The sequence below is a fragment of the Malania oleifera genome, chromosome 5 (assembly GCF_029873635.1).
Source record: "Malania oleifera isolate guangnan ecotype guangnan chromosome 5, ASM2987363v1, whole genome shotgun sequence".
In the NCBI taxonomy this organism is placed as follows: domain Eukaryota; kingdom Viridiplantae; phylum Streptophyta; class Magnoliopsida; order Santalales; family Ximeniaceae; genus Malania; species Malania oleifera.
Genome location: NC_080421.1, coordinates 4,401,754 through 4,473,842, shown reverse-complemented (window position 1 = coordinate 4,473,842; position 72,089 = coordinate 4,401,754). Strand labels below are relative to the sequence as shown.

Genomic DNA, 72,089 nt, shown 5'->3' with positions numbered 1-72,089 from the left:
GTAAAAATACCGGTGTTGATTTTCTCTCCCTATACTCTTTATTATTTGTTTTGTGCATGATTTAAATTTCATATATTATGATATAATTACTTGCATCTTGTCAAGACTTTTGTTTTGTAGAGAAAATCGTTTATACGTGAAAAGAGTCTATTCACCCTCCTTCTAGACTATATACTTTTGATTGGAACGTCTAACAATTATGATATGTAAAATCTAAACTTTGTTCATGGATTTGTTATATTTTTTTTTATTTTCTTTCTCATTTCTCTTGATAACCAAACATGATTTCATGGAATTGGTTTATTTTTTATTTCCTTTCTCATTTTTCTTGATAATCAGACATAAAAATGTGAATTTTTTGATATTTTTCTTTTCTTTTCCTAATATATTTGGAGTTTCAAATAGAGCATAATAAGAGTACATTTGAATCAAGGATTTTGTTGGGGAAAAAAAAGGAACTGAAAATAAGGAGGAAACTCATTTTTCATTTTATTAAGAATGAAAGTTTATTTTAATATGATTAAACATAAGGGAAAATCAAATCGTAATGACGTGTAAATTAAAACTTTGTCCATGCATAAAAATGTAGATTTCATAATATTTTTTCCTTCTCTTAATATTTTACGAGTTCCAAACTGGACCTAAAGATTCCGTTTGGAATCCGAAAAATATCAAAGAATTCATATTTTTATATTTGGTTATGAAGAAAAATGAGAATGAATATAAAATATAAATTAAATCTATGAATAAAAATTTTAATTCTGATATTATTAAAATTTTAAAATTTTTTAGTAGATTAAAATAAAATTTAATTTTTGATAATATTTCATGGAAAATTAATTTTTTATAATTTTTTTTTGTTTTTCTTATGTGCAACAAAAAAAAAGTTGCATATATGCGTAAAAATATGAATTAAACTCTAATAATTAATAAAATTAATTGTCATTATTATTTTTTTATACAAAATTAGCTATTTTTATATTAAAAATCCAACATACATAAATTTTCTTTTAATGTTTTATTGGTAGTTTTAAATTTATTTAAAAAATAAATAAACATAGGTTAGAGCAATTTCAATAAAAAAAAATTATTCAAAAAAAAATATTGATTATTCTTGTTTCAAATCCATGTACAACGCAAAACTTAATATATATATATATATATATATATATATATATAGTTAATGTGATGTATTAGTTTCGTCATGACATTCAGTCCTCTTTGGACAATAATTGCGATTGTGTCCTTTTTCATAATAAAACTTACATCATATCCTCCTTAAAGCCCTAAGTTGGCTCGTCGGAACTCAAAGGAATTGGATTATTCGAGACTACGTAACAAAATAAATGTACGAGAGGATCGTCAGCTTCTCTCCTCTCTCTCTCCCTTGCGCTAACAGTTGTGCGCCGTCCCATCTCACATTAAAAAAATATATATTAATATTTTTTCCATTTCCTCAATATTTATATTTTTTATTTTATTTTTTTAATATTTTTATAAAAAAACTCCGAAGATTTATGGGAAGGGAAAATCTTCACATCTTTGGAGATTGTCGTTGTTATAGGCGGAGGAATAGAGCAGCCTAGCCTGTATTAATTTTTTTATTTTTATAGGATTCCAATTTAATTTCGTCAGCGTTGGGCTCTGTTTGCCGCTCTTTTAATTCAACATCTTTTCTTCTTTTGAGGAGACACTGTCCAACAATCAATACAAAAGAATCCTATGCTAAACACTAACACAATATCATCGTGTCGAGCTGTAATTGGCTACCTGCGACCACAGTAATACCCCCATAGACCTTCCACGTGGCATGAACCAAGAGTCTCAGACGATCCTAATTTTCTCCTTCTCTACAACTGATCCAGAATTTGACCAAAACCAACCCAAATTTTGGTTTGTCGGGTTCAATTTCTATTTATCTTCCTAAAATTTTTTTCATATATCAGTTCGATTTTACTGTTTATGTTCATAAACCGATGATTATATGAACCAAACCAATAAACGTATTTATTTACAATATGCATTAGTTATTATTAAAACTTGATACATATTATGGGCTCACAACCTAAAAGTTTAAACTTTTAGGTAAAGTGATAATTTAACATGATAATTTAAAGGCCCTAGGTTCTGGGTTCTTATCTCATCCAAGTGATATTCATTTCCCCTTGTATAGTTCTTTCTCTTTTACTTTCTAATTTGGTATCAAAGTTGAGTCTTAGGCCGCTTTGATGTAAAATAGAAGAAGAAAACGATAAATTTAAAAATAAGAAGAAACAAAGTTGGATTGAAAACTCTTTTCATTCATTGATAAGGAAATGACCATTATATAGGTTAAAAACAAACTGTTATAAACACAAAAATAGTCACCACTAACATCATGCTACCACTAACATCATGCTAAACAACTTTTAGGCACCACTAACATCATGCTAACTAACTCTTACAAATTAGGTAGAAAATAAAATACATTTGTTGCTATTAATTTATTCAACAAAACCTTACTTAAACTGATATTCCATACATAACATCAGTTTAAGAAGACTTAAACTTTAAAGCGTCATCCCTCAGATAAAGTCCTTTTAACTGCAAACACCAAGTAACTCCTTTGGCTTCTGAAATACTGGAAATTTGAGAGGCTTTGTTAGAATATCAGTAATCTGGTTTTCACTTCTGTAGTAAATCAGATTAATAACTCCATCATTTGTGAGATCTCTCAAGAAAACATCTATATGCTTGCTTCAACCATGTAGAACAAGATTCTTTGAGAGCTTTATTGCTGAACTGTTGTCACAGTAAATGAGAGTAAGTCCATCTTTTTTTAATTGCAGCTCTTTAAGAATCTTCTTCAGCCAAATAGCTTAACAAACACAAGTTGTTGCTGCAACAAATTTAGCTTTAATGGTTGACAATGTGACGATTGGCTGCTTCTTTGATGATCATGAAATAGTTCATGTTCCCAACATGAAAACATACACAGATGTGCTTTTACGATCATCAGAATCTCCAACATAATCACTCTCTGTAAATCCAAACAAATTTGACTTTTCTCCCTTTTTGAAGGACGACTCAAACTCCTTAGTACCTTGCAAGTACCTAAGAATTCTTTTTGCAGCCAAAAGATGAATCTCTGTTGGACATTCCATGTAATAACCCCAAAAAGGGATATAAAAGATTAGTGGAGTGATTCCCAAAAATAATGAATTAATTAATCGGATTTATAAAAAAAAAAAAAAAAAAGAAAAAAATAAAATAAAAAATAATAATAATTAAAATTTATTTTTATTTTTATTAAAAAATTATATTATCATTAATACTAATTAAATATATTATTATTATTATTATTATTACTCTCTTCAGGAGGTTTTTTTTCGTTTTGTTGTTTTTGTTTCTTCTTTTCTTTCTTCTTCTTCTTCTTTCTTTTTCTTTTTCGCTTGCACGCAGACATTTTCTCTCTCCTCTCATTCTCTCTCCCTCTCTCCTCGATTTTGTGATGGATTTTCGCTCGATCAAAAATTGAAAGATACCATGGACTCCATTCTCCGCTACCGTCATTTCTACCTGAGCGGATCGGTGATAGGAGTGGCGTAAACGTATCTTCTAGGGTAAGCCAATTTCTTTTCTTTTTTTTTAATTTCTTGCAAATTATAAGCCCAATTGATGAACGGACACCACCACAGGAATCTAGGAATGATTCTCTACAAGTCTAGTGGGACGAAATTCTCGTGGGGTTGTCATGAGCAAAACCTCAATTTTGGAGTACAGGGGTTATTAAGGGACTTATTTTTAATTAATTAGTATTATTTAGAAATATTAAAATATTAAGCATCTGGAGTTGAATTAGAATTTCTGAAATTTAGGGTCCGAGTGAGCGTCGCGGGTGTAATTTTAGGGCCCGCAGGCAAAATTCAGAAAATTAAGTGGGGCTGTTAAATGCTAGTTTAAATATTAATTTGAGGTATATGGAGCCTAGGGAAGGTTAGATGAGTATTATTTTGAAGAAATAGATTAATTAATCTGAGAAAAATGTAAATTTCAAGAGTTAAATTTCGAGCGCCAAGGGCATAGGATTTGGGGTTCTAGTGAGACTCTCAGTAAGTCAAGTAAGGGGAATAAATTATAACAGTATTTTTAAAATTACTATTTGAGTTAATATGAGAAAACGAGCATATGATATTTTGTCTGAAAATTATTATGATATAAATATCAGATAAATTGTGTGTCATTTGAGTAAATTTAAATTAAGATATTTTTCAATGTGAAATATAACGATGAGTCATTTCTAAGAAAATATTGAAATGAGAATTATTGATGTGATTAGTGAAAAATAATGAAATATGGTGTTTATATGTAAGTAGAAATGTTTTGCCTGAAAGATGAGATTTTGTGAATTTCTGATATTGGAAAATAATGAAATGTGGTATTTATTTGTGAGTGAAAATTATTTGTATGAGAAATGAGTTTGTACAAATTGTTGATATGAGTATTTTGGGAAAATGTGAAAAATACGTGAAATATGATATATGATATTACGAGATGATGAAATGTGCACAAAAAATGATGAGAATATTTATATTGAACTGAATTGTGATATACTAGAATATGATTGATGAAATGTCAATACCGCATAATGAATGCAGGTATGTGGTAGTGAACCCTAATGGATGGTTATGATATTGAGCACGGTACAATTGCTAGTGGTGTTAGTGCAACTACACAGACTCTTGGAGCGTGTGGCATGACAGTCGACTGAGTCATTTTGTAGGGTTGTTGGGCCCCCTGAGTCCGGATCAGATTTATAGCCCGGCTAGTCGTACTACAAACGCGATATGTGATATGATATTTGATCTAACCGGGTCAACCAACCGCGGTTAGATCCAGCCTTCAGGCCGCACAACCTTGACCATGGAGGGAAGCATAGCATGGATAGAAAGATCTTCGGGGTGGCCATGAGTTACAAACGCGATGTTGGTATTTGATACCAAGGATACTCATAAGCCAGAAAGTAAAATGAAAATGAAAAGTGAAAGAATGATAAAATTGGCTAAAATGAGAAATAAAAGAAAGAATGGAAATTGAGAAGTAAAGAATGTTAAATATGAGAAATGAACTGTGTGAGTTAATGACATAAATAATTAAGGCGAAGTGAAACTCTCCACCTGAGGGCTTACTGAGTAAGGTGAGTGCCCAGATAGGTATCAAAAGTGGTCATATCTGGCTGCATAACGTGTTAGGGTAGAGGAAAGCTACCTGTATGGGTGGGTAATCTTCCCTATTCTCAGGAACTTCGCGGATAATTATGTGATGGAAATCATTGAATTTGAGAAATGGTTTTAAAGCTTATAAAAGCTTGTGTTGTATATCTATATGACTATGAGAATATATTTGTCAGTGTATTTTCTCATATGAAATGTTATTTTGAAAAGTAATGTAATGACCCGAATTTAAAATGGAAATTTGGGTAATAAAGAGAGAGGAAAATAGAAACAGAAACAGAAGGAGGCCGTAGATGGAAACAAAATAAAATAAAGAAGGAAGCTGTCAAGCTTCGTCGACGAACACAGGGTTTCGTCAACGAAGGCTTAAGAGAATTCGTTGACGAATACAGGGCTTCGTCGACGAGAAAATGCTGAGAGGGGTTCTGAGGCAGCCTAAATTTCATCGACGAATAAAGGGTTTCGTCGACGAAATTTGTGAAGGACTCATCGACGAAGGTCGGGCTCGTCGACGAAATCCTCTGTTTTATAAGTATAAAAAATATGGGGAAAATATCATTTTTAAGAAGCCTCTCTCTCTCTCTCTCTCTCTCTCTCTATGACTCTCTCTCCCTTCTCTCTTCATTTTCGGCCCCACCAGTCGTCGGATCGACGATCCGAGGCTACCACGACGCTCCTGGCGAAGTTCTCCACAAGATTGCCGGAGCGGATCGTTGGGAAAATAAAGTTGGAAATCATCCCTGAGTTGAGGTAAGGCTTTTTAAGCCAAACTAGACTTTATGATAGTTATAGAAATTGATGTACGCATGAAAATACAGATGTTTAATACTAGGAATTTTAAGTTTCAGGATATTGACTAGGAAATCCTACGGGGGGTCAGGCTAGGAAATTTGAGGGGTTTTCTCAGTAGCCAGGTAAAGGAATAAACTAAAACAGTTATTTTTCAGGAAATTTAGTATTAATTATGAGTAAATTTATTTTCAGAAAAGTAAATGTTATATCTGCATATTATAGATGAAATGTACGTTTGGGAAATACTGTTATTATGATGAAACATATATGTATGTATGAGATGCCAGAGAATTACGTTTTTAGAATAAGAATTATGATTTCATACAGTGCACGTATGGCATGAATATAATGTTATGTGAACATATTATGATATGAAAGATGTTATGAACAAAGTATGATTTCAGGTATTATGAAAAGATATATTATGTTACGATCATTTTGACAAATGTATGATAAATGAATTGTTTTCAGAATATATATACCTGAAACGATGTTGGCACGAGGCCATGTACTTTATGTTATCAGCACTAGGCCGTATTTATGTTTTGGCACGAGGCCATACTTATATTATTGGTGCAAGGCCGTATTTACTATATTATCGGTGCGAGGCCGTATTTACTATGTTATCGGTGTGACGCCGTATTTACAATGATTTTGGCACGAGGCCATATGTATGATTTCGGCACGAGGTCGTATATATGTTTTTGGCACGAGGTCGTGATGATATTATGTATGTTCATGTATTATATGTTATTACAGTCAGGATGTTAGTTTAGTTCAGTTCAGGGCCCGGTACCGTAGCTATATGTGTAGATCAGATATCTACTTCAGATTAGTTCTAACCGTCCCACAAGGGGATGAGAGATGGATAGTCGATGTGGCTTTCAGTAGAGTGTGGACATCCACCTGGAAATCCGGACCTGGTTATGGCGGGCCCATCGTACTTACAAACATATTTGATTCGGCAGTGGTCGGCCAGCTATTATCGGGTCCCGCCTTCGGGCTGCACAACCCGTTATGGGGGGTAATACATGACATTAACTAGCTATTCATCCTGGGTATATTTTCAATACTACACTTACAATAGATGTTCTTATGTATGTTATTACAGTGATAACAGATGCTTATGTATGTTATAATTTATTGACAAATATAAAAGTACATGATTATCCAGTATGATAGTATGATTATTTCTAGAGTTATGAAATGTACTGTATATGTATAAGCACTTTAAATGTTCATGTTGCCACACGGCTGTATTTAGTTTATTTCCCTTATTGAGAAGTGTCTCACTCCCAACATTAATATATTTTTCAGGAAACCCAGAGAAATCGGCAAGTCAAGGCCGCCGTTAAGTGAGTGGAGCTTCCCTACTAGAAGGGTAAGCGTTGAGCTAGGACTAAGAGATTTTGTGGCATAGTCCTAGAGTTATTTTGACTTTTTGGAGGTTGTACATGTAAACAGTATATTGATATTAATAGAAAGCTCTGATATTTTGTTTCATGGTTGAATAAAGGAGATTTTATTTTACTGCTGCTTAGATTTTCCGCTGTGTTTGTCAGATATCCCCACTACCCACGGGTTCGGGTTGACCATTTTATCCATTATATTACATTATATATTAAGAAATTAAGGGACGTTACAAGTAAAGTGTGTTATAACTGAACTCATATGGTCACACACTGTAAATAATTTATTCCTTCTTACTGAGATGTGTCTCACCTAAATTATCTAAATTTTTCAGGGAATAGGAATAAGTTAGGTGATAGAGCTTCGTGATCATAGGGAGCTGGGACCCTAACACCCAGGGTGAGTTTCTGGACTAGGGGAGGTGTAATTCCCCTAGAGTTGAGTTGTTTTTGAGTCTGTTATGGTGATGTATATAGATGTATATTGATACTCTGGGTATTGTATACTGATTGATATGTATATACTATCTTCCGCTGTTAGGTTGTATAATGAAATATGTTTTTAACCTGGTACCCAATGCGGGTCGGTTCGTATGAATGATAGTAGGATTGTTGACGTGGCCGATTTGTGGATGTTGTGGATGATGAGTGATTATTTATTTATTATTGAGAAAAAAAAATTGTACGAAAATCGGGGCATCACACTCCATGTATCTACTAATGACACTTACAACATGCATTATATCAGGCCTTGTTGCAGTCAAATACATTAAGCTCCCCACAATCTGCTTGTAAAGAGTTCTGTTAACCTTCTTTCCTCCATCATCTTTGTTTAACTTCAAACCAAACTTAGATGGTGTATTCCCAGGATTACAATCCTTCATTTGAAACCTGTCCAAGATTTCTCCCTCCCACATATTTCTTTTGAGAAATAAGAATGCTGGTAGAAGATTGCAACACTTCTATGCCAAGAAAGTAATGCATCATGCCAAGATTAGATATTTCAAATTCAGTCATCATGGATTTCTTAAAGCTTCCAACATGGCTGTATTAATTCCAGTATAGATTAGATCATCTACATATAAGCAAACAATGAACATTTTCCCTCCATCCTCAACTTTTATGAAAAGTGTATGTTCATGAGGACATTTTTGAAATCCTTCCTTCAAAAAATAAGTTTCTATACGATTATACCAATCTCGTGTGGCTTGTTTTAATCCATATAGAGCCTTTTTTAGTCTATACACTTTATGCTCATTTCTAGATTTCACATAACCAGGAGGTTGATCGATAAATACCAGTTCTTTCAAATCTCCATGGAGGAATGCCGACTTCACGTCCAGTTGAAAGATAGGCCATGAGTTCTGAGTTGCTAATGCAATCACCAATCTGATTGTGTCATGCCTTAGAACTGGAGCAAAGACTTCTTTATAATCAACACCGCACTTTTGCTTATTGTAAAGACCTAAACGAGGAAAATAAGGAAATTAAATAAGGAAGGAAAAAGGGGATTTTTAGCAAGCTTCGTCGACGAACTCCATGTTCTTGTCGATGAAGGCCCTTCTAAGGTTCGTCGCCGAAATTCAGAACTTTGTCGACAAAGAGATCCAAAACGTCCGAAAAATATCAGGCTTAGGGTTTGTCGACGAGGCCCTTCCTTCGTTGATGAACGGCCTTGTGTGGCTCATTGATGAAGGTGTCATTTCGTCGACGAATTTGACCTGGTCAAGGGGTCTATAAATAGATTTTTGTTTGCTTCTTCATTAAGAAATCAAAATATCTCTCCCTCTCTCTCTAGAACCTGCGCCTACACTCTCGCTCTCTTCAATCCTTCGTTGTTCGTTGCTCGTTTCAACTATCGGAGGTTACCGCGAGGATCAGGGAGTGAATATCTATAGATCTAGCGTAGTGGATTCTAGATTTTTGGAAAAAGTTAGGGTTCGATTTTTTAGCGTCTCGGGTGTTTTTCAAGAAATAAGTAAGGGGATTATATTATGTTAGTTATATTTATGAGTCCTAACGGATTGAAATGTTAAAACGGTTTTTAGATAAACAGTTACGACTTTTCTAGGGTTTCTAGGCCTTGTGTTTGGTTAACCGACTTTATTTTAAAAACCAATCGTTTAAATTTAAGTATGATATTTTTAAAATATAGTATTGTTCTTTATGAACGTTTTTAATTGCTGGAAAGTGGTTAATTCAAACCATAGACTTGTTTTAAAATCAACCAAGGACGGTAGGGTTGATTATCTCCATTTTTACCGTATTTAGCTATATATTTATATTTAGTAAAATAACAACCTCGAGATATTCCTACCCTCATTCTAGCAGCAGTATGTATGTTCTCAAACAGATGAGTTATGTATGAGTTACCAGAAGAAAATTGTGTGACATGAGTATATTTTTAATTGGCATTAAATGAGCAGGTTTTGGGTAATACTGAACTGTAATGACAATAAGCTGAAATGAGAAATATGATGGCTATATGTCAAGAGAAGAGAAGAGATGAGATGTGACGGCTAAATGTCGAGTTTATGATACGCCGGTTTTAATCCAGTCAGTATCTAACAGATATATTTTAAAGAGATATGTATAGAGTATGTTATATTACATTTTTATGAAATGAATGATGATTACATTTTTATACGATGTAAATTGCCATATATGATAGTAGAGCCCTGTTTTGATGATCTCGTGTTTAGAGTACGGTACCGTAGCTATATGTATGTAGAGGTGCAACCACACTACTCAGTTAGAGTATGGATGGGAAAGGTGACTAGTGGCCTGGGTAAAGTACTCCCTGAAGGAGTGATTCTGGGGCCCCATCCGACGAAGTATTCCGGATGACTCAGCCTTCAGGAAGCCTTCGGGCACAGAGAGAAAGAGAGTAGGCACCATTGTATTACTTTTGTTAGAATTGGTGTATTCCTAAGAGGGGGGGTGAATTGGAATTTTAAAATTTATCACCTAGGTTAAGCCAGATAAACAGCAGTATATACACAACCTAGGGTCTGCCTATTCAATTTCCAAATGCGTAGATAAGTATAATGTGAAATTTAAGTCATACGCATCATTCACCCATAACATACATGTGCGGCTAATATAAAGTGCGGAAATATAAATGAACACACGATATGTTATCGGGGTTCGGCCAACCGTGCCTATGTCCCCGCCTCAAGCTCGCAAGCTAGAGGATTCCACTAAGAGCTCACTTAAGGGTGGAGCGGCACCGTTTACAACCAGGTCAAATTAACACAGGGCTGACCTCAACCTTAACCAGGTCAATTAGCGGGGCTGACCTCAACCTACACGCCTTAACAGGACGACGCACCTAGCTTTCCTAACCAGGTCTAAGCCAATCCGGGACTATTCCAGGGCTAGTCTCCCTCTTCAGGCCCGTGCCTGGAAATACAACCAATGTGTATTATACTGAAATGGTACAGTGATTGTGCTTTCAAGTAAAGCAGATATGTACCCAAATTCGCGCAATAATATACACCACAAATATGAAATAATTTGTAAGCTCAATGTGGTCTAATATGTCAACTCTCAAATAGATTTACTATCAGTGTAATGCGTATGTGAGAGTGCAAACCTAAATGATCTTTGTATCACAGGATATTCAATCTAAGTGCTCAAACAAAGATATCATCCAGACTTCATATATTTCAATCAACAAGTTTTCTCACTACACGTATGTATATGAAGCTCTAACAACATATGAGTTTGGTTTGCAAAAGAATGTTCAATCTTTGTATTCAGCAAGAGATATATGAGTTAACGAGTATTGCAACAAAGATTTATCACACTAGCAAATATCTCATCAAATATTTTCAAGATTAATAACACAGTAGATATTTGAAAATGTTTTGCAACCAAAATACAGATGCAATCTTCTTAAGATGTTGCAATGGAGATGCAAATCTTAGAAAATCTATCAAAGTCTTCTTAGGATAGACTTATTAATAAAGTCCCCTAAGAATACTCAAGGTTTAGCTCTCAAAGATAATACAACAATCAAATATGAATGGGAGAGCAAACCTACTAAACAAACACACTCAATCGACTAACAAAGGGTTTTAGAGATTGAAGAAGGTAAGCATGAGTGAATGTAGCTTGGAAATGAGTATTATAGAGTTTTGGTTTTTCAAAGAATTTTTCCCTAATCAAGGTGGCTAATCCCATATAATCTTTTGCAAATGAAGACATATATATAGGCAAGGGAGAAAATATGACCGTTGGGGACCTATAGGGCATTATTAGAAAAGTCTAATGACGTTTAAGGCATTTTAACCTTGTTTAGAAAAATATTAACCACAGTAAAAATGGGAGCAACCCGAGAGGTCCGGTCGACCAAAAGTGATTCGGTCGACCGGGACTCAAGTAGCTTGGTCGACCGGGGGGATTTTGAACTGAGTGGTCGGTCGACCGGGCAAGGTGATTTTCAGAAACACCGAGGTTCGGTCGACCGGCCCTTTTTGAACTGCATGGCTCGGTCGACCGGACCGCTGGGAATTTTCCCGAGACCCTTCGGTCGACCAAGTTGTTGAAGAACAAAAATGGTCGGTCGACCGGGAGGTCAAACTGTTGACCCCCAGGAGGTTCGGTCGACCGAGGTCAAATGACCTATAAGTGCTCGGTCGACCGGGCCTGGGTCAAACAGTTGACCCGGACCGGTTTCGGTCGACCGGGCCAAATTGAACTGAGTTGGCCGGTCGACCGAAAGTGCACCAAGAGTGCATTTCGGTCCCTTCTTGCAACATTCAAACCCTATTCAAGTGCCTATTACATACAAGTGCAAATGTGAGTGTCCTAAGGTCACTTGGGGTCCAATTTTGAAGACACCGAAAAAGTCCGGTGTCGGTCGACCGAAGGTCGACCGAAGGTACACCCTAAGGTCTTTCTATGGTTCGTTTTGAGCTTACAAAGTAAATCATTCATGTGATGTGTGTGAGCTTATTACAAACCGAAAAACCCTAATTACTATTACAGACAATTTCACTGGAAAATATTATAATTAAGAGTTTATGAAATTGTCTTCAAGCCTTTCTTGCTTTGTGCACATCTTGATCTTATCATTCTTGATTCCTGCACAAAAACTCAACTACTCATTAGATACAATGAGTATTTGTCATAATCAAAACCGGGCGTGACCAATAAGGTCAACAACTTTTATGTTTGACTTAGCATTAGTCGGTCGACTATTTGCTAGGTCGAGCCTTCGGGCCGCACAACCCGTCATAGGGGAAGCATGTCGCACGTGTATATGATGGCGTGACGACGTTAGTCCTACAAACCAGGTTGTATCTTCTAGGCATATATGGGCACATTTACTATAGAAATGATTATATTGAGCCAGAGTATGTATTTCCATATTTACAAGGCAATACAGTTTTAAAATGTCAATTAAATGTATTTAATTGTTAGCAGTATTTGTACACACGAAATCTCATGCTAGCCACACACTAATAATAATATAATCCATCTTACTGAGAGGTGTCTCACCCTAGCATACAAATGTTGTTTCAGGTCCTCCAAGGGATCGAGCCTAGCATGTTGCCAAACAGAGTTAGATAGTAGACAGTCCTTGTCAAAGTTGGTGAGATTTTATGTAGTGTCTGCCTTTTGGGAATTGTATATATAGCAGATTATGTTTTTAGTTATGAATGGATGTATATGGGAAACAGTTAGAGACTCTAGTAAGTTTTATTAGAAGATGTATATAATCCGCTATGCATGTTTATACAGTTCAATATGGAACACCTGGTTTTCCCTTGTTTGGGCAGGTTGTTTTTATATGGCATCAGAGATATGTATGTATGTATGTTTAGTGGCACTCCGGGCCCACCGAGAAGGTCGGGGCGTTACATGTAACGACCTGCTATTTAATTGGGTTTATATATATATATATATATATATATATATATATATATATATATATATACTGCAAAATTATAATGCTCTGATACCTACTAGATCAAACCAATCCATCAACCTAAGCAACAAGAAGCGGAATTCATATAAACACAACCTTATATAAATATATACAATACCAGAGTGCTAAAATGTTCCCCAAAATATACATATATAATTGTTCCCAAAATACCCTCAATTGGCTAGGGCTATACATAAATACTCCCAAAAATACTCACTCTATTGACAGGGCAGTACTGAAGCCCCTCTATCTGCGAGCTTGAATTGCTCGCCTACCTAGATCACTTGAAAAATGTTAAAAGTAATGGGATGAGCCAACGCTCAATAAGACGAAATATGTTATTGCTAATGTGTGACCAATAAGTTACAATACTAAGAAGATATGTTTGTGTGTAAACACATATAACTGAATTTGAAATTGTAGTACAAATAATATAACAAACCACCATCCCATGTTGCTTAACATAACTGTGTTTTAGGTTTCTATACATAATACTTCTACTATACATAAGTACGCACTCTGTTACTGTAAAACTGTGTATACATATACTAGCTGAAAACTTCCTTGGATGGTTGTATGTCATGATTTAACCCTTCATGACAGGGTTATGCGGCCCGAAGGCAGGATCTACTGTAGTGACCCGAAGAATAATATTATTTTAATAATAATGTAGGAGAGAAATGGAAACATGAACAGAAGGAGTTCGTCAACGACATCGCATTTTGGAGATAATAATAATAATAATCATTTCAAGGAATTTCCAGAACTCGTCGATGAATACAGGGGTTTGTCGACGAGTGCATAAGGAAATTCGTCGACGAATACAGGGGTTTGTTGACGAGTACTTAAGGAAATTCGTCGACGAGAAAATACTGAGAGACGTATTTGGGCTACTCTGAATTTCGTCGACGAAGGGTAGGGTTCGTTGACGAATTTACTGAAGGACTCGTCGACGAGGTGACGTGTCTCATCGATGAATCTAACCCTATAAATAGCTAAAAACCGGATTTTTATCCATTTTCAACGCCACTCTCTCTATCCTCTCTCTCTCTCTCTCTCTCTCTCTCTCTCTCTCTCTCTCTCTCTCTCTCTCTTTCTCTCTCTCTCTCTCTCTCTCTCTACGTCCCTCTCTCACTTCTCTCTGCGTTTCTGGGCATATTCCTCGCCGGATCGAAGATCTGAAGCCACCTTGACGTTCGTGGCAGAGTTCTCTTCAAGTTTATTAGGACGGATCGTCGGTGGGATCGAGTTGGAATTCATCCCAAATTCAGGGTAAGGCATTTTGGTCCATTTTTGGCCTTATGATAGCTATAGGAAATAATACAGATGAAGAAATACTGATATTTTGTTCTGACAAATGTTGTTTTCAGGGTGTTGTGTAGGAGGCCCTGCAGGTGTTAGGCTAGTATACCATAGGGGCTTTCCAGTGGTCAAGTAAGGGAAATATGTTATGCTAGGTATTCTTAAAATATTATACAGTTTATTAAACTATGAAAATTATGTATTAAAGTATAGTGTGGCTTGAGAATATGAATATAGTACAGAGATATGTTTTACGAATTTCAGTACCATGATTTTATGAATTTCAGTATCATGATTATACGAATTTTAGTACCATGATTATACGAATCTCAGTACCATAATTATACGAATTTCAGTATTATGATTATGTAGTTTCAGTGTTATGATTATACAGTTCTCAATATTATGACGTATGCATTATAGTTACAGTTTATTCAATATCATGGTTATTATGGTTATTTCAGAATCATGGTAAATCAGATAGTTGTATATAGAGATATATTATATAGTATCAGACCCTGTTGGACTATGGAGTTATAGAGCACGGTACCATTGCTACAGATATTATGTTATGCTATGAGTGCTACCACATATTTAGATAATAACGTGGTAGTAGGTCGATCACCTAGGCCCTTGACGTGGACAGGCTCCCCATCAGATATGGGTTAAGGTAGGCAGATCAGATTGATGGAATATAGTGATTTACCTTGGTCGGCCAGCCAGTGTAGATCCCGCCTACGGGCCGCACAACCCTGTCATGAGGGTTTAAATCATGACACACAATTATCCACAAGGAAAGTTTTTAGTTACTATTACGTAAATACAACTTTACAGAAAAAGGGAAAATACCTATGTACACTAGAATTATTTTGAATAGTAATTTGAATAGTAACCTACAATACTGGTATGTTAAGCAACATGGATGGGGTGGTGGATTTTATCACTTGTACTGTACTTATGTATCCAGTTATACATGATTATATGAAAACAGATTTTCATAATATTGTAGCTCATTTGCCACACACTAGTAATAGCATATTTTGTCTTACTGAGCGTTGGCTCATCCCAGTGTTAAATCCTTTTTCAGGTGATCCAGGTAGGCGAGCAGACCAGGCTCGCAAATAAAGGGGCTTCCATGGTGCCCTGTCAGTGAAGTGAGTATTGTGGAGGATTTTTATATATCCCAGTATAGTTGAGGATATTTTGGGGAACAGATATATGTGTATATTTTGGGAAACATGTTAGCACTTTGGTATTGTATATACTTATACATATGGATATGTTTATTTGATTTCCGCTTCTTGCTGCTTAGGTTAATGATTAGGTTTACCCCCAGTATGGTATCAGAGCATGTAGATTATCATAGTATAAAAAATAAAAATAAAAAAACCCCAGTTTATTAAGCAGGTCGTTACAGTTTGGTATCAGAGCCTAGGTTGCTAGGTTCTATAGACTTTAAAATGCAGCAGAAGCAATACAAGAGTATAGGAAATGGATTTAGGGTTTGTTTTGTGTCTGGGTACAGGATTACTGTGGTGGTTTTTGTGTTTTTCCTAGGGTGACGATTTTAGGAAAACCATAGTAAACTATTGTCGGGTCGTGTGTCTAGGTAACAGAACTGGATATCGAGTTAAGGTCAGGGAAGGTAATTAATTTTGAGTTGGTACAAGATAGGTCTATATAGGAGACAAAGTGCTTAAGTGTGTTTCTTGTTTTCAAGATGGACCCAAGAAGCAGCGGCACGAATGCTGGGGAGGATAGGTCAGGACCTTCCAGCATAGGTGGAGGAGATACTGATATTGTGCTGCGCAGCGTCACTTAGCAGGTGATGGCTGTGATGGCTAATGGAGGCTTCATCCGCGTAAACTACTCAATTGAACAGCCACACTCACCAGAACTCCTGGCCATCTCAGCCATCACCTACCGAGTGATGCTACGCAGTACAACATATGTATCACCACCTATGCTGGAAGGTCCTGGCCTGTCACCCCCAGCATTTGTGTCACTGCTTCCTAGGTCCATCCTGAAAATAAGAAACACACTTAAGCACCTTATCTCCTATACGGACCTATCCTATACCAATTCAAACTTAACTACCTTCACTGACCTTAACTCAATATCCAGTTCTGCTACCTAGACACATGAACCGATGATAGTTTACAATAGTTTTCCTGAAATCGTCACCCTAATTAAAACACAAAAATAATCACAGTAATCCTGTACCCAGACATAGAAAAAACCTCAAATCCTTTCTTATACTATGGTATTGCTTCCGCTACCTTCTAAAGTCTATAGAACCTGGCAACCTAGGCTCTGATACCAAATTGTAACGACTTGCTATTTAACTGGGTTTTTTTTTTATTTTTTATATACTACAAAATTTATAATGCTCTAATACCTACTAGATAAAACCAATCCATCAACCTAAGCAACAAGAAGCAGAATTCATATAAACACAACCATATATAAATATATACAATACCAGAATGCTAAAATGTTCCCCAAAATATACATATATAATTGTTCCCAAAATATCCTCAACTGGCTAGGGCTATACATAAATACTCCCAAAAATACTCACTCTACTGACAGGGCAGTACTGAAGCCCCTCTATTTTGGCGAGCCTGAACTGCTCGCCTGCCTGGATCACCTAAAAAATGTTAAAGTAATGAGATGAGCTAACGCTCAGTAAGATGAAATATGATATTGCTAGTATGTGGCAAATGAGTTACAATACTGAGAAGATCTGTTTCTGTGTAAACATATGTAACTGAATATGAAATTATATTACAAATGATATAACAAACCACCATCTCATGTTGCTTAACATAACTGTGTTTTAGGTTTCTATACATAATACTTTTACTATACATAAGTACGCCCTCTGTTACTGTTAAACTGTACATACATATAATAGCTGAAAACTTCCCTAGATGGATGTATGTCATGATTTAATCCCTCATGATAGGGTTGTACGGCCCGAAGGTGGGATCTACGCTGGCTGGTCGACCAGGAATAAACCACTATACTCCATCAGTATGATCAGCCCTCTTCAACCCATATCTGATGGGGAGTCTGTCCACTATTGGGCATTTGATCAACCTACTTATCACGTATTATCTGAATAGGTGGTTGCACTATATACTGAATATCTGTATATAGCAACGGTACCATGCTCTGCTAAATTTGATCCATCAATGTCTAATACTAAATAATACATTACTATATACAATCTATCTAATTTACCATGATTCTGTAATATCTGTATTAACCATGACACTGTGATAAACTGTATCTGTATCAACTTTATTTCTGAAATAAACTGTAAAACTGTATGTCATGGTACTGAAAACTATATAATCATGGTATTCTGAAAATACTATAAAACATATTTCTTGTGTGTATAATCTGTAAAACATAATCTTGAAAATACTGTAAAAACATGTTTCTGTACTATATTCATATTCTTATGCCACACAGTAATTTAAAACATTTTAAACGTATTTGATAAACTGTATAAAATTCCTGCTGTGAAATAATAATCTGATACAAACATATATTTCATACTGAAATCATACTAGTATTGCCTAGCATAGCATATTTCTCTTACTTGATTTCTGCTAAAATCCTCCTACTGTAGCGGGTCCTACACCCATAGGGTTCTCCACTTAACACCCTAAAAACCATAAATCTCAGAACAAAACATCATTATTTTTATGTCTTCTACACTTCCTACAACTGCCGAAAAGCCTAATTTCGAATAAAAGACCTTACCCTAAATCTGGGATGAAATCCAACTTCGTCCCACCAAAGATCCACTTTGGCAGACTTAGGGAGAACTTCCCCACGAGTGTCATGTAGGCTTGGCAAAGCGGGCGAGCCGGGTTTGGGCGGGTCACTAACGGGCCGGGTCTTAAACGGGTCGATGTTAAACGGATCACACACATGCCAACCCTAACCCGCCCATTTAATAAACGGGCGGGTAATGTATCACCTGTTTAAAAAATATGATTTTTTTATTTTAAAATTTTTTAAAATTTCATATAAAATGACAATTTTTTTTTTAAAAAAACTACATTTTATTTATTAATTTCTAAATAAAAAGAACATAAAATGTAAAAAAAAAAAATACATCCCTTTAATGAATACAATTTTTAAAAAATGTAAAATTAAAAAAAAACACACACCTCTCTAAAAAAATTAAATATGCATAATACATGCATAAAATATTTATATATAAATCTAAATTTAAATGAGTCCCATAATATTTACATACAAAGCTAAATGTAAAATATTTAATAAGTTCATTCATCATTCACATTTTTTTAATTCATGCATTATGCATAACACATGAATCAAATATTCAAGTCCCACAATCAAAACATAATCTTAAAAAATATAACAATTAAATATTTAGAAACAAAACCAAATTTAAATGAGTTCCATAAAAATTCACAAGATTACAATTTTCAAAAGATAACAAAAAAACTTAATTAGCCATGATTGTTTGTAGAAGTTTCTCCCAAATCATTAATCAAAATATTTTCAAATTTGACTTCTAATTGTTCAGCTTCTTCTCTTCACTTGGATCCACTGCAATAACAAAATAAATAGATAACAAATAAGAAACAATAACAATTGACAAAGGATATGAAAGTAAATAAAATGTAATTATTGAAATTATTGAAATAATATTGGAAAAACTCAAAAAAAAAAAAAAATGCATACTTGCATAACCAAACAACCAATTTCGAGTTGTTATCAATGCTCCTGCATTTTCCGGCAAAAGTGATCTTCGATATTTGTTAAGAACCTGTGCTCCAATGCTGAATGTAGATTCTGATGCAACGCTTGTGATAGGAATAGTAAGTACATCACGCGCCATAAGAGATAAATCAGGATATCGAAATTGATTATCTTTCCAATACCGCAATATATCCATTTCAGCATGTTCCACACGATTTAGCCTGGGCTCTTCCAAATATAAATCTAATTAAGATTTTTCTGTAGTAGCACAATATTGGCTTTCATAAAATTCAAATTCCTGTCATATATTAGAATAGAAAAACAAACAATATAAATATAACAGTTAAAAATAATATATAAAATAAGAAATGAAAAATTAGAAAATATAAATGAAGTTACCGAAAGCTCATCTCTAATGAGATTGTCACTACCACCAGTACCCCTAGTAGATGGAGCAGTAGATTCCAAAGAAGATTTTGATTTGTTTGCATAATCTTGGAATAGAGAGTACAACTTCTGACGAAGGAGATTTAACTTTTGTCGAGAAGTGGATGAATCAATCTTTGAGTAACAAAATTCGACAAATTGAAGCTTGTAACGAGGATCAAGAACAATTGCAAATGCCAAAACGACACTATAACACTTCCAATATTTATGGAACTTCTCTTTCATTTTTGCAGTCATACCATTAACAATGCAGTCCGGATTTTCCATTGTTTCAAGTAAATGCAATTGAATTTTCCATATATTTGAAAAATACAAATTAGATGTAGGATAATCCGAACCCGAGAAGAGTTTTGTCATGTCGTAAAATGGCTTCAAGAAATTGCAAATGACCTCAGCTCTATTGCACTCTTCATTTGATGGACAATACTTATAATTTGCATCAAGTAAAGCATAATGAATTAAAGTCCGTCGATATATGAGTGCACTTTCTATCATCATGAAAGTTGAATTCCACCTAGTTGGTACATCCAAGCGCAAACTGATTGAAGCAAGTATACCAACTTGTTTAATGCACTCTTCAAACTTAAGTTTTCTGCCTTCTGAACCCTTAATGTACTTGACACTTTCTCTAATGTTATACACAACACGTTCAATCACTTTTAAGCCTTCTTGAACAATAAGATTCAAAATATGAGCACAACACCTTACATGAAAATATTCACCGCCACTTACTAAAGGTGCTTGCAAAGACAATTGACTTGAAAGAATATCTTGCATACTATCATTAGGAGTTGCATTATCCAATATGATGGAAAATATCTTCCTATCAATACCCCATTCCTTCAATACATTAAATGTTTTTTCTGACAAAGTAACTCCTGAATGTGGGGGTAGCATGTGAGAAAAGTTAATAATCTTACTATGCAATACCCAATTTTCATCCACAAAATGAACTGTAATGCATAAATATCCTTCAGTCGTAGGAGAAGACCAACAATCAGAAGTCAAACACACTCTACCAAAAGCACTCTTTAGTGTAAGTTTAAGTTTCTCCTTCTCCCTTTTATGTATTTTCAATACATCAGCTTTAGCAGTGTTCCTAGCAATTGGTTTAACATCAGGATTAAGATATTTATGCACATCTCGATTTCCTTCATGCTCAACCCATGAAAAAGGATAGCAATGTTTTATTACGATAATTGCCATCTTCTCACGATTAACATCTTGCTCAATTTTTTTCGTATGAAGTTTGGTTCCATAATCCATATGCATCTACTTCACATCATAGTTATCACATTATTTTCCTTTTTCGGGTCTCTAAAGGTTTAGCTTTTCTATTTTTCTTGTCCACCCCTAGTTTTGACCAATTTCCCTTGAATGGAAGTCATTTCTTGTCATGCAATGAACTAAGAATTATTACTTAATTATGGAAAGGGCACAAAATTATGAGTCTTTTTATTTCAAATCCTCTTTTTACATTCGCAAACATTCAAGTCAAATTCAAAGTCTCTCCCTTAGTGAAAAATATCTCTATGGTGAGAATAAGTTCAATTCTACAATAAATGCCCAAATAGGCCTTACTATTATATTTTAGACTCGAATTACACTTCATGTGTACCTCTACGCTATGTATCATCAAGCCTTTACATGAGATCGGTATGTATGAACAAACACCAACTAAATTAAAAAAAAAAAACTTATAATTAAAATGTGAGACAAACTTAAAATTCTCAACAATAGTTCTGAAATTAGGCAGAGGGAAATGGATTATGTAATTAAAACTGTCTAGCGTGATGAAATGGAGAGGGGAGGACCGGAGGCTGAATGTGGGGAACAAGAACAGTATTTCTTTATTATATAATGGACGGAATCTCCATTATCACTACTCACTGTCACTCACCCTCTCCTCTCTGCAGTGTTCAGCAAAGTATTTTGTTGTTTTATGGCAGCTGCACCACACACCCCACTCTTTCCCTTTCGCAAATCCTAACACTGCCAGCGTACCAGGGAGCTAGCGCTGTTCCCTGTACCGCATTGGCTCTTCCCCCCCCACAACCCCAATTCTGGTTTCCTCCATTAACGCACAAAAAGTACCTTCTGCATATTCTCTCCCATTACCGCCATTTTCACCTCTTCATCTGAGCTTCAGAAACCAGAAAGGATAAACGAACAGGAAAATGAGGATTAATGCGCAGATGGAAATGTTTTCTTCCTGTTACTGTCTCAAGCTCGTCCTTGTTCTTCTCGTGATTTCTAGGGGTTTGTACAGTTTTTCCTTGATTTTGTGTTCTGGGTGTCTCGCATTCTCTCACAAATCAAAGGTTTCAAGCTGATTAATTTTATTAGTCTATGGGTTTTGTTGTAACAGGTGTTTCAGGGGCTACATTTACGTTCGTGAACCGGTGCCAATACACAGTGTGGCCGGGCATTCTCGCAAACGCCGGCAGCCCACTCCTCGAAAGCACTGGATTCGAGCTCCCGAAGGGCACTTACCGCTCCTTCCAAGCTCCTACCGGCTGGTCCGGCCGCTTCTGGGGCCGGACCGGCTGCAGCTTCGACGGATCCGGATCCGTGCCCGACTCTTCCTCCTGCGCCACCGGAGACTGTGGGTCCGGTCAGGTCGAGTGCGTCGGCGGCGGCGGCGTCCCGCCAGTGACCCTCGCGGAGTTCACGCTTGGATCCGGCGGGCAGGACTTCTACGACGTCAGCCTCGTCGACGGCTACAACTTACCATTGCTGGTGGAGGCGAGCGGTGGGTCGGGCATGTGCGGGTCGGCGGGGTGCGGGGCGGATCTTTACCAGCAGTGCCCGCCTGAGCTGAGGGCCGACGGCGTTAAAGCGTGTAAGAGCGCGTGCGAGGCGTTTGGGCGGCCGGAGTATTGTTGCAGCGACACGTATAGCTCGCCGTACACGTGCCGGCCGTCGATGTACTCGGAGTTGTTCAAATCGGCTTGTCCCACTTCGTATAGCTACGCCTACGATGACGCTACCAGTACGTTTACCTGTACCGGCGCCGATTACACGATTACCTTTTGCCCCTCCACAGTCACCAGGTACTGAAAAATATAAAATTTGTAGTTTCATTTAATGATTCGGCGATGAATCAGACTCGATTAATAAATAGATAATAAATTCTTCTGCAATTTTTTTTTATTTATTGCTTGCTTTTGATTTCGTTGGCCTGGGCATTGTCCTGTTCAGTCAGAAGTCATCAACGGACTCGACGCCGAAGACGGCGACGCCATACGGGTATGAAACGACTGGGTCAGGGTTGTCCGGGGCTAGCACGACGGAGTCGGGGTCGGGGTCGGGTTCGGGTTCGGGTTCTGGGTCGGGATCTGCAGAGCTAGCAGGTGGGTCTTGGTTAGCCGGATTGGCCATGGGAGACTCAAACCGGAACAGGGTCTCTGCAACTGCACTAATTGCCTCTGCAACTCTCTGTCTCATCCTCACCTTTCTTCCATTGTAGCCTCTCTCTTTGATAGTTTTGGTTCAGCTTTCTTTGTTTCTGGTGGATTAATGGAGGTCCTGATTCCTGAATGTGAATTGAAAATCAATCAGAGAAAGTGGGTGCGCGTGCAGGCTTTGATTGATTTTGGGGTTTTGAATTTTGTCAGGAAAGCTGAGCTCTGCCCAGATTGTAAACCATGATCATATTTAATGTCACATAACTTTTTTTCTTTCTTTCTTTAATTTATTGTAAGTATGGTGCTTTTTTGTTTTTAATTTAAACAATTGTTAAATGCTTTTAGGACATTCAAAGCATTGTCGAGCTCTGCAAAAGAAAGAAGAAAAGAGGAGGTTTGGCTCAAGCAGAGGGAAGTTAAAAAATGAAAAAGAAAGGTGTGTAATGTGAACATATGAGCGAAATAGTTGGCGACTGAATCTAGAAAAGATCACTTTGCGGATATTGCAAGCTTGCTGGGATCTTCTGGCGCCTTCTTTAAAGCTTTATTAATCACAATTCACTCACAAAGACTTGAATTAGTTTGAGCATGAACCTTATAAATATTAGAATGGAGGCTTTTGGGATGAGGAGACGCATCTTCTTGAGCAAAGGAAATGACTTCTTCACTTCATTAAAAAAATATTAATTTTTTTTAGATCTTAAAATTTTTTAAAGTTTTTTAAAGATTTTAAAGATTTCAGTTATCATTCTTGAAGTTTGTCAAAAAAAAAAAAAAAAAACATAATTTTTTCTTTGTATTTTGTAAAAAGATAATTTTTTTTAAAGGAAGATAAAGTGAGGTTTGGTATTTTTAAAATCTCAAGAAAGATTAAGAAATTTTTTAAAACCTTAAAAGAGTTTGTTGTTTTTTGTCCAATTTCAAAATTTAGGAGAAATTAATGCTAGTCCTCGTATGAAATTTGAGGATTCAAACCCTAATTTGAAGTGTGAATGTAGATGTAAGTTTTATTCTATTCATTGTAAGAAAGGTGTTAATTAACCCCAATGTAGGATAGTAAAGATTAGTTTAAGGCTAATATTCTAAATTATTGTCATGTAGGATAGTAAATATAGTTTAAGATTAATGTTGTACCTTTTTTTGATGCATGTAGGGTAGTAAACATAGTTTAAGATTAATGCCCTAAATTATTGTCATCTGCCGACAAGACTTGTGTGGTGAGCCAAATTTCCTGACCACTTTTTGACTATTTTGAGGTGGATGATTCAGGATTCTACTTTTTTGACCATATGGGCTTTACAGTTCATGCGTTCTATTGGTTTTGCCCATGAGCCGCAGCTTGGCATCTTGAAATCCCTAGGTGATTTTTTTGGTTTTTTCATTTTTAGCTAAGCAATAAACAAGCAAAATTAGAAAGAGCAGCATAGAGCAAATAATAGGATCTGTGCATTTTGATTCTAAAGCCTACATTGTGCTCATCATGAATGAAGCAAACAGTCTCTAATCTCAAATAAAGAGAAAATTTGTCCAAAATGAAACCCTAAGATAAAAATTTGTCCAAATATGATGAGCCCTAGGGTTCTGCCTTTCTCTATGCAACGTAGTGGGATTGAAAACAAAAATCCCAAGACATTCTCAACAAAATGCATTCAAAAGCCTGCAGAGCATGCCCTAATCGATCATGAATTCAAGAATATTTATACCCAAAAATGCTATGGCATGGCTTTCTACAAGAAGTGCCGGAGGACCTCACTCTACTTCAATCTGTATGTCGTCTTAGGTAGACAATTTTTTCTAAGTAGGGCTCCCAAAAGTTAATAGAGAGCTCTATAAAGGTTTTTTTGGGCTAGACAAGATTGAGCTCTGCAAGACCTGCCTGTTGAGCAAGGACGAAAGTGGCTCAACAGATAACTAATAGGTTGATCTTTCCAAAGAGCTCGCATGGAGAAGGTTTGGCACTAAGAAACTCAAAATTGCCTCCTCCAAGGAATGAGGACCTCATTTTTTTTTTCCCTCTCAGTTTTAATTCTTTTTTGCTAATAATAACTCTAAGCTTATCAACCAAGCTAAAAGTTCATTAAGCAGATTACCATAATTTAGTGGTTCTTTCTTCTCATTCCCATACATGCACGGTAGGAATTCATATGCTTCAAGCCCAGGGTCAAGTCCCCCACGTTACGGTCCCAACATGATCCATGACTAATCACATATACACAAATCATGTATAAGGTTTTTTATTTCATCTTTGTGATCTTGTTGTTACATTTGGGAGTATGAGTTTCAAACCTTAAATTTAGATTTGAGTGGATTTAGACAAATTTCAATACAATTTTATATTACATTTTATTCAAATTTAATACAAATCTAAATCAAGCACTCTCCGAAACATAAGGTGTGTATATTTCGGGTCCATGAAAATTTTTTATCTCCCTCATTCGTGTACATAGGCCTCAAACTGTAGCTACACCAATCTTGGTGTTCATGTACTTTCTTTCTTTGTCCTGTTTTTCTAGTTTAGCGGTTGCATTTGTTTTAGAATTCATTCTTAATACACCCCAGTGGCGAACATTGTTGATCTTAGCTTCTAACTTTGAGAAGGGATGAAAAAGGCCCTAATCATTAGTGTGAACATTTAACTGGCCTTAAGTAAAGAATAACAGGCTAGCTTCTTGGCCATGTATTTTTTTTTAAAAACTTTTTATTGGCTAGGCTGTTGCAAATGTTACTTTATTTGAGATAGAACATCCTGGACATGATGCTACGCTGCCTTCCCCCCATTGCATTACCCTTTCCCTTTCAACCCAAATTAGGACTTCTTAGCCTAGTAATTTAAAAGCTGGAGAGATCCCACATGCAGACTACAATATGCTTGATAGATGCTAATGACTGAGTTGCTCCATTGAATCGCCTAATGCCGATTTAATTATTAAAGATGCTAAAGAAGAACAAAAATTAATCCTTCATAAATTGATGAGCAGTTTCTTGGTCACAACCAACTAAAAGCTAGGTTTTCATATGGCTAATATTGATTTTAGCACAAATACCTTTCTACAATATCTTAAATTTTGCAGCTTGTGCTACATGGATTTCGTGGACGCTATGAGTACAACTTAGGTGACACATAGAAAATTGAAAGAAAATAGAAGAAAGATGAGAAAAGCATAGTTATTTACATGGATAACCCGAGCCTTATGAAAATCTGTACTACTGGCATGTGTGTAGTGTAAGGTTATTTTGGTTGTTTATGAACAGGGGTATCATTGTACTAGGAAAAAGGATGGGATTTTGAACGCGCTAAGCAGTGTGGTCATTCATTAAACTTAAGGCAGCTGGAATTTTTTATTCAAATGAACTTGCAGGTTAAGAAAACTTGGAATCTTGAAGGTATCTGTTTGTTTTCGATCAAAAAGAGCAAGAGCAGTTTTTTGGTTGTGCCGTTGCACAAGCAGTGAGAAATGATATATGCTTTTACTTCTGCCAGCACAAATCCATCTTGTTAAATCTGTAGGTTGTGTTTAGGAGCATGGATTTCAGGCATCAGAATTAGATTTGTATGGATTTGGGCAAAAAATGCAATATATTTCATATTGCATTTACCCACACAAATCCAAATCCAAATGCAGTCCGAATTTCAAGCTCCCAAACATGGGTAAGGCACCCCATCCATTTTACTTTATGCATATAATGCTCCAAACTATAGCCATAATGGATGCAGTCAGCTACAATTATGTCATATAAAGACCAAAACTACATGTGTTACAGTTGAATGCTGAAATGTTTGGTTTCATCACCTTTACAAAGTGAGAAAGTTGAATTTGCAGTTTTGTTTCCATACGTGACAGTCACCCTGTATTCACCCAAGAATCCCAGAAAGCTGTATGAGCCATGCTCATCTGTCTGACCCTCTACTTCCCCAGTTTGCCACTCTTTCAGTAGCTTGTCAACGACATCACCCACAGGAAGGTTACGAAAATTCTCATCTGTCAAACACATTTGGTAACACCCATTAGGGTGGAATGCTGTCCATAGCATTATCCCGTTCACTGAAGGATGTGAAAAACCTTCCCTTAGTACCTGTTCTAGATATATAGCCTGTAAAGAAGACATAAGAAGAAAGCCCAAATCAATGAAGAATTTTTTACCAAAAACTCAGAGATAAAGTTGAAATTCTAGTTGTTCTCTGAATGTTGGCCTTGAAGAGACTAGATAGATTTCGTTCGTCCAATAACAACGGTGAAAAACTGTCAGTAGTTTTAGTAGCTTACCTGCGTTTGTTGATCAAATTTTTTGCTAATATCAACTTCAGTGAGCCAAATGGGAAGCCTTAGTGTTGCCAATTTGTCCAAGATGGCTCTCATTAAAGGTGGATTTGGGATTGTAAAGTGAGCTTCTAGACCAATTCCATCCATTGACACTCCATCCTTTTTGAGTTCTCTAAGCCTCGAAATGTAAGTATCAACAGTAGAGTTAACATCTTCACACGTCTCCACCACATTGAAATCATTCATGAACATGGTTGCTAGGGGATCTGCCTGGTGAGCCGTCTCAAAGAAATGTAGCGTTGCATTAGGCCCAAGCCTTTTCTCATAAAAATCAAAATGAAGCATTTCATTGCTAACATCCCAATGGGCAAACTCTTCTCTGTATTTGCTCATTAAACTTTGTATTCGGGCATCCACAGCTAATTGTAGGTCATGATCTGATAGGTTACGAACCCATGCTGGTGTATATATAGGGTCCTCCCAGAAGATGTTGTGTCCTCTAGCAACGATTTGGTTAGATCGAACGAATGCCAACATTTGATCAGCTAAAGTATAGTTTATCTTCCCCGGTTGGGGTTCTGTTGCATACCACTTGAGTTCATTTTCAAACACTGCAGCATTGAATCGTTTAGTAAACCAATCCTGAAACATTTGAGAGATCTGTTGTTTAGAGTTATGATGGAAGCAGGCACGGTGCATATAGAAATGAACAATGGATTCAACATTACACTGCAGGAAGTACGCTGCATTCAGTCCGAATGCATGCATTCTATGGTACTAGTAAGAACTTAAAATTCGTAGTTCAAAGACTATACGTACTTGATAGGGAATATTTCCGAGAATGGTACTTGCTAGAGCAGATCCAAATGGGAAATCCTTGGACACTTGCTCTACTGTAATTGCTGCTCCTTGTAGTCTCTCTCCAAGTTGGTCTGATACATGGACTATCACTGCACGTTTTCTTTTCTGCAGAGAGATATTTTATAATTGGATGAGCTTGAAGGGCATTGGTTTTATATATTATGAAAATTAAGGGTGCAGATTATGGAGTGTACCCTCATAGAAAGAGTGCGGAGATGATTAGATTTTTAACTCAGAAGGACTTTAACCCTATCTTTGATTCATGATCTGCATTTAGATTTGTGCGAAGAAGAAAAAAAATGCAAAACAAAATTGTGTTGGTTTTCATGCATTTCAGCACAAAAGCAATGGCTAAAAAATCCATGATCTCTAACACAAGCTTCGAGCTTCCAATATGATACAAATGTCTTGTTTAAAGGAATCTCTTGGAATGATTAAACATGTTTTGTAATTGAAAGATGATATCACTGGCCATCTACTCTTTTGGTTGCTTAAGAAAGAAATGGAGAAGAAAATTTGGAGTCACAAGAAAGAGAAAGGAAGTAGGAATTGTATAAAATGGGACAAAACCGACACAATTTTGGATTGAGTTCTTTTCAATTCTACACAATCTCAAATCCAAGGCATCAACTCCATGTTCCTGAACACTGCTTCTGCTTCAAGTATTCAAGATTCCAAAATTTTCTCAGATTTTGTTTCGTTGGCTTAAGGGGGAAGAAAAAGCCTAAAACTCAAGGGTAGTGTTTGGGAGCACGGATTTTGGGGCTTGGATTTGAATTTGTGTGGATTTGAACAAAATTCAACATAAATTGATGCCGCACTTTGTCCAAGTCAAGGTCCAAAATCCATGTTCCCAAACACAAGGAAAGAATTTGTACCACTTACCGTATTGATTCTGAATTCTTGATTCATTCTCCACTGGAGATCAGTAAATGGCTGCAATGAAGCACTTGCAATGGCTATGTTAACGTCTTTCATGTCTGAATTCTGCCAAAACAAAGCCCGGGGTTCAGATTTTCGTTAACTTAGGTTAGTCTTTATTCATTATTCAATTAAGCAAAGTCCACAGCACAAGCCCATATAAGCAAATTGCAAAATCTGTAATAGTATATGCATATGCCAAGAAGGCTAAAACACATATACCTGAAAGAACAAGAGAGATAAGTTTGAGGCAGAGTCGAGAACGAATCCACCCTTGAGGAAAGACCAGCATCCACTCTGAGCAACGATGGTCCCTATACAGTTGTGAGTTGCAACTTCTGTTTTCAGGGTAGCCCTTATGAGAGCTGAGTCTGCACCCTCTATCTTCACCCAACCTGTTGATGAACACCAGGTATGTAATCCATATGGATATAAAAGGACCATTTCAAAATGTGCAGAATTAAATTCCAAACACATTCTTCTAAAAGAAGAATTTCATCATGAGTTGCCCAAGTAGAAGTCCATTGGACCATTGCCACTGAATATACTTATGCTTCTTTCTTCCCATCCTAATGGCTCTCAAAATCATTCACAATATTACTCCTACTATGCTCTGTATATTCAAATTCCTCTTATGGGCAATTTATGGAACACAGTGTGGGCAGCATGTTTTGAACCAATGGAGAATATTCCGCAATCCCATTGTATCAAGTAAGAACATGAATTTGCACATAGCGCCACCGTTTGGGAGTGTTTGTAATGACTTGTGAAAATGACTTTTGTAACTTATGACTAAAGTACTTAACTTTTTCTTAATGACCCAAAAAGCCCCTTAACACCCTTCATTATTTTATCGTCTTTTCGGTTATGGGTAGGGACATAGACCTTTAATACCATCTTAGTAGTCAGAAAATTCTATGATACACCCATTTATCATCCACAGTCTCTAAGCAACCCTCAATAACTCATTCTACAATGCCAGTGCTACCAAACGCATCCTTAATCATAGAATCAAAATAGTAAACAGTAAGTGTCTGTTTGGATCAAGGATTTTAAGTAAAAAAAGAAAAAGAAAAAGAAATTAAGGAGGAAACTAATTTTATTTTATATTTTTCTTCCACTAAAAATTTGAAAAAACTAAACATTAATGAAGTATAAGATCAAATTTTTATTTATAAATTTACTATATTTTTATTTTTCTTATTTTTTTTAATAACTAAATTTAAAAATAAAGATATCTTTTTTCTGTAATATTTTCTAAGTTTCAAACCGGACTAAAAGAAGCAGCTCACCATGTACGAGGGAGGAGGACTACTGTCTCCAAATGGCACAGATATGACAAAGCTTTGCTAGTGTGATGCACTCACGGGACTTTTCACTACTTAGGGAAAAGTATGACTCACGAGAGCTGCTAGAAGGCTGTCTAACCCATCTGCTACATCACAAGACACCACAGTGCTTTTGTCATCACTTAATGATGTGTTTGGCATGTGGGATCTTGGAGCACATACTGTTCTAGGGAGACCCATTTTCATAATGTTCATTATTTTTATGTATTCTTAGTTTTAGGGAGATCCACTTATAAATATATAAATAGGGACTACATATACTCACATCTTGCGTAATTGTGACTCTATTCTTCGACTATTAAGAAGGCAAACATTTTTAATAATTTTTCAAAGTACGAGAACTTTACTATTGAAAATCTCTTAATTACAGTAACAAATAATTTGAAGATTATGAAAAATGCGAGTTCGAGAACTACCAAACATCTACATTTGGTTGGATTTTAAAACTTTAGGGCTGGGACATTAATATTTTATGATAGTTCGAATAAAAAAAATAAACATGTAAAATACACAACCCATATTTTATTTTTAATTCCAAAATCTCATGAAATTGACATGGACATCATATTACCTAAATTTGGCAATACCCATGTTAAATTTGTGGGCCAATTTTGCATTTGGAGCTTTTGATTTCTTGTTCAAACTTTGTTGATCACAAAATCAGAAGACCTAGAACAGAGGTCAACTCCGACACATTGAAGTTGACCCATTATTTCTATGAAGCAAAGGGCGAAATTAAATAATTAAAATGTGATAATTTGTGTATGTGTGTAAGTATGGGAGTGATGGGCCAATTTAACGAAGTGTGGGAGAAGGAAACAAAAGGAAAAATACTCAACTGGAGAAGCAGTACTTGGTGCCAGGGGTGAGATTTTGCAATATGAAAGCGGGCGTGTACCGTCCGCTGCCGCCGCCGAAGCCGGAGGAGGAGGAGTCACCGAGGCTCTGCGCCACGACATCCCAATAACTCTTTCCTCTCAGAATCCCACCCTTGTACAATGGCTCCTCTGGCTCTGCCTTGCACTGCCCCGTTATTAATAAATGAGCACAAAATCAAACAAGCAAACATGAAAATTTGAAATGTGTATGTTTAATTATGCCATAATGTAATTAAATTGACGAAGAAATTAGTAATTTTCAAATGTGTTATCAGCAAATCGAATAAAATACAAACCACTCTGTGTCTGTGTGTGTGTGTATAATCATATATAATTTAATAAATTACCTCAGTGTAAGCAGTAGAATCATACCCAGGCCCATCTGCATGCAAAAAAACCAGTAGCTAAAATTTGCACTTGATAAAAAATTTCAGACACACAAAAAATCAACAAATTTAAAAACTAGAGAGAGAGAGAGAGAAGAGAGAGAGAGAGAGAGAGAGAGAGAGAGAGAGAGAACCGTAAGGAACAGCAAGGGAGTGGCGTGTGAAGAAGAAGAGAAACAGAGAGAAAAGGGATGATGGAAAATTTCTCATGCTCTGTTTCTTGGACGTACGTCGGAGCTGCAAACATGTATATGTATATATATATATATATATATATATATATATATTTAGAGAGAGAGAGAGAGAATGAGAGAAACAGAGCAGCAGTAGAGGCACAGGGGTGTTGAGTTTTGAAGGGGCAGGGGAGGGAGGTGGGATCACAGATTCACAGGGGCAATAGCGTCAACCAGGAGCCCATTGTCTCCGCCCAATTTTCCTCGGCCAAATGTACGTATCAGCCTTTACACAATCTTGTAATTGGCATTCTAAATACTTATTTTGTGTAAATTCAAATAAAATATTAAAAAAAATATAAACCTTTATTGGATTGCGTTTTAAAATTCATATTCCAATTTCTAAATGCAATTTTAAAGACACATATAAAACCTACCAAATTTCTTCTAAGGACATCAATGCCTATAAGTGTATGAAACCCACTCACCTGAACACGTTAGGAACCTTTCATGTGGGCCCATCCCTCACACTTGCAACCAAGGTTACTTTATTATATGGGTCGTTTACTCAACATTTTCCTAATTTTTAATTAACCTTTCTTTCTGTAGCTCATAGATATTACTATGTTCCGAAATATAAATTTTAAATTTTAAAGAAATTTAGTGGGACTAAGGCTTGATTTTATTGTTGTTAAATAAAATTCAATACAATTTTACATTATATGTGTGAAACTGTGATAACACAGTCCATGTGAAAGGACATAAATGCGTACAAGTGTGTAAGATCCATACACCTGAACTAACGAGTGCCCAACCATGTGAGCTCGTCTTTCACACTTGCAACCACAAGTACTTTATTATATGGACCGGTTTACTCAACATTCATATATTACTGTGTTCGGAAATACAAATTTTGAATTTTAAATTTAGATTTGAATAAATTTAAACAAAATTCAATACAATTTTATATTACATATTTTTTAAATCTACACAAACTCAAATTTAAGACATCTCGCAAACATAGAATGGCCTTATGTTTAAAAGATAATTCACTTAAAATTTGTGTATCTATATTAGAGGGCTTTCTTTCTTTCTTTATTTTTTTTTTTCTGCACTAAGACTATTTATAAGTGTAAGTGACGAATAAAATTATTAGACCATTTAATTTGTTTTATATTTTGTTTTAACGTCTACTAAACATGTTTAGGGACTCCTTTGTTTAGTCCATCTCTTGTTTAACCTACTAATCTCATTAATGGTAAGATACAAGTGGCAGTCATACTTATATATCAAAATACACATTGCATATCCATATTTAGGATATGTTTGACACATAATCCATTTTTGCCCCATTAAAAAAAAAACTATATTTACTAAGAATACACTTTGTTGATTAGGGTTCGTCCATTGCCTTATCTATTTATCTCACACTTGGCCATATTATTACTAAGCTTCAAATGTTGCAAACCATGATTTGGTGCAACTTAAATTCCCAATAGGGACTAATTATTTAGGATATGTTTGACACTGATTATTTTTATTTATTCAAAAAAATATTTAAAATAACTATGAAGCAGGCCGAATTTGTATTGTTTTTCCATTGAATTTGTTTATTTACTTTATTGTTATGATTTGATCTAGGTTTAATTATATAATATAGACCAAGAAATGCACATCATAGTTCTAATACATTATACCCAAAATTTTGTATATATGGTATCTTAGTATACTATCTTAGTAAATTAATTTGTATACTACTTTTCAGGTACATTATATTATATGTGGAGTCTACTTTTTCATACAGAAAATATCATATGAAAAATATTCAGAGTGTGACATTTATGTATGGGTACATGGAGAGTCAGAGGGGGGTGCACCCTCCTCTTAGCAACCATAATTATATAAATTGTATTTCTGTGACGATCACCTTAAAGTTTACTATTCTCTGTTGCAGCATAGCACTGTTGAACATGAATCATTTATCTTTTTTATTTCTCTCTCTCTCTCTCTCTCTGAACAGCCCATGGTACTTGGTGGGTGGGTTTACATGAATCCCCCTGCGGGCTGCAGGGTGCAGGGCCTGCAGGCTTTGCTTTTTGGATTGTAATGGGAGAAAGGGATGGATTCTCTCATGTGGGCTTGGACACAAATGCATGGGCGGTTACTTACCAACAGGGGAGTTAGAATATATACATATGATTATACATGGCCAAGCGGCAAGCACAGACTGACTGAAGTCTTTTTCTCTTTCCACCTGCCTAGCTCGCTTGCTTCTTACTTTCAATTTGAGGCTCAGAGATGAGATGGAGAGTAGGTAGGTAAGCATTGATGGCAGGAGAGCTTGCACGCCTGCATGTCACAGGACCATGTGCCCTTCTAATGCATTCAAATTCAATAATGTCAATCTGCAGTCTGCAGTTCCCCATCCACTAAGCTTCCCCTCCAAGACATGAAAGTGGAAGTGGGAGTAATTGATAGATGCTTGATGCACAAGGGAAATGTTTTGAGCTTATATTTACAAGGTTTAGTTACTAGAAAAAAAATTTGTGGGTAGATTTTGGGTTTGGACTGAAAAACAAAAGTGACCATTTTTCATTTATACTCTTTTTTACCTCTTATAAATTTCGAACTTAAACCTAAGCATAAAAGTGTCAAGTTTTAACAACTGAAACACCTCTCAGGAGATGTAAACCGACATCTCCCTAGATTTGATAAATATATATATATATTGACCTCCTCATAAGTTTCAAAAATTTTACGAATCATCTTTGAGATTTGTCAAAAAAATACGAATTTTTCCTAAAATTTTACAAAAAAAACAAATCTTTTGAAGGAGTAAGTGCCTGAAAAATCAAATGTCAAGTCAGGTCTATGACATTTTTAAAATCTCAAAAGAGATTATTATCTTTTTGTTAAACTTCAAGAAATGTTAGTATCTTTTTCTCAATTTTTTTTTTAGAAAATACTTATTTTCTGAAGAAAAAAAAAGTAATTTAGAAAAAGTATTTTTTAAAATTGATACTTATTTAAGTATAAACTAAACACTACTTATTGACACAAGTACTTATAAAAAATATTTTTCTAAAATTGTAATTATTTTTTAAGACGTTGCAAACTAAAACTTATAGTCACTTGAATATGCAAGTATCAGGTTTCGTGTGGAAGACAAAGGTCGTATATGACTTTTAAGTCCTTCATACACCAACATATAAAAGGCCCGATAGTGTATACTGAGGGCATGGTATGGTATGATATTTTGAATTTGTGCATTATAATATTATTATATTAGTCTCAAGGACATCACGTATTTGGTAAAAGTGTAATAGAAATTTACCATGTGAACAAAGGTATAAATTCGAACCACATGAACATTTTGTGAGTTTTATTTGTTGTATTTCTTCTGTTTCGATGTACACGTATCCATAATTTTAAGATTATGTTTTTGATTTAATTATATAATTTTCTAACTTAAGAGTGACTATAGGTTCACTATTCCTTGTCAAGGAGAGCTACAAAAACAGAGTGCAATGAGCAATATAAAAATTTTAAAACAATTGCAGCCGATTCAAAGCCCAATCCAGAAGTCTATTTTGGCCCAAATAGAGTGGGCCCAGTGGTTGAAATCCAGATCCAGGCGACAGCTCATGTGGACCGCCGTTTCGTATGGCCCATCCACAAAATGCAGCCCACTGTTTTGGGCTTTTGGATTTGGTTTCTTTGACTGGTTTTCTCAAAGCCTCTCGGTGTCTATCTTCCTCTCTCTTTTTTTTCTTTTTTTTTTGGCAACTCTTTTCTCTTTCCAAATCTACTGGCTAACTTTGATTTTCCTAGTTCACAATTTAATATAAATAATTTTATACAAAATAAATAATAAATATGTATAATGAACCGTTTCTTAAAAAAAAAATAAAAAACAATTTATAAGATATTATATAAATATTTAAATCCATCAAAATTAATTAATGCCAAAACCCATCTTATTTGAAGGGACACCAAAGCGTACCTTTCACAATCTTACTTATATGATGAACAAAAGACATAAATCTCCTTTGAGATTTACCAAAAAGATAGAAGAAGTTTTAAAACTTAGGATTCAAAAAATGCACAGACCCACCTTGACATTTGATTTTTGAAATACTTATATTCCTCAAAAGATTTATCTTTATACAAAATACAAATAAAAATTTATACCTTTTTGACAAATTTGTGAAAAGATTCTTAAAACTCTTCAAACTTGGGAGATGCTTCAAGTGATATTTTGTGCTCTTATATGATTTAAATACAAACATGATATTTTGTGATTAGCAGAGTTTTAATCTTAAGTTGACAGAACCATCCTTAGGAGCCTTTTTTCTATAAAAAATGACAAACTGAAAAAATTGTTAGCCTTGGCTCACGTGTGCATCATATCTCCTACATAGATTTTCGTTCAATTCCCTTATCTATTTCATTCCATTTTGCAAGCTAGACATGTTTCCTTGTGTAACAATAATTTCAATCAAGAACACTGATGACTTTTCTTTAGAATTTTGAGGCAAAAATACACTTAGCCTCAAGCTAAAGGGAGAAAATTTCATTAAACCAAGCGAAATTAAAATCACATTACCGTGTACTGACACAGCTGATGACTTACAAAATTTCACACTAAACGTACAGATCATATGTACAATAAAATTTTATCATCAGGACGTCACAGGGAAAATAGAAACCCATCAATCCTGATTTCATTTTTTCTCCTTCATCCTTCCAAATGTTAAATATCCATCATGCAGAAGATTAAGTGATTTCAGATTAGGAGAATTGATGCTGCTGTAATCGATAATGATGTGTCAATGAATACCGAATACTTGCTGAAATTTAGGGATGAGGAGATGATATAATCATGAAAATTTTTGAACTTGAATTTGAACAACTCCTAATCATATCTCGGCATCCCTAAACTGGGCAGGACCAATTCTCCTGATTTTCAGGAGTTGAAATCACTTGATCTTCTACAAATCAGAAGCTGTCACTGCCCATTAGATTTCCTGGATCTCTTGCTAGCATAAATCTTGGAATAAAGCTTTGTGGTTCTAATTGCCAGTAGGATGTCGAAGCCAAACCCAACAATGCAGGCAATGGCCATGACCACAAACACTAGCCTGTAACAGTGAGGCCCGATGCAAGTGTTGCCGCCTCCTGCCGTTTGGGTGGCTTGGGAGTCGTACAAGAACCCGGCGAGGAGGCCAGAGAAGAGGAAGGAACCAAGGGGAAGGTTGAGGATGAGTATGTTGTAGATGAGGCCGTAGTACTTGAGACCAAAGAGCTCGGAGGCGGTGGGGACAGTGACGGCGAGTCGGACTCCATAGCAGACTCCTACGATGACCGAACCGATGTAGAGGGAACCCGGTAACGCCATGGCCATCACAACGTACCCAAGTGTCATCAGAATTTGGGATGCCGCATTCCAAAGAGGCCTTGGCGTGCCTGCTCTCCTGCAATTGGGTAGAACGAAGGCTATTAATCTTCGAGAAGATGGCTAAAGTCAGAAGGGTAATTATTAGGGTTTGAAAATGAGAACATAGTAGCGGAAGAAAATTATATTGCATTCAAGTAGTTAGCGCTTTTTAATTTTCTTTTTCTGAATGTAGAAAGGGGAAGCCAGCCACTCATCTAGATTTTTTGGCCATCTACCAATCCTAGCTACATTCCTATGTCACACCGCCCCACTTGCATGTATATTAAATATTATAAATTCAAAAGCTACAATCACTATATATTGAAGTTAACATACTATACCCCACCAATAATAATTAAAATAATAATAATAATAATAATATAATCACATTACGGTTTCCGCATTAAGTATATACTAACGTTATGTTTAAAAACATAAATTTTATAATTTCAAATCTTGAATTTGAATAAATTATAATATAATTTTATTTAAATCCAGTACAAAATTAATCTCATAAGGAGATTTTGCATATGTAATATAACACGATTTTTAAGATTCAAATTGGTGAGTGTTTTTTAATAAGTCAAAGTAAAAAAAACAGTTTTCTTAACTTATTAAAAAAATATCTTAAATTTCTTGATAATTATAAAGCACAAATATAATAATAATAATAGTTGTAACTCCAATAATCTCCACGTTCATGAGAACATGCACCAAATCTCAACTAATAGGAGATTCGAGTAAAAAATTAAATTAATATATGAATAAACTTAATGTAAGCACATTTTGTTTAAATTAAAAATTAAAAATTTATATTAAAATTTAAGTTTCTTCTATAAAGTAATTTTGTATGATATTTTATCATAAATATTGTAAATTTAAATTGAAGACTTTTAGATTATTATAATCACTATACATAATTAGATTAAACCTAAAATAAATTCAGCGTTTTATAGTTTCTTTTTGAGAATTTTCCATTATAATTTTTCCTCCAATAGGGAAAGACCATAAATTACCATTTATGGATAATTAATTAGGTAAAATCTCAATAAAAATATAAATAATAAATAAATAAATGAAAGTATTCTCAAGCCCCATAATCGAGAGAAAAAAATTTCTTTAAAACCCGCAAAAATTTCACTTTTTGGAAAAAAAATGTAATAAATTAGTAAAAAGAATATTTCATGCATAAATAAATGTGCAATTTTTTTTTTTTAAAAAAATGTAAGCATTTTTATTTTACTTTTTCCCAAGTTCAAACGGTGACTTAAAAAAGGATGTCATGGTGCAAGAAACTTTTTACTACTTACTTGATGAAGTACTCCGAGACCGAACCCGACAGGATCCGACCGAAAAACCCGCAAATACTCATGAGCGAGACGAACATGGATACGTCTGCGTACCCGAGCGCCAGACCCATCTGCCCCATATTGTTCATCACCGCCAGACCCGTTCCCACCCCGCACAGAAACGACACGAACAATACCCAGAAATCAACTGTCCGCACCGCCTCCATTATCGAGTGATCCTCCCCAATCGACGGCCGTCGTTTCCCCTCCACCTTCGCCTGCGCCGCCTTCTCCGTCCCAGTCCCGGCCGCTTCCCCCAGCAACGGCTCCCCGACCCGACTCTCCGCGTCCGATCCGGCCTCAGACCCGACCCGACTGAACAGAGAGTACAGAGGAATCGCCAGCGGCGAACCCAAGAGGATTAGCAATATTATGGCGAATGCCTTGGAGAAGGATCGACCGTGGGGGGCGGTGACGTCGAAGGCGAGGAGGTAGACCGCGACGGCAACGGCCACGGCGTTGAATAAGCCGAAGTACTTGGCCTCCTCTTTCTCGTCGCCGGAGGTGGAGACTTCACGGAGGAAGAGGACGGCGGTCAAGCAGACGAGGAAAGGGACGATGGCGAGCATGAGGACGAAGGTGGAGGGGTCGTCCGAGAAGAGGGCAGTGCAGAGATCGGTGAATATGGCGGTGCTCAGACCAACATAACCCTTGAGGATGCCGGAGACTGGTCCCCTGTTTTTTCTGAAGTTTCTGATGCAAGTCACGAGAACCGCCGTGTTCATCCATGTCGTACTGTTTCCTCCCATACACAGAAATATACACATCTGCGATCACGGAGAAGAATATTTGAAGCGTAGAGATTAGAAAGTGTACATTTTGATTTTCCAAAGCAAAATAGTCAATTCAGAAATCAACATCTATCGTTTTCGGCGAAAGAGGAAAAAGCAGAGGAGTTTATTTGAATTCGGCTAAAAAACCTAGCTACCAGATGCTGAAGCAAGCGTACTTGTTTTGCTCAAAAAGGTTTTTCTCCCCTTTTCTTATTAAAATTTAAAAAAACTATACTGGGCATACTTGATTTTGCACTCTAAAGCAAACAGATTGCTTTTCTTGCTTTCAAAAAATCAAAATCTACTCTGTTTTACTGCAATCGAAAACAAACCCGTGATGTTTCAACGTTTAATTGTGTAAATTAAAATTAGAAACGCCCCAATTAAGGGTTCTAAACTTATGTAAATATAATTATGTATACCTGCCAGTAGGGAAGGGGTTGAATTCTTCCGCTAACGACGAGCCATTGAACTCCATAACCGATCAACCCTTCGACGGAGCCAATAAGGAGAATGACGGGAGTGGGGAGGCGATCGGAGGCGAGACCGGCGAGAAGGCCGAAGGCTTTTCCGACGTCTTTCGCGACGGAGAGATTGTTGAGTTCAAGCTGGGTGAGGGCCATGAGGGACTTGAGAGAGCCAGAGTAGTTTGAGAATGTGTAGTTGTTGCCGGAGATGGCCTGAACCCAGACCGCCGTCACGAACCCCAGCCACTTCCCGGCGGTGGACGACGGCGCAAGGCGGAGGACGCCCATGTCACAAGAAATTAATTAAAAATTAAAAACAAGCAAAGAAAAGGGGCAGATTAAGAATGAGCTTGACGATTCATGACCAGAGCAGCGGAGTCGGGTCAGTCTTTATAAGTAGAGAATTGGAATTTAAGGAAAATTAGTAAATAGATATTTTTAGGTGAATTTAATAATGAACCTTCGCCGCGACGACTACTGCATCTGCTAAAACGACACGTACGGTTCACGGTGCATCTCCTTGTACGTACACGTTTGATGTTTCCCTCAGTACAAAATTTACTAAAAATAGAAAATCGGACCGGAATTACCAGCTGTTTTGTTTCGATTTCGATCTTAGAAATATAAATTTTGGATTTCGGATTCAGTTTTGGTTTCAAATATATATAAATTAATATAAATTACTTAATTAGGATGTTAATACATGATTGGTCTATTTAATGTTTAAAAATAAAAATACCCAACAGATTTTCAAGCGGAAGGTATTCTTCAATATTTAGAAAATCAGTTAAAACCCCAAAAAAATCGTTACTGAACTGTTCAATGTAAGTTTACAAAATAATTATATAACTAAATGGTGGTTATCTACAAAATTATGGATTTATGATCACGTCATGACTGTTATTTACCTTATTTTTTTAATTATTATTAATGTTCTTATTTTTATTATATGAATTATCAAAAATTATTTTAGTTCAAGATTATGGTGAAATAAATTATATGATTATTAATTAAATACTTAATAAAGTGTAATTTAGTATGCACCAATTGATAATGATTATTAAATACTTAAATTTAGAATTATAATTATTTAAGATTTAACACACGTACGTTTAGCTCGTTCATAAACAAGTTTTTAAAATTAAGTTCAAGTTGTATTCGTTAATTAAAGGAGTCGAGCAGGGCTTTGCTTATGTTCAAGTCATTCATTAATCGAACTTAAAGTGAGTGTAAACAAGTCATGTTAAATTTATGAGCAAAAAGAAAGTATTTCTCAAAAATATATATGTAAAATAAAATCAATTTAAAATGAATTTTAAATCAAATATTTGAATTCATAAGTTTTAAAAAGAATAAATAGACAAGTTAGCTTTTGATCTTATATACAAAATGGCTTGTGAACTTATTTTGTTAGTGAACTCGTAAACCTACTAAAAAAGTCTTTAGTCAAATCAATTTACAATCTCGACAAGCGAAATACTAATATTTAGCTCAAACTCGATCCATTAAATTTTTAACTTAAAAATATAAACTCGAATTTGACTCATTTATTTTATCAAACAAGTTAGAACGAGTCAAGATCAGATCACCTACAGACTAAGGTTCGACTTATTTACAGATTTACTCATACTACTAGAAAACTAGTTGTGCCTCAAAAAAAAATTAAAACCCTAAAATAAATAAAAATCACATTGAGTTTTGAAATTATTATTAAACATTGATCTCAAAGTTTTATTAGACACCAACATTTTTGTCTACATTCATTTCATTTAATCTTCTAAATGTATCTATTGCAATAAATGTTTTTTAATAACTATCTATTTATATAAGAAATATTTATAACAGATGTCTTATTTTATAAATTGATGCCTCTATATATAAAGATTATCATGGATAAATTTGATTTTTTTTATTCTTAAAATGGAATTATCGATATTGCACGCACCTACCTAAGCAAGCAATATAATCTTTTGATTGCAGAAATATATTTTATAGATTAATCTCTTAATGCTATTTAACTAATTTGATAGGGTTTTTTTTTATTTATTCTCATATATAAAATCATCATGCCTCGTTTGAAACTCAAAAAATTTTTAAAAAAATATATATGAAAAGAAACATTCACCCTTTGTTATGGTTATCTAAGAAAATGTGATAAAAGGTAAATTAATTTTTTATAATTAATCATTTTATTATAAAAATTTATTTCTAATAATATTCTTATCGATACTACAGTAGTATTCAATATAGAAAAAATATAAAATAAATTTTTTTCTTAATTTTTTTTCTAAATAAAATTCATGATTCAAATAGACCGTAAGATTATATTCCAAACTTAAGAGGATAACTGTTTTTTAACTTTATATAAATTTATCATTTAAATAAAATTTAATATAATTATGCATTAAATCTTGCCTAAAGTAAAATAAAAAAAAATTCAAATCTAAATTTTGAAATTGAAAATTTTTTTATTTTATTTAAAAATTGTGTTCCTAGTATATTATTACAAACTCCCTAACGGCTTGGTTTCGGACCGTAACCAACCTCTCTAGTATTAAGCAAAACAACGAAAGACTTAAATAGATGGCCTTGTGTCTTGGCACGTGGTCTTCTACTTGGGTTGCGAAAAGGGCATGAGCGGGATTGCGTGTTTGGGCGGTGGGAAAACTTTTTCTCAAGGAAAACCAGCAAATAAAGGGAAGAAAAGAAAAAAAGGTGAGGTTCAGTAGCGTGGATAGTTGACGGGGGAGTTTTGTAAGATAGTAGCTACCCGACACTCAACGTGATGTAGCCCACAATTTTGTGATGTCACGTTTCCCATCGTCTGATTTCACAGTTGTCAAATCCCTTTATCAGCTTATTAGCCGTCTGATTTCAAAATTACTAACGCATCTTTTGTTTTAGTTAATTAAATTTTTTATTTTTAATTTAATTAATTATTTATTGATGAAGGCAAGGGGAAAAAATTACCTAAAATCAAGAATTTAATTAAACAATTTAATCTAAAATTTTTCCGAGCTAGTGAGTTTTACTTTTTAAAAAGTTTACGTTTTAGTAAATTTACCTTATATAATATACGTTGAAGTTGCATGAGCGAATAAATATATTCTGAATTAATTTTGTCCTGACACTATTTTGTATAGATATTTTTTGTTTAGATATTTCATGTACCTCATGAAAAATATCTCTTTAATTGAACATTAGACTCAGATATGATATATCATTCTTTTAAATTGAAGAATCGTTAAATTAGAATGTTAAATCATGTCACACCTTTTTTACAATAAATTAAATTCTTAAGTTTTACACGATTCTTTATAATAAATAATATTATTGAATTTAAAAATTAAAAATTGATTGATTTTCTAGCAGGTGACGTAAATAGATATAAATGATATTTTGTTAAAGGTCATTTGGAATTTAGAAAATATTAAATAAATAAAAGAAAAATAGGATGAATTTAACTTTTCATGCGTGGTTATTAAAGAAAATAAGAACGAAAATATAAAAAAATAGTGAAAATTAATGAAAAAAATTTTAATTTTACACATCCTTAAGGTTTTATATTTTTTTTAAATTTTTAATTATATTAATTATTTTTCATTTTTAATGATATTTGATATAGGAAGAAAACATAATGGAAAATGAATTTACTTCATTTTTCTTTCCTTTCCTTTTCCCAAAATTTTTTTTGATCCAAACAGGCCATAATTTTATTTGTGTTAATAAAAAAATATTTAATATGTAATTTAATAATTTACCTAAAAAGTATTTTATTATTATAAAAATAATAAGAAAATATCAAACTGATCAATGAGAAAAATCAAATAAAGTCCGAGTTATAAATTTTGAATGGTGCAGAAAAATAACAAAAAAGAAAAAAAATATGAAATGATTTTTCATCAACTTGACCTTGTGATTGTGATTAAATTTTGGAATAAATGGTGGAATGTGATGGGCTTTCGTTTTCGTAGAAATTTTGGAGCATTTACAAAAGCAAGAAATCCTGGAAAGCAAAAGAGAGACGAGAGGCATAAATGGTCTCTTCGCCTTTGGCCCTTTATGAGATTTTCAGCTCTCTCTTTTTTAGTTTATTTTATATCTTCTTCCTTCTTTTGGCTCGGCTTTTTAGTTGATTTAACAAAGAGAAAAGGTTTAAATCCCTAAATGGAATTTACTAGGAACTCAAAAGAGATATTTCATGTGACATTCAATATCTTATTAGTCATCGTTGTTGTAGGCACCCCAAATTATCTAAGACCTTATATAACCAAAATATTTATAAAAGGAAATAAAAAACGATCATTGGTTCTTCATGTCTGACACACGCGCAATAAAAATTTAGTTAGGAAATTAGAATTTAAAATTAATTGGCTACTTAAGATTGATTGAGAAATTAAAATCGATTAATCAACTTAATTTCGCAAATTAGTTTTAATTTAAATGTGATTGGTTAATCAAATTGAATGCAAATCACTCCTCGTCCTATAAATAGAAGTTTCTAAACTAGAGAAAGACACAGAGAAAAATTTCATACAGTGAGAAACACATAGTAAGATTTGTACGATGAAGAATTCATACAAGGATACATCTATAGAGAGACAAGTATAGGAGCAATTGAAAAGTGAGAAGCAAACCAAGTCCATCAATTCAAATTCAACCCATCATGTGTGTGTGTGTGTGTGTGTGTGTGTACCATCTCTAACCCACCATCTTCACTTGTATATATACATGGAACACACACACCAATACATATTACAATACACACCCACATGTAACATGTATTGGTGTGTGTGTTCCATGTATATATATAAGTGAAGATGGTGGGTTAGAGATGGTACTAATGTGTGTGTGTGTGTGTGTGTTGGCATATGTTTAAAGATATATTTGGTGTGAAATATATATATATATATATATATATATATATATATAGCAATTTGTGTGTGCGTGCATGTGATTCTCTATTATAAAAAAATAAAACTAAAAATAAATAAAATAAATAAAAAATTCAAGTTATTTTGACTCAGATAACAAAAAATAAAAAATACAAAAAATAAATAAAATGGAAAAAAGTCTTTGAAAATCCTAGAGAATTGCATAAAGATGTTGAAAATTTTTAGGAAATATTTTACAAAATTTTGGAAAAATTTGTGAATGTTTTTAAGGCTTCTTTTGCTTAAAATTTGTTGATATTACTTGATTTGTATGTGTGCGTGTGTGTGTATCCCAATGATTTCAAAAATGGTAAAGAGGTATTTCAAACCTCACATGTATTAGCTCTGAGAATGGTTTATCTAACAAGATTCCCCTCGTTTGGAGGTCTTATTAGACATTCATAATCGCACTTTGATTTTTATTTTTCTTTTAAATTTTATTTATTTATTTATTTATCTGTTTGTTTATTTGTTTACTTATTTATTTAATTGTTTATTTCAAAAGAAGTTAATTAAAAATTAACTTTTATTTAGGGATAATTCATAACTAATTAGGTATAGTTTGTAGGATGGGTGTTTAGGGGTTACCGATACCTCCCTCTCACATAACTAAACTCCTAATCTCAAGTGTGGTAATAACAAATTGAAACTACTAATTTCTTAGTGTAGGATTAGTCTAGAGATCAATCAATGAGTAGTAATTAGGTTATTTAACTGCATATAGGTAAATAACAGATTAGTGACGAGTCCATCAAATTATTATTATTTCTCACCATTCTGGACCCTTCTCTGAGACGTTGCGATAGATATACCAACATGAAATGAGTCAAATTTTATATGAAAAATTACTTCTTATAATTATTTCATATATATTAAGATCAATAATTGTAAAAGACTAGTTCACAATAGTTTTAAGTTAGAGAATTCATTCACTTCGATTAATTTTCATCAGGCTATTAAAGCTAAAATTAGATCAAATTAATCAATTTGTATCTTCAAAGTAACTCTTGAATCAAGAACCATACCTAATTCTACTTATCATTTTTTTTTTTTTCAAGTTTGTTGAAGACATAATTAGCTCTAAATTGCACAATGAGTAACAACTTATTTTCAAAACCTTCTGTCGATTCTAATTTATAATTTTTTTTTCTATATTTTTCTTACACCTAAAAGAAATGGGACTTTACTTTATAGAAAGAAAAGGGTGGTGAGAATGGTAGGGGGTGAGCTCCAGTTCTCCCTGCCATTGAATGGGTGAAAAGGGAGACATAAAGCTTAGTGTTACAAACCCCCAAAATGGGACTCAAGTAAGGGTCGTGCGACACTAGTTGAGAGCTCTCCCCCGACAAGTCAAGCAAATCTCACACGTTCAAGCCTGCAAGCACGAGCACTAGGTGAGTCTCAATACTTAAGAGAAACAAGAAACAATATGATATCACACGAGCAATATATTCACATACACGGAATAAGGCTACAACAATCAAGTATATCACAATCTAAGGCAACAAAACACCAAAATGGAAAGGACTACTTGTATTATTCAAATCCAAGAGAATAACCATACAAACGTTAACACAAATGATCATATATTCATTCCAAATCCCTAGAGAATACAATTATAGCAGTATCTCTCTCCCCCTTTTCCTCATTACATTGTCACTCCCTAACATCCTCCCCCACTCATTTTATTAACATCCTCGTCGATGTGTTGTAGAAGGCCACCTCACTCTACTAATGTTGAAGCTAATGTCGTTGTCTTTGAATTTCTAAAATCTTCAATCTTTTGTATGGCATTGTGAAGGTTTTCTGTATTTTCTCAACGGTTCTCTTCTTCTCTCAGCCCCATCCACTAAACCAAGTATTGTTGTTGTTGACGACCTTCTTCATTAACAACTCTGTCTGCAGTGATCTCCTAAACATCTTTGTTTACAGGCTGCCTTCTAGAAATTGTTGATCTCCTTATCTTTTGTCGGTGCGGATCTACTTTATCTATGTGGAATGGCTTTAGGTTGCTTACATGAAACACAAGATGGACTGGTCGTCTGTGGCTCTTCATCCACTTTAGTTGTTCAAACTGATAAGATGCATGCCCCACCTTCTCAATCACTTTGATTGGACCTTCATAATGGCGTAAAAGTCTTTTATCCTCGCCGCAAATAAATCGAAATGTCTCTAGCGGCACTTTTACAAGAACAAGATCTCCAGTTTCAAATTGTTGTCGTTGTCTCCCTTTGTTAGCCCATTTCTTCATGCGCTTCGATGCTTTTTCTAATTGAGCTCGAGTGGCTTCTATGATTTGCAACCAATTCTTTGTGAATTGGTATGCTTTCGAGCAATTTCCTTTGTATAAACCATCCAAAGTGTGCGGGAGAGTCAGTTGTTGACCTGTCACGATCTCAAAAGGGCTTTTATTAGTCGCAGAAGATTTCATAGAGTTAAAACAGAATTGTGCCGTGTCCAGTAAAGGAACCCAATTTTTTTTTATTTGAGTTAACAAAATGTAGCAAATATTCTTCCAGCCTCCCATTAAAACGTTCGGTTTGACCATCTATCTACGGGTGGTAGTTAGTGGACATATTAAAGTTTGAACCCATCAAGTGAAAGAATTCACCCCAAAATCCCCCAGTGAATCCCTATCACTGATTAGGCTTTCTAGAACAACCCAGTATTTCACCACATGCTTGAAGAATAGCTGAGTTGTCTTCTCTGCCGAACATGGCTTCGAGGCTGGTACAAAAGTTGCATACTTTAAAAACCGATCAATCACCATCAGAATCGTATCATACTTCTATACTTTTGGCAATGAGGAAATGAAGTCCAAAGAGACACTCTCTTATGGCCTTGCAGGTACTAGCAATGGCTCCAACAAACTTGGGGCCTTCTTTCTTTCTACCTTGTCTTATTAACAGATCAAGTAAGTTTTGGTATAACTCATCACATCATCTTGCATATTCAACCAATAGTACCCCTATGTAATCAATGCATGATTTCTTCGCCATCCGAGATGACCAGCCCACAATGTATCATGACACTCTTTTAGTAAGGTTTTCCTCAATTTTCCAGCTTTGGGCACGTAGACTCTCCTACCTTTAGTCATAATTAGCCCATCTTCTACCCAGAATTGTCATGTCTTACCTTCTTCTATTAGTTTGCTCCATGTCCCATGGTACCCTTTTCCTCAGCAAATTTGTTAACGACACAACTTTTCTAGAGTACACATCTATAAACTTTCGATAGTAGTTGTCTAGCCCCAAGAAGGAACGCAGTTCTCAAATGAACGTAGGTGCTCGCCATTCATTGATGTTTTGTACTTTTGCTAAATTCATCCGTATCTGACCCTCTTCAATGATATGTCCCAAGAATTTAATACGCTTTTGAGTGAAAGCGCACTTCTCCCCTTTTACATATAACTTATTTTCACAGAGTTTTTGAAAAACCAGTCGGAGGTGATCTTTATGTTCGGCTAAGGATGCACTGAAAACCACTATGTCATCAAGGTAAATGGCTACAAATTGATCAAGGTAGTCCCAAAAAACCTGATTCATTAAAGTACAAAAGGTAGCAGGTGCATTTGTTAACCCAAAAGGCATGACAAGGAAATCAAATGTTCCATATCGACTGACACAAGTGGACTTGGGTTTATCTCCCTCCACAATGCGCACTTGATGATATCCCGATCTCAAGTCCAATTTAGTGAAATATTTAGCTGTACTTAACTTGTTACGCCCCAAAACCGAAAATGGGACCCAGGGGTGAAATAGTAACCTAACATGTCCCTATTTCAAACAAAATCAAGATACAACTCAATGTATGAGGTCCGATCCCGTGGGGTTCCCAGGCACCCTATACACATTCACATACACATCTAGAATATATACAAAGGAAAATGGTTTTTCTTTACATATACAGTACCATATCAGAGTCTATACAAAGGAGTTTGTAAGAACCCGAAATATGAAAAATAGATTTAAATATTAAGAGAGGGGCAAAATTGGAAATTGCTCGGGTCAAAAGGCTATAAAAGGAAATTCTCATTTCTTCCAAGCTAAGCAATTTTAGATTTTTATCTCTCTCTCTCTCTAGATTTTTTCGCTGATTGTTGACAGAATCGGAAAATGAAAGTTACCACAAGGATCGTGGAAGGATTCTCTACAACTTCTACAGATCGGAATCTCGTTTCGAAGATTTTTGGGTTTCGGCGTAAAATCGAGGTAAGACTCAGTTTTCAATTCTGATCCGGTAGATTTGTAGGTAACTGTTTTGTGAACATATTCTGCACTATGATTTGTAGGTTTTGGAACTCGTTTCGCTGTTTAGGGACCTTGGAGTTTGGGATTTACTTACGGGGTTAAGGTAAGGGGAACTATGTTTATATTGGTTATTTTTGAAATCGGACTCGGTGGAACTGTGGTCCACAGTCCTATGTATGTTTTGGCTACTCATTTAGGGGGATCTAACGGGGAAAACTATGGGTTTTTCATTATTACAGTTTTGGGAAAAAGGGGGCGACGGGCTAAATCCTATGTTTTATTGAAAACCGAGTATATGTTTGATTTATACTGTGATATTGGGATGACCATGCCTTGACTTTGTTTAAAATGTTTTTTTTTTTGGAAAACCATGATTTAGATTACCAAATGACTGTGGTTTGTTTGGTTATATGAGCATGCATGTGTGTGTGATATGTAGAAATGCTAGTAGGAACGCGGTTCCGAAATTGTTCCAGGTACTGAGAGTGGCCGGCTCTATATCCGAGGGCATGAGCCTATTCAGGTAGATCAGGCCAAAGGGTGTGGATCCACCATTTAGCGCTGGTACAATGCCATAGGAGTCGAGGACTAGCCATGTGTCGGTGGCACTGTGCTTCGCGGGTTGGCTATGGGCTAACGCCGGAATGTCGGACCGGCTTCGGGCCGATGGGTGTGACGACACCGGGTTACTGATCATGTGTGTGTATTGTTACGGGGCTGCGTATAAATGGCCGCCGTGTGCGTGCGTGTGTGCATTGTGTAAATTAGTACTGGATTGCATTCAACTACTTGTATGTTGTGTCATGATAACACTCAAATGCCACACACTGATATAACCTGTGTTTTTCTTTACTGAGAGGTGTCTCACCCCTACTATACGTATATTTTTACAAGTCCTTCGAGTAACCGAAATTTGCGCCCTGGTGTAGGGAGCGTAGTGGTCGATGTACTGCGATAGCGCTTGGGTAAGTGCTAGGACTGTAGTTTTGTTGGGTTGCCATTTTGAGTTGTATTTGGGCACCTAGTTTGTACGTTTTGTTAGAGTCATGTTCTGCACTTGTATAGACTTTAGTATGGTACTGCATATGTTGATATAGAATGACTTTTTACGTTGCGTATATGATTATGATTGGATGTGTTTAGGGTACCTGGGAACCACACGGGATTGGACCCTCATCCAGTGTACTGTATCTGTGATGATTTATATGATACAGGGACAGGTTAGGTTATAATTTTCACCCCCGGGTCCCATTTCCGGGTTCGGGGCGTGACAAAGTCAAACTCCACAAAATATGACACAAACCCAGGTGTTAGCCATATCCCAAAAGACAACCTGATACAATCCTAGTACTTACCCAGGTACTTCCCACAGTATACCGACCACTACGCTCCCAACTCAAGGACGCTAATTCCGATTACTCGAAGGACCTGAAAATATGTACGTACAAAAAGGGTGAGACACCTCTCAGTAAGGCAGATACAGGTTATATCGGTGTGTGGCATTTGAGTGTTATCCTGACATCAAGACATATACAGTCAAATGCAGTTCCAGTACTTTCTCAAAATAGTTTCAAAAATAGTGCATACACTCACACACATGATCAAGTAACCCGGTATCATCACACTCTTCGGCCCGAAGCCGGCTTGCATTACACGGCGTCCCCGGCACATGGCGAACCCTAGGCTCCCATGGCATCGTACTAGTACAAATTGGTGGATCCACACCCTTCGGTGATTAGCCGGTAAGGCTCACGCCCTCGAATATAGAGCTGGACACTCTTGCCAACGTGGTAGGCGATAAACACACTCCCTCTTATATAGATTCGGACACTCTTTCAATAGTTGGAACAACTTGGAACCTCATTCCTATTGCATTTCATCAAAACACAACCATGCATGCTCACATAACCAAAAAAACCATACCCATTTGGTAATCTATAAATCATGATTTTACAAGCGTATACAGTATAATAAAGTTAAAGCACGATCATCCCTAACCCAACACATAATACAGTATACCAAAGGTTTTCCAACAAAACCAGGGAATGCAGCCCTGTACCCCCCTTTTCCTAAAAATTGTTCAATGAAAAACCCACAATTTTATCCTTTAGATTTTCTCAAATGAGTAACCAAAATTCACGCAGGTCGTGAACCACCGTTCCACCAAGTTCAATTGTAAAAATAACCGACGTAAACTGAATCCCCTTACCTTTCCCCAAATGACAAATCCCGAACTCCAAGGCCCCTAAATCTTGAACCAAGTTCCAAAACCTACAACCCACAGTACAAAACATGTTCACAACTCTGTTACCTACAAGACTACTGAATCAGAACTGAAAATCGAACCTTACCTCTATTTTGGGCCAAAACTCGAGAATGCCCGAAACGAAAATCCAATCCGTAGAACTTGTAGAGAATCCTTCCCCGATCCTTATGGTAACGTCGGATCTACGATTCCCGCTACATACGGCGAATAAATCTAGAGAGATAGAGAGTAGGTTGAGTTTTTAGAGAGATAGAGAGAGAGTTTGAGATTTCTTAGCTGAGAAGTAATAAAAATATCTTTTTATGGCCCTTTGACCCGGCAACTCCTCGTCAACGAATGGCGTCTTCATCGACGAGACCATATAGATAGCTCTTCGACGAGACGATGGCCTCATCGACGAGCCTAAGATTTCTTGTTTCTCAAAACCCCTCGGCTTCTCCTCGTTGACGAGCCTCTGAATTTCGTTAGCGAGCGGCGCCAAGCCTTCATCGATGAAGCCTGCTCAATTACAAATTTACCCTTATCTTAATTATTTAATTCCTTATATCATGGTTTGGGTTCTTACATAACTGGTAAAAGATATCGGCAATCAACGGAATGTGATACTTGTTGCAAACAGTCACCTTATTAAGAGCACGATAATCTACACACAAACGTAAATTTTCATCTTATTTCTGCTGGAATAACACTAGGGCCCCAAAAGGTGCTTTTGATGGGCGGATGGATCTTGTTGTAATTAGATCATTTAGTTGTCTTCTAAGTTCAGCTAACTCAGGCGGTGCCATTCAATAAGGGGCACGTGCTAGCAGTTTTACCCTGGGCAAAAGTTCAATTTCGTGGTCAATCTGTTGTTAAGGTGGTAAAACCCTAGGTAGCTGTTATGGGATTACCTCCTTGAATTCTTCTAAAACTTTCTTAATTTCAACCAGATATTCACCTATTTCTTGAATTGGAGGGATGAAAGCAACTTTCTCTTATTAAAAGTGTTGTAGGCTACGAGAACTGCACAAAGTATATCTCCCATTATCACAAGACAATCCAAAGCTGGGATCGACATTGAGCGTGTCCCTTTAAGAAAATCCATCCCCAATACCACATCAAAGTCATCGAGGGGTGTCACTATGAAATCAATTGTTCCAAACCACAACCCCATTTGGTAGGCTACTTTAGGTGCCACTCCCACCAAGGTTAATGCTTGAGAATTCACTGCTTTCAACTTCCCCACATCTTTGTCTACTTGTAATTCTAACCGCTAGGCTTCTATATCAGCATTGAAATTATGGGTGGCCCATGTATCAATCATGGCCTTGGTTTTCTTTCCATTCAAAAGTAAATCAACATACATTAAGCCCTTCTCCTGAGACTTTTTGGTAACTACTTGACGCTCTAATGCCCCCAAATATATCAATGCTCCCACTGTAACGACCTGAAGAAAAATGGAATTTAAATAATAAAGAGGAAGGGAAATGGAGACTAAATTTCGTTGACGAAGGACTAAATTTCGTTGAAGAAATTATAGAAGGATTCATCGACGAATGACGTGGCTCATCGACGAAATCCCCTGTCTATAAATATCAAAAATCTGAGTTATCTTCACAACTAAGCTAAGTTTTTCCCTCTCTCTCTCCTCTTCGGTTCTCTCTTTCTCTCTCTTTTCCATTCTAGGCCAAATTTACGCCGAATCGAATATTTGAAGTCACCACAACACTCCTGGGGAAGTTCTCTCCAAATTTGCCGGAGCAGATCGTTGGTGAAAGCAAGTTGGAAATCATCCCTGAGTTGAGGTAAAACTTTTTAAGTCAAATTTGATATTATGGTAGTTATAAGAAATGATGTACGCATGAAAATGCTGAAGTTTAATACTAGCAGTTTTCATTTTTAGGGTATTGGTCAGGAAATCCTACGGGAATTAGACTAGATTATTTTAAGGGGGCTTTCTCGGTAGTCAGGTAAGGGGATAAACTAAGCTAGTATCTTATGAAAAATGTATGTATATTTATAACACTTTATTTCTGGAACGAAAGTATGTTTATATATATGTATATGATTTGTATTTGGGAAATACGGTTAAAATGATGGTATGTTAAATATGTGGAAAATCTGTTCAGTGTGGCATGAGTATAAAATGTTATAAGATACTGTTTTCTGGAATTGTAATTATGATATGGATTTTTTATATTGGGAAAATCGGCATACGGGCCGAGATTTTTATGATATGTTTGTCGGCGTACAGGCCGTGCTATGATATGATTTGCCAGCGTCCGGGCCGTGCTATGATGTGATTTTCCAGCGTACTGGCCGTGCTATGATGTGATTTGCCAGCGTACAGACCGGGCTATGATAAAATGTGTAATTCCGGCGTACGGACCGATGATTTTCATGATACATGTATATATGCAAAATGATATGATTGATGTGAAAATAAATGATATGAGATATCTATGTATCACAGTTTTAGTATATGTTATATGATATCAAAACCTGGTTGGCTTGGTCTAGGCTAGCACTTGCACAGTACCATTGCTTTGTGTCCATGGTCCTCATGATCATAATATTTGTGTTAACGCCGCTGTACGGAGTGGTGTGAGATTGGATGGTCGATGTGGTTATTAAATAAGTGTGTGTGATCGCCCCTGGTGTACGGACCAGGTCAGGCAGACCCATCGGACTTACAAACTACTGTTGACTTAGCAATGGTCGGCCAACCATTGTCAGGTCCCGCCTTTGGGCCACACAACCCAGTCTTGGGGGGGTAATACATGACAACAGCCAGCTAACCTACCAGGAATGCTTTTGTATTATACTTTATGAGATGAAATATGATTATGAAAATGCAGTATGTTCTGCCATGTTTTGATGATAAATGTATGTTTTCCCAAATTTGATAAACAGTTATTGAACATGTTATGTATAAAATATGTAGAACACGAAATGCTCATGTTGTCACACACTGATATTAGTTTATTTCCCTTACTGAGAGGTGTCTCACCCCTAAACTTTATAAACTTTTTAGGAGCCCCAAATAGGAGAGCGGGAAAAGCCCCGCTGATATATTGATGTTTATCTGCCCATTTTGAAGGGTAAGTTTTGTAGGGACAGATAGATTTTGTGGGGAATGTCCCTAGATCTGATTTTTGGGATGTATATTCTGAGATACAGTGATTGTAATAACTCTGGTATTGTGATATATGATATGATGAGATGTATGTGATTGTATGTTTCCTGCTGCTTAAGCTTCTGTTATATGTTCTGATATATCCTTAATACTCACGGGTCCAGGTGGAATTTGATTTGCTGAGCTGGAATATGTGGTATTGATTTTGTTATTATTGAGAAAAAAAATATATGGGAAAATAAGCAGGTTGTCGCACCCACCATATTATGTTTTACTTCTGGGGTTGCTATCGGGGTTTCGATTTCCCCTCAAATGGCCTTTAAAGCATTCGAAGCCTTTCATTCAGGGCACTCCGCCACTTGATGTGGTCCCATACAAAGGAAACATAAGACTGGAAATCGACGCTTCCCACCACCTATTCTTCCGCCCCTCCACTCCCTAGTCATGGGCTCTTTTTTATCTTTCCAAGAACTATTTATCTCCCTATCCCTTCCGTCGTTTATGGGCTTATACACTTTATTGGGCCTGGAATCATTATTGGTAGACATGGGGAAATTTCGCTTCCCAAAACTGTTTGAAAAATCATCCAATCGTTCAGCAGTGGCGAGGGTGGAAGAGAGATCACTAGCACCTTGCCGGCGTAGTTCATTCTTCAGCCATGTCTTCAAACCCTGAAGAAAATGAAATAGCCTATCTGATTCGGTCATGTCTATGATGTCCAACATCAAGGCCACATATTCTCGTACATAACTCCTTATTGACTCGATCTGTCGCAACTCCTTTACTTTGCCCTGTGCTATGTACTCTACATTTTTTAGGTAGAATCGGGTCTTCACCACCTGTTTCAACTCCTTCCAAGTGTTAATGACACACTTATTGTGTTGAATATCATTCCATTTAGTTCTTCACCACAATTTAGCATCCTCAACAAGCTATATGGTTGTCATATTTACCCGGTCCGCTTCCAAATCAACTCGTGAGCACATGAAGTAGTGCTCTATATCAAAGAAGAAATTATCCAGTTCCTTTGCATCTCACATACCCCCAAAACTTTTAGGTTTCGGTACCTTTAATCGAATACCCACACTTGGTTCTACTGCCCTCCACAGTAACTAAGTCACTCTTCCTTATAGGTGCACTATGTGACCTATGTTGCAAGTGTCCATAGCATTTGAGTCATCCCTCCCTTATTTTATCTTCTACAGGAGCTACACTTAACTTACCACGGATATGTTCATTCTTTAATTTATCTTTCAATTTTATACCACTCATCCATCTAAGCATTCTCATTTCGGCAACTTTTATTTTTTAGATATTATGTTTATTTGTCACCCAACATTCTGATCTATATAGATAGCTAGTCTTATAGCTGTCTTATAAAACTTCTCATTCAATTTTAAGGGTATTCTATGATCACAGAACACACTTGAAGCATTTCTCCATTTTACCCAACTTGCTTTAACTCTATGCATTACATCATCTTCAATTTCTCTTTGAACTGCCATAATAGATCCAAGGCTTCAAAATCTAAAAGTGTTATTTATTTCTTCATCATCAAGTTTAACTTTATCTCCAATATTCCTCTTATCATTATAAAAATTACATTTCATATATTCTGTCTTATTTCTACTTATCCTAAAACCTCTAGATTCCAAAATTTCTCTCCATAATTCTAACTCAGTTTCTACTCCGTCCCTAATTTCGTTAACTAATACAATATCATCTACAAACAACATACACCATTGAACCTTCTTTTGAATACTCTTAGTCAATTTGTCCATCACTAAAGCAAAAAGATAAGGACTCAAAGCAGATCCTTGATGTACACCTATGGTGATTGGAAATTCTCTAGTTTTTCCATCTATAGTCCTTACACTAGTTATTACTCCATCGTATATATCCTTAATGACATTGGTATACCTACTACATATACCTTTTTTTTTTTATTTTTATAAAACCCATCATAGAACTTCCCTAAGTATCCTATTATATGTTCTCTTAAGGTCAATAAATATCATATGCAAGTCCCTCTTCTTTTTCCTAAACTTTTTCATTAATTTTCATAAAAGATAAATAGCTTCTATGGTAGATCTCTCAGACATAAAACCAAATTGATTTTCTCAGACCTTTGTTTATAGTTTTAATCTTTGTTCAACTACCATTTCCCATAATTTCATCGTATGACTCATAAGTTTAATTCCACATTAGTTATTACAATTTTGATTATCTTCTTTATTTTTGTATATAGGTATTAAAGTATTTTTCCTCCATTCATCTAACATTTTCTTAGTTTTTAAAATTGTATTAAATAAATTAGTTAACCATATAATTTCGTTATCACATAAGCACAAACTTCAATTGGGATGTTATCTGGTCCCATAACTTTCCCATTTTTCATCTTTTTTAATGCAAACTTAACTTTGTTAACTATAATGTTGCGAATAAATCTCATATTTTTAGTCTTTTCATCATTTTACAATTCTAAGTTTAGGTATTTTTTAATATCTTCGTTCTTAAGTAAAACAATATCATCATTACTTTTTATACATTTTATATTTCCTAAGTTCTTACTCTTCTTTTATCTAACTTTAGCAAGTTTAAATATATCTTTTTCCCCTTCTTCTGTACCTAATCTATCATACAAACTATTAAATGATCTATATTTAGCTTCATTAAAAGTGTTTTTTGCATTTTTTCTTGTCTCCTTATATTTTTCAAAGTTATCTCTTTTTCTATATTTTTGTCACGTTTTATACCAAATTCTTTTTATTTTTATAACTATTTGTACATCTTTATCCCACCACCAACTCTCTCTTTACTATTCCAGAACCTTCCCCTTAATTCATCTAAAATCTCTTTTGCTATCGAAAAATTTTTTTTTTTTGTATTTTTTAAAAACTCAAAAGTGATAATTGTCATTCAAAAAACGCAAAACATATTTTTCAAAACTTGAATTTGAATTGGTATCAATATAGTGGAAAATTAGTACAATTATGCATTATGTTTTTTTGTAATTTATATAAATCTAAATGTAAAATTCAAGTCAATGTTCCCAAATTTATTTTAATAATCACTCTTTAAAATAAATGTAACTTTTTTTTCTAGGTAAATGCAACTTTTTTTCTTAATAAAAGATTAACTTTGATCACAATCTTAATCCTAAAAAATGTAACCATTATTATTAGGGGAAAAAAACACTTCCCTTCTTTCAGGTTTGGTAAAAATACAAGAACTTTCTATGAGATTTTTAAAAATTCCATTAGTCTTCTATGAGATTTTAAAAATGTAATAACTCCTAGGAGATTTGTCAATAAGACAAACTCTCTTAATTTTTTTTTTTTTGTAACATATAAAGAAAAGCTTATTTCTTTACGAAAAATTTCATAAAATGTTTTTAAAATTTTTAAAACTTCAAAGAAATTGTCTAAAATATTTAAAGTTTCATGAGAAGTTTATATATATTTTTTATTGAATTTTAAAAGAAATTAATGTCTTTTTTTCTTAGAAAAATACTGAATGACATAAATTGACACGAACACACATGACAGGTATGCAGTAAATGTAACAATGTGGGACTTACTTATTTGTCACTTTTTATTCTATACTGCTATATTCATTACTAATTTATCGCGTGACTTCATGTCATTATGGATCTATTCTTTATCTTTATTATTGTTATTTTGTACAATTCCACAAATTTTTTTTAAGGTTGAAAGTTATAATTTGATTACAATATTGATAAAAGCAAAAGAAGCATTTGTTTTGAGTGGGTGAAGGGATGGTGCTATGGCATATCATATCAGATGTCAGGGATAAGCTTATCCCCTTATTAGTAAAAATTGAGCTCGTGGTTATGATTACTCCCTCGTCCAAGCATACCCCTATCACCATTACTCCCTCGTCCAACCATACACCTATCACCGCCCCCACCCCCCAAAATTACTGATAAGCACGTCGCTCAACTTACATCGGAAGTGGCTTCCAGTTTGCTTCACAGGAGTACGACCTCCCCTGTTCCAATCGAATTCCCACCGTCCAACCGCCGTTGAGAATGGATCTGATCTGATCTAATAGTTAAGTTTCCGTAGGTGCAAGCGCGTCTGATCGCCGCTCTTGCAGTTGACAGGGAGTGGTCCCCGTCGGAGTGACTGCTTATCTTGATAAGGTGTGATTGATCTATGTCGGAGTTGGTATGGCGTAGGTACAGCCTGTCCCCCCCCCGCCCTTGCACGCCGCAAATATTTACTTGTCAATGTCATCATTATTTAATTTTTATTCCAAAAACTATTTATATGTTTTTTAAATTATAATTTTTTGTCAAAAATAAATATGTAAAATGATTTTTATTTGAGCTTAATGAGTTAGTAGGAGGTCAAAAAATGAAGTCCATATACATAAATAATTTTGTAGCATACATTGAATTTGATCATGTTTCCTAAACCATTAAGTAGGCTTACATATAATTTAATGCAAAATTAAATTTACTAATTGGGTCAAAAGTTTTGTTAAATTGGTTTAGTGAATATTTGGAGTCTGCTCAGTTTGATTTTTAGATTTTAAAAAATTTCAATGTTCAATTATGAGTTTGGGGTAAGGCAAATTTTTTTAGGTTAATCGAGTTAATTGACTGAATATACACTACATTTGATCATATTTCTAGACCCTTGAATACTTGATTACTTCATTGATAAAATGGGTTTGTCTTTTTTATTTTAATAATAAGTTATTATTGACATTTTTGCATGGGCCATTGGTAGATTCGTCCCTAAGTGATTAATTAAATCATAACACATAATTAATTTAAGATTAAAATATTAATTTAGTCACAAAATGATCTAAGGAGGCTTTTACACACATGCACACACAAGTACAGACTTGAACATGTTTAACATGACCACACATTTGCAGTTAGGGGTGAGCAAAATTCTGTGAAAACTTAATTACTCGAATTAACTCATTCAATTCAGTCAATTTGATTTGGTTAAAAAAAATTTTGTTTGGTTCGATTTTGATTTTAGAGAAAATTTGATTTTCGATTTTTGGTTTGATTTGGGGTAATTTTAATCTTGGTTAATAGAATTAAATAATAATTCATATATATATATATATATATACTCTAACCGGGAGGGGGTTTCATTAGGGTTCCTTCCAAGTTCCAGTTTCCTATTTCCAACTCCAGTACTCCACTCTCCACTCCAGTCTCTAGCTTCCTCAAGCACCGCTAGACTTGGATTTGTCGATCTGGACCAGTTGCACCTTGCCCACACCATGTCGCCTCGCCCTTCCCGTCGAACCATGAAATTTAGTTCAATTAAATTCAATTAATCGAATTAATCAAATATTCAGTTCGATCGAGTAATCGAAGATTAGAAAGATTAAATCAGTCGGATCGATTATGAAAAATTGTTAATAAAAAAAATTCGATTAATTTGTCAAATTATCCAAATCGATCGAATGCTCACCCTTATTTGCAGTACATAATGTTAAACTGTTGCATATATTGACGTATAATATTTGATTAAAAATATTAATTAATACCATTTTAGTTAATATAATAAAAGCAAGATGTGGAGACGTGCCTTATTGCATGTATTGGTTGTACTTGTGTGTATAAAATATTTTAATTATTTTATTTAATTACTAATCTTGAATTTAAAATGTATCTTTTCATGCGTGCCACTATCGATCTAAGACTTAGAATAGGTTATAGTATTGTAGGATTAGACTTAGGTCATAAAAACAAATCAAAAATCATCACCTAGTAAAAACAAATAAGGGAAAAAAAATTAATTAGTTATTTAAAATGAAAATAAGAATTTTATTTTATTATATATAAAAGGGTCGACCAATTAAATTAATAAAGCCTACGGATACGAAGCCAGCTACCATGCAAGTTGACTATTCTTCTCCTCAACTTGCATGCAAAATGACAATTAATTTTTAACCTCGAATCTGCATTTTATTATATTTAATCAATTTATTGATTATTATAAATGTCTACGAGCATGCATGTCCCAAAAAGCTTTATAATTGATAGTAGTAGTTGGCGACTGCAATGATTAATGGTGTTCAAATTTGGATTCCAACTTTACCCTAAAAATTAATCAAGGTCTCTTGATAAGGATAGCAAAACGGATTAACGGTTGGAATTCGGATGGATTATAAATGGGTCAAGGTTAATCAAGTTTAAGTTCGGATCGATCCGTTTATAAATGGGTGATAAATATGTAAATTTAGACCCGTTCATTTAATAAACGAGTTATAAATATATTTTATTTAAAAATATAATTTATTTATTTTAATTTTTTTTTAAAGTGCACTCTATTTTATTTGTTAATATCTAAATAAAAGGAGTTTTTTCCTATTTTATTATTAAATATAAATAAAATATAAAATAACACTCTGATTGGGAAAAATTTTTCCAAAATAATGCTCACGTAATCTCGCAGTATAAGGCTGTGAGATTTAAACTCATGGGCCGTTCAGCGTTCGATGCATGGAAACGAGAGAAACAGCGGGCAGGTGACGCGTGGCGACGCTGGACCAAATCTCGTAGCTCGAAGCTACGAGATTTGGGCCTGAAATTCTTCCGCATTGCGACACGTGGTAAATCTCGCAAGACCAAGCTGCGAGATTTACGCTTGCAATCCATCCGCGTGGTGACACGTGGTAAATCTCATAAGACCAAGCTACGAGATTTACGCCTGAAATCCATCTGCGTGGTGACACGTGGTAAATCTCGCAGGATAGTCTTGCGAGATTTGCTTCATCTGCTCAAATCCTTCCCGAGCTCTCTCAGAAGAGTATATCGTAGAGGAGGAAAGGTTACAGAGGACCGTTGGAGCTGAGCTTGCAGAGAGGACCGTTCGAGGTGGTAGGTTACCGTTCGAGGTGGCAGGTGACCGTTCGGGCGAAGGTGAGGCTATTTAAGGGCCGAAGATGGGGTAGGTTTTTTTTTATTTAGAAAAAATGTGAATATATATTTTACTTACTAAGATTTATTTTCTGTTTTGAGTTGATTTGGTTTCATATTTTCGTTCCGACTATTTGGGTTCGTTGCTGCATCTAGAGGAAGGTTAGTTTTTTTAATTAACAATTTCATTAACGTGCAATTTTAGTGAAAGCAATGAAGTATCATAAGATCCATGAATATATTTATATTTATAAACCTGAGTTTTCTTCACAAATCAGTTACCCATGCCATGTATGTTTGTGTCTTTGTTAGTATGTGTATATACTCTGTGTGCATAATGATCTGTAGAACTTGGTATTGCTGTACACTTAGGGCCTGTTTAGTTCTTGAAAATAAATTTTTTTTCCATTTCTAGGTTTATTATTACTATCTTTAGAAATTCAATGTTTAATTTCAATTGTGTCACTTGAGTAGTTTTGACTATTTCAATTTATAAATTTATTTATTATTTGCTTAATTGATATTACTTAAGATTCTATGTTTCATAATAAAAAATCGAACCGCAACATCAAACCAAACCAAATCGAAAAATTGGTTAACCATTTCTTTGGTTCAATTTTGGTCACAAAATTTTAATTTTTTTCATTTATTAGTTTGGTTTTTATTTGGCCCATTCAATAATCACAATTAACCAAACCAAACCGATATACTATAAATATATATATAATGCATATTATGTATAATATCATGTAAATTTTTAATAATTTAATCTTCAAAACACGGGATGTGTACATAACATCCCTTATTTATCTCGAGTAATTAATTACTTTTAAAATGTTTGTCCTTAATATCTTAATTAGCTAGTAAGTAAATAAACATGATAAATACAAATACATATTTGAAACAATCGAAACTTACCTTACTTTAATTGCAAGTACTTGTTGAAGTTATAGTAGTAATTAAATTCTTATTTTCGATGTGCCCAAAATAGAACTGAAATTTGTCGATAAGCTTACGATATTAGACATCATAAAAAATACAATATATATAAACTAGTCCATAAACATCCCTAAGTCATTGTCATCAAGAAATTATTTTTCATTTATATTTAATATTTTAAAAATGAATAAAAACATTACATGTCCTTATTCATGTAATTTATCTAATAAAGTAAGTAGTGAGTTTAAGAATCGAGAGTGGTAAAAACTACGTCCATCCTATTTAGGGCATGAATCTTGAAATTGAAAAGCAAGGACTTGTCTATTTGTTGGAAAATAGTTTTCATTTTTCTATTCAAGTTTTTTTTAAAAAAAAATTATAAAAATGTAAACTATTTTTTTTATTTTACAACATATGAATGCGAAAAAAATAAAAACAGTGAAAATTTATTTACCTTTAGAAATAGTTTTATTTTTATTTTTAATTTTTTAAATAATTACAATAATGTAAGATATGTACCTACTTTTTTAAAATTTTAACAAACTGGAGGTTCACGAGCACTAATAAAACTATAATCCCTTACTTTTTACAAAGAGAAGATTCTAATAGAGGCAAGACCATCATAAACTTTGAATACTAAAAATGAACATTCCACACGAGAAAGAGTGAAAGAGACAATTTCTCAAATGAAATAATTGTCGTGAATATAAAACTCTCAAATGAAATTAAAAGAAAACAAAAGAAGATATGATCTTCCTTTCAGTTTTTGATATTTTCTCTTTTTGAAGGAAGCTAAACAAAATAAAATAAAGTAGAGAGAGATTGTGAGTAATAAGATAGGAGGAATTTGATAATACAAACTATATAAATGACAAAAGGTATGTGGTTAACTAGTTCTCTTTGTGAGATAATTATTTAGACCTATCATTGTAGTGTCATCTTCATCAAGATTTTCGCATCACTTCTCTATAATGACTTATCAAAAATTTTAAATTATATTGTATTTGAGGACACAAATTTGAAACTTTATATTTAAATTTGTTTAAATTTGGATAAAATTCAACATAGCCTAAACTTTAATCATAACTGATGTGTGGATTCTCACTCCTCCCAAATTTTTTTTAAGAAAAAATAGAAAAATGAATCTCATTTTCTTTCTAATGTATCAAAAGTAACTTTCTAAATTAGTGACAAGATGAGTTCATTAGAGATAATGATATATTAAAAATAATTTTTTATTCATGTTTGGCAGCAATGTGAATATAATAGTGGCATGCATATAAGTTGAAAGAATTATAAGTTAATTATTTAATATACACTCAATGGCACATGATATTTTGGAGCTTTGCAATCTATATTTGAGATATGTATATATGCATACATATATATATAATTAATTTAATTATATAATATAAATATAAAATGTTAATTAATTTTTATAAAATATTAAATAAATATTTGTGACACGCATTAATTGAAGACTTGCTTACAAAAAAGTTTCAAAGATATTATATGTTATATCTAAGAAGTCTTTTTTTTTTCTAAGCGCAAATTTAAATGCCTCCTACATGGTTGATGCAGTGATGTGAATTGCATGCTGGTAGATATCATAGGTTCTCGCATGCTTAAACTATATTATTATATTGTCTGCAAACGTTTAAGGGTCATTGTAAAAATAGGTAAATGTTCAAATTACACTCGGCATGCTGCCGAAATTTCAATACGACTTTTCGTAGAAAAGTTAGAATTGTATGCAAGAATATTTTCAAAGTGACAAGTGAAACATTTAGAGAATATTGCATGCACATGAACGTAGTGAAAATAATTTTTGTTTACTATATTCACTTAGCATATCACTTATACATAAAATTGTTGTTTTGCGTAGGTCTTTTATATTTTCCGAGCGTCAATCTAGATGGCAGGAAGTTCAAGCAGTATTCCGGTTCCGGTATTGTTGTACATGGGGGGTAACATTATAACCGGACAAACCGGTGTTAGTTATAGTATTCCTCCAGTTCAACCTATTAGAATTGGTCATAGGTGTAAATTAACTAAATTGTATACGAACATATACAAGTACTTGCATATTGATCCAAATCAATATGCATTGCGGGTAACCTCAAGATACCCGATTAAGGGGCATCATGATACAATCTTCTATGAGGTTGTTTCCGTAACTAGTGATTACGGTTTGCGCATGGTGTTGGATGCACACTGCGTAGGGACGACATATTTGACTGTGCAACTGAATGTCGAAAACTTTCCTCAGATGGGTGTCGCCGCAGATGGGCAGTTGGGAACGTCTATTGAGCATGTGGTTGAAGCGGAGGAAGAAGATCCAGATGTTGGTGGCATGCCTGTTGTCAATATGAACGAATGTCCAAGATCGTCATTCGAGTCGCAGACGTACGAAGGAACTACTATTCATACGAATTATCATGGTGTTCGCGAAGAAGTTTCAGCAGAACAACCAGGATCGTTGTTCGCAATAGCGAACAACGCGCTAGATGAGGGGATGAACATCACGAACGATGTTCATTTACAAGATGACACGTACGAGGAGGAAATTGGTGAAGGTACGAACGAGTTCCCCGATGATGTCAATCCACCCCCCCGTGAATCGAACGATGCGACGTATACGGCAGATTTCATGGACGAACCTCCTATGTATGGTGTAATTGACGTAGATGCTGCAGATTTGTCCTATGGTGACGAGCTTCCTATACGGGTAACTCGTTGGGATGAATCATCAGAACTGAGTAAAGGGATGCTATTCGGGTCGAAAGATCAATTGATAGCTTCTGTGCGAATATACCATGCTCGAACGCACCATGACTTCCACGTCCTGCAGTCGACCCCACTATTATGGGTTGTTAGGTGTAATAACTCTGAATGCAGTTGGAGACTGCATGCGATGTATCGTCAGAAACATCGATTTTTTGAAATCACTCAATATGGTGGTCCGCACACATGCTTGAATGAACTCCTCTCACAAGACCATAGCCAAATCACGTCGTCCCTTATTGCTAGGGAAATTGTGAATATGATAAGGGGTGATGCGTCGACCTCAATCGCTACATTGAAAGAATTCATAGACCGTCGTTTTGGCTATTCCATCTCATATAAGAAGATTTGGTTAGGAAAACAGAAGGCAATTGCCCAAGTATTCGGCGATTGGGAGAACTCTTATCAGACTTTGCCTAGGTGGATGGAAGCAATGTGCACTTATAAACCTGGTACTGTCGTCAAGTGGAGGTGGAACCCTATACCAGGTAGTGATCAGACTGTAACATTTGTATCAGTCTTTTGGGCGTTCGCAGCATCTATTTAGGGTTTTCCCCACTGTCCTCCTGTGATATGTATAGATGAGACACACTTGTACGGTAAGTACAAAGGAAAACTCCTTATTGCAACGTGCCCGGATGCAAACAGGCAAATATTTCCCCTTGCATTCGCAATTGTGCAAGAGGAAAGTTTGGACACATGGAATTGGTTTCTGTGTTGTCTTCGTTCCATTACCGACAGGGACGACATTTGCCTTATATCAGATAGGCATCCAGGAATCATCGCTGCAGTGTCTCACAATCCCGATTGGCTGCCACCGCGTGCGCATTAAATCTCGCAGCTTTGAGCTGCGAGATTTGGTCCAGCGTCGCCACGCGTCACCTGCCCGCTATTTCTCTCGTTGCCAAGCGTCGAACGCTGAGTGGCCCATAAGTTTAAATCTCGCAGCATGAAGTTACGAGATTACGTGAGCATTATTTTGGAAAAATTTTCCTAATCAGAGTGTTATTTTATATTTTATTTATATTTAATAATAAAACGGGAAAAAACTCTAAATAAAAGTGTATATGTAGACTCTAAGTGAGCTGTGATCCTGGCATCTTGGCCTAGTGGATTCTCAATATCAATGCACCAACTCTGGAGGCATTCCATTCTTACTCAGTAAAGTGCCATTCCATTCCCACCCACCCAGATTACACCAAAAGATGTGTCGATTCCATTCTTACTCTTTAAGATTTGCCTTCGGACCCACCAATGATTTTGAAAGCTCTGCTCCATTTCATAGTGGTTTTTTCCGTTTTATTATTATTTTAAAATAAAATATTAAATAATATTCTATTTAGGAAAAATTTTCCTAATCTAATGCTTACATAATCTCGTAACTTGGTACTGCGAGATTTATCACGTGTCAAAAACTAAAAGCCTTGATCAATTAAATCTCGCAACTTCGTCCTGCAAGATTTACCACGCGTCGAAAGCCTCTAGTCCTGATCAATGAAATCTCGCAACTTGGTCCTGCCAAATTTTTAAAAAATCTCGCAACTTGATCTTGTCAGATTTTTAAAAAATTTCACAATTTGATGCTGCAAGATTTGCCACGCGTATATATTTGATGCATATTTTTTTGTATCTGCATGCATATGCTATTTTAATTGTAATTAATATCATAAATATAATAATAATATTTTATTATCACCCAATATTTCAACATTCCTTTGGACCTTTTACAAATCTAGAGTTAACCTTAGTGAAAACTTAATTCAATTTTTTTTTTTATTGCTAAGAAACCTAATAACGTGTTCATGTGACCAACTCTTAGGGTAATATTTATAATAATATTTTACTATAATTTGATTTTGAAATGGTAAAATTTTGGTTATATTTGAATTGTACATCTCTTAGCCTCCGTCTGAAACTCAAAAAATATTAAGAAAAAAAAAATATATATCCAAGACTTCACATTTTCATGTTTGATTATCAAGGAGAGTGAAAAAGAAGATAAAAACATATGTCAAATCTATGGACAAAAATTTTGATTTTATATATCTTTAATATTTAATTTTTCTTACTTTTAATCACATTAAGATAAACTTTTATTTTTGATAGTATTTAAGAGAAAAAAAAATATAAGTTTTCTCCTTATTTTCCTTTTCTTTCCCTTTTCCAAACAATCTTTGATCCAAACAGTCCCTCAGTATGCTTGAGTTGTAAAAATTTGTCTACAAATACATCTAAATGGAATTTGAATCTTAAATTTAGATTGACGTGAACTTAAACAAGACACTATAAAATTAATTAGCTTATTTCGAATTCACAAATTTAAATTGAAACTATGAAAATTATGCTCTTAAGCACTACCCTATTAAATTTCATTAGTCCTATGTCTGGAGAGACCTTGAATTTGAATTTGTAATATTGGATTTGAATAAGATGTAATATAACATTGTATTGAAATTTGTCTAAATCCAACCAAATCTAAATTTAAGGTTTGAAATACATGCTCATAAATGCAGCGTAATTTTATTTGAAAAAATTATATTTTTATGTCTAACTTTTATAAATTTTCTAGAAAATGTCAATATCTAACTTTTATCAATCTGATTCATTTTTTAAAAATTAAATGCGAAACATATATTATTAAAAAGCACTTATTTCAAGTTATTTTAAATGTACCCTTACTCCATTTCATGTTAGAAATAGTGCTCACTCACTCACTCACTCCTCCTCATACGTGTGTTGTTGTGTTTGCATCTCAAATGTTCAAACCATCAAATTCGTTCCTTCTTTTCGACCGGTGTTATGCCTAAATTATTGTTTACTTGAATCTTATTATTTTTCGTTTAGCAAATCAATATAAAACAAGTAATAGATATTTGATAATTGCACAACTTTCATTCACATATACATGTTGGGGAAAATGAATAAGAGTTTTTTCCCAATTATACATAAATAATACAACGATGATATACAAATGAAATAAAAATAATCAATGATATACAAATGAAATGAAAATAATGTTATACTACTCGGTGCCGTAGCGAGGTCGTCTTCGAGGTCGTAGTGGTTGCCGTCTGCGTCTGCCCTCTCCTTGCTAGTCATCTACATCAGGTGTCTTGTCCCGTAGTCGTCTTGTATGTGGATCATCTCCACCAAGAGGTGGTGTGTAATCATCATTCATGCCAAGCACACGCCAAGAGAACTGATATGATGTCTCTGGACGAGAATGAGGGGGCATAGCCGATGCATTAACCTCCTTCCCACCGAAAATGTCGTCCAATAAAAATGACATCGATGGGGTGGCAGCAGAGTCAGATGGGGAGTCAGCTTGTCTACTGGACGGTTTCGTAATATCAACTGCACTGAAAGGCGCATATGGTGCTGACGGACCGAACACGTACTTCGTCTGTACAACCGGTGGCAAGGAGATAGGACTCACTGTGTAGAGACCTAGTGAATTATAGCAATTAAATAATAAAGGAGAGAAAAATGAATTTTCTTAAGGGTTTTTGCAGGGTCTTGTTGATAAGCACAGCGCGTTCGTTGACGAACAGATTTATTGGGATCGTTGACGGGGTTATGTGTCTCGTCGACTAGGAATTACCGAGAGGGGTATTTTAGGGCTTGAAATTTGTCAACGAAGAGTAAGTGCTTGTCGACGAACCTCCTTCTTACGCTCGTCAACGAGATGACGTGGCTCGTTGACAAGTCTGCATTTTATAAATATGTTAAACCCATATTTGTGGTGAGAAAATTTTGCATGTGGAGTTTCTCTCTCTAAAATTTTCAGCCTATTCTTCGTTGGATCGACGATCTGAAGCTGTCATACTACTCCTGGGAAGTTTCTTTTTATTTTTACAAGAGTGAATCGTTGATTAGGCTAACTTGGGAACCATCCCAAAATTTAGGTAAGTTAGTTAATTTCAGTTTTATTGGGTATTTGGAGTTTTTGAATTGAGGAGAATATGTTAAGGAAGATAATACTGAAATTTTGTTAGGGAAAATGTTAATTTTAGGGTGTCGTGCTGGGAACACTGCAGGTGTATGATTGGGTGTCTTGGGGGCTTCTTAGTAAGCTAGGTAAGGAGATAATTAAATCAGAAATTTTTATAAAATTATTTATTATTTTACAACATTAAATTTCAGGAAAATATGTATATTATAGAATTATGTTTGGAACATACTGCTATAAATAGGGATATGATTTAAAAGTGATTTGTCAGAAATTATGATTTTAGAACAGATTTTTCATTCAAAATGTTACCAATTTCTATGTGGCATGAGTTTAAATTTCCATGTAATTATGTATATCTGAACAATATGTTTTCCCAAATTAAGCATGATATGATAGTTTTCAGAGCAATTATAAAACAATACAAGAACCATGATTTTATGATATTAATATTAAACAGTACAGAGAAATTATGTTCAGTATATTATGATATGCTGGCGCAGATGCCGTGATTTCATGTTATGTTATGCGAGCGTAGATGTCATGATTCATGTTGGCGCAGATGCCGTGATTCATGTGTGATAAGACATAATTCATGAAATATAATCATATCAGATATTAGTATGAAATACAAAACAACTATGTTCAGTATATGAAACTTATTATATGATATCAGAACTCAGATGACATGATTTAGTTCAGTTTCAGGAGCACGGCATCGTAACTATATCTTCAGAATTATGATAGTGCTACCACACGATCAGTAGTGTGGGAGATGACAATTGATGTGGCTTTAGTGTAGAGTGGAGTTGTCCCCATAGCAATCCGGGACCAGGTGGGTCAGGCCCATCGTACTTACAAACTTATGATTGATCTAGCATGGTCGGTCAGCCATTGCTATGTCTCGCTTTCAGGCTGCACAACCTAGTCATGTGGGGTAAGACATGACATCAGCTAACTATCCATCCGAGGTGTTATTTCAGTATTATACAATTATATAAGATGACTTTCATGTATAGAAATCTAGTATGCTTTATTATGATATGATAATCATGTTTTATTCAGTTCCGCTACAGACAGATTTCACGTAATATGCTTATTATACTGTTTATATGTATAACACGATAATGCTCATAACGCCACACACTGATATTAGTTTATTTCCCTTACTGAGAGGTGTCTCACCTCAGCTATATATAAACATTTCAGGAAATCCAGGTAGAGGAGTAGATAGAGCTCCGCGACAATAGAGTCCGACCGAGCTACCCTGTTAGAAGGGTGAGTTGTAGAGTTAGGGTTGGATTTATTTTTGGGAAGTGACCCTAGGCTACTTTTGAACTTCTGTGGATGATTGTATATATTTAACAGTTTGAGTAGGACGCTGGTATTGTTGTTGGTTGTATGGTATGTTGTAATTTATGTTTCCTGGTGCTTAGGTATCTGAGTTGTATTTTGGGTATATCCTTGGTACCCATGGGTTCATGTTGATTATGTTATTCATCTATACAAGATTATTATATTGAATGTATTAGGGAAAAAAATAAAATATAAATTGGTAAGTTAGGCATGTCGTTACAATTTGGTATCAGAACCAGGTTGCTAGGTTTTGTAGACTTTAGAGTGCAGTGGAAACAATAACAGAGTATAGGAAAAAGATTTGGGGTTTTGTTTTGCAGTTTGGAGGCAAAACTTTCATGATGGTTTCTGTGTCTTTCCTGGGTGACGATTTCAGGAAAGTCATGGTAAACTATTGACAAGTTGTGTTTCTAAAGTGTATGACTAGATCTTGAAATAAGATAAGGATATCAAGATAGGGGATTTTGGTTAGATGTGTAAGTTATAAGGATAGGGTCCTTAAGTTATGTTTATTGTCTTTTCAGGATGGACCCTGGAGGAGGTAGCGCCTATGCAAATGGTAGTGACAGTGCAGGGTCCTCGAGTGCAGGCGGGACTGATTCTGATGTGGTATTACGCAGTGTGGCTCAGCAAGTTATGACTGAGACTGCTAGGAGCTCCAGAGAGCCTGGTGGCCCATCTGTAGGACATAGGTGTACGATAGAGAAATTTACCAAGATAAATCCTCTGGCATTTTCAGGAAGAGTTGATCATGCAGCTGCTGAGAATTGGATGCATGAGATTGAGAAGGTTTTGGCAATATTGCAGTGCATGGAGGAGCAGAGGGTCCTCTTCGCCACCTATAAACTGACAGGGGAGGTCGAGAGGTAGTGGACAGCGGTGAAACTTCTGGAGCAGCAGAGGACGATGCTGATAGTTATGACATGAGATCGATTTAAAGAATTATTCTTTGACAGATATTGCCCAACTACTGTCAGGGAAGCTAAAATGGAAGAGTTCCCGAATTTAAAAGCAGGGAAAGCTGATGGTCCAGCAATACGTAGCGAAGTTTATCGAGTTGTCCCGCTTCGCCCCATTTATCATTCACGACGAAGCAAAGAAAGCAAGACAGTTTGAAAGGGGATTGAGGTGTGAGATCTATAGGCAAGTTATGGTGTTGAAAATACAGGACTTTGCTGAGTTAGTTGATAGAGCAGAGTTGGCTAAGGCCGGTGCACGATTGGGTGCAGAGGAATAGGGACAGAAGAAGAGGTTCATACCTTCAAGCTTTTAGTAGGGCTTTGGTCGTGGTTAGTGGAGGAGAGGAAATTACGACGGAGGTCAAAGATAGGAGACTGGGAGCCGTGAGGTTCAGGGTGCTCAGACTTACCCTGTATGTCAGATATGTGGAAGGAGGCATCTGGGGGAATGCTAAGCAAGGAGAGGTGTATGTCATTGTTGTGGAGGATCGAGGCATCTGGCACGAGATTGTCCTAC

General features: G+C 35.2%; 3 protein-coding genes across 3 annotated transcripts; 1 reads left to right on the top strand and 2 right to left on the bottom strand.

The window, feature by feature from the left end:
- Positions 1 to 21,603: 21,603 nt before the first annotated feature.
- Positions 21,604 to 23,537, top strand: LOC131155690 (thaumatin-like protein 1). The gene is made up of 3 exons (XM_058108999.1): positions 21,604 to 22,103; positions 22,213 to 22,897; positions 23,046 to 23,537. The coding sequence occupies exons 1-3, from the start codon at positions 22,022 to 22,024 to the stop codon at positions 23,311 to 23,313; spliced, it is 1,035 nt and encodes a 344-aa protein (XP_057964982.1). The 5' UTR covers positions 21,604 to 22,021; the 3' UTR covers positions 23,314 to 23,537.
- Positions 23,538 to 26,917: 3,380 nt separating this feature from the next.
- On the bottom strand, positions 26,918 to 32,325 carry LOC131155729 (endo-1,4-beta-xylanase 5). Its single transcript, XM_058109088.1, has 8 exons — positions 32,043 to 32,325; positions 31,870 to 31,904; positions 31,484 to 31,667; positions 29,518 to 29,690; positions 29,260 to 29,361; positions 28,333 to 28,479; positions 27,517 to 28,155; positions 26,918 to 27,343 (listed from the first exon to the last, which is right to left on the bottom strand). The coding sequence occupies exons 1-8, from the start codon at positions 32,116 to 32,118 to the stop codon at positions 27,008 to 27,010; spliced, it is 1,692 nt and encodes a 563-aa protein (XP_057965071.1). The 5' UTR covers positions 32,119 to 32,325; the 3' UTR covers positions 26,918 to 27,007.
- Positions 32,326 to 36,596: 4,271 nt separating this feature from the next.
- LOC131156665 (protein NUCLEAR FUSION DEFECTIVE 4-like) lies at positions 36,597 to 40,530 on the bottom strand. The gene is made up of 3 exons (XM_058110521.1): positions 40,063 to 40,530; positions 38,829 to 39,634; positions 36,597 to 37,555 (listed from the first exon to the last, which is right to left on the bottom strand). Exons 1-3 carry the CDS (start codon positions 40,393 to 40,395, stop codon positions 37,090 to 37,092), a joined length of 1,605 nt encoding a protein of 534 aa, XP_057966504.1. The 5' UTR covers positions 40,396 to 40,530; the 3' UTR covers positions 36,597 to 37,089.
- Positions 40,531 to 72,089: the final 31,559 nt, after the last annotated feature.

What these genes read in the sequence shown, in the direction of transcription:
- LOC131155690 (XM_058108999.1), top strand. Translation starts at nt 22,022, where the DNA reads ATGAGGATTAATGCGCAGATGGAAATGTTTTCTTCCTGTTACTGTCTC. An exon ending in TCTTCTCGTGATTTCTAGGG is followed by an intron (nt 22,104 to 22,212) that starts GTTTGTACAGTT and finishes TTGTTGTAACAG; the next exon opens with GTGTTTCAGGGGCTACATTT. An exon ending in TGCCCCTCCACAGTCACCAG is followed by an intron (nt 22,898 to 23,045) that starts GTACTGAAAAAT and finishes TGTCCTGTTCAG; the next exon opens with TCAGAAGTCATCAACGGACT.
- LOC131155729 (XM_058109088.1), bottom strand. Translation starts at nt 32,118, where the DNA reads ATGAGAAATTTTCCATCATCCCTTTTCTCTCTGTTTCTCTTCTTCTTC. An exon ending in AAGAATTCAGAATCAATACG is followed by an intron (nt 28,480 to 29,259) that starts GTAAGTGGTACA and finishes ATCTCTCTGCAG; the next exon opens with AAAAGAAAACGTGCAGTGAT. An exon ending in TCGGAAATATTCCCTATCAA is followed by an intron (nt 28,156 to 28,332) that starts GTACGTATAGTC and finishes CAAATGTTTCAG; the next exon opens with GATTGGTTTACTAAACGATT.
- LOC131156665 (XM_058110521.1), bottom strand. Translation starts at nt 40,395, where the DNA reads ATGGGCGTCCTCCGCCTTGCGCCGTCGTCCACCGCCGGGAAGTGGCTG. An exon ending in AACCCCTTCCCTACTGGCAG is followed by an intron (nt 39,635 to 40,062) that starts GTATACATAATT and finishes CCGTGATCGCAG; the next exon opens with ATGTGTATATTTCTGTGTAT. An exon ending in GTCTCGGAGTACTTCATCAA is followed by an intron (nt 37,556 to 38,828) that starts GTAAGTAGTAAA and finishes ACCCAATTGCAG; the next exon opens with GAGAGCAGGCACGCCAAGGC.